The following is a 72089-nucleotide window of genomic DNA, read 5'->3' as shown; positions in this document are numbered from 1 at the left end:
TTTTGAAATGGATTTTGACATAGAATGAAACAGAGACTTATTCAAACTACTTGAAAGGAGTTAAACAAATTTTGAAAGACTGAGAGAAATTTGACATAGGAAATGACTAAAATACCCTTGCATGTGAATTTTGCAAATAACATTGAAATAAAATCCAGAGAAAGATGCAATTGATCAGAGGCAGTTCAAATGACTTATAATGCAAGAAAAGAAAAATTGACTAGTATTTTTAGGTCCAAAATTAGGGTATAACAATCCTAAACATACATCTAAACATGCATATTCTAGCTATATATCTAAAGTGGTGTGTGTGCATGTGTCGGTGCTTGTGTCGGTGTACATTATTAGAGTCCATTGTCCTTATTACATCATGCCCTAGTTTACATTCTATGGTCTTGCAAGAAATTAAAATGACATGGAAGTAAAATACAAGAATTCCTAAGCTTTACATACTAAGCCTTGGCATGGAAATTAAAGTGCAAGAAATAAAAGGTGAATATGAGATGAGATGGGAATGTTTATGAAGTGCTTTATGGAACAAAACATGAAAGGTTAGTAGCACAATATAGAGAAATATCATGAAGATTATAAGCAATCAAAAGGTTCTAAACAAGCAACTAGAATTGACAAAGAAAAGATGCTAAATATACCCAAAAATTTACTACAAAATGATGGCAAATGTAGGTCCTATAATTTCTACATTATGGCCAATTTTATAGAGTATTCTTCCTTCAGCCATAACATGGAAATCAAATGGAAACAATAAGCCAAGAAATCATAGCAAGATTTTAGGTGTATTCACCACTTTATTTCTAACAAAAATCGAGTTACTTAAAGCACAAGATACCAAGAACTCACCACACAAATCAAGGTAATTGCATACATTTCAGAGGTAAAAGATTCAACATACTTGATATCAAGAGACATTGTCAAAATGAAGAACACATGAGCAATTTTTGGAGGTTTTTCACACAATTTGACCAAAAGAAAGATATTAAACTAACAAGAATATCAAGACACATCTCCATGTATTTTTCAGTTCAAATTTAACATGTAAAAATCCTCAATAACAACTAAAACTAACAAGAAAAACATTGATAAATTTTTAGAGATTTTATCATGAATTTTGAGGCAAACAGGGGGGTGTGGTAAGCATACTGGGGGGTTAGAACAGTAATACTGTAGAGATAAAAGAATAGAACAAAAACCAGTTGGGCTTAAGAAGAAGGTTGGGTTAACCCAACGGGTCATGGGTCGTGGGTTGATTGAACCGATTTAGAATGAAAGAAAGTTGCTCACGTGAACTCTCTTCTTCCTCTAATAGAAAAAGTGCAGCGCCATTCCCTTTCTACTTCTTCTCTGAAACTTATTTCTTAAAACTTATTTCAAGGCTCTTTTGACCGGAATCAAACAAAACATACATGAGGTGATTCGAAGTTAAACGAAATTCAAACGTAAAGCTTCGTCTTAAGTCAACAATGGCTCCGATCTGGATTTGGAAATTCATTTTCATGCAATTTGTTCAAAAACGAAGCAAGATTCATATGTCACCGGCATATTCAAAACGAACTCAGAGCAAAAGATTGAAGGGAAACAAACCTTGGGGTTAGATCAGAGACGAACAGGTTCTGCAACGGGAAGCTTCTTTTTGGATTCGGCCTTGTTCTTCTTTTGCTATATCCGCTTCTTTTCACACTCCCAATCTTCCTCTTTTGTAATTTCGATCCGTACCGTTGATACTGGATTCGGTTCAGCCGAGCTTGAATGATGATGATGAATTCGTTACTGTTTATGTGCGGATCGGAACTCGTTGTGGCGTTGTTGCGTTGCGGCGGTGTTGAAATGAATTTGGACGAATTTTGTATTATAGTTTGTGGGAAAACTGTGATGGATGATGATGATGATGATTATTGGAAGTTGGAGGTGATGATGAAGGTTTTGGTTATGGAGGATTTGTGGTGGTGATGGAGATTGAAGATAGTTGAAGATGATGATGGTTGTTGTTTATGGAGGTTGAAGTGATGAATGTGGTTGTTTATGGTGGTTATGGAGGTTAGTGGAGTTAGTTAGGGTGGAGGAGAAAGTTTGTTGTGGTGGTTTTGTGGTGGTTGGAGGTTGTTATGGTGGAGAGAGAAGGTTGTTAGGGTGGTGAAGGAAGTAGTCACGTGAGAGAAGAAAAGAGGGAGAAGAGAAATTGATTTTTTTTTTATGATTTTTTGTGTAAATGATTAGTTCCCTCATTTTGACCTTGACTTTGACTTATATAGGTGATGTGGTAAGCCTTGGACCAATTGGAATGGGACATGTGGCACTGAACTCTAACAAACTTTTGTGGACTAATAGCATTTGGACACGTGGCACTTGGACTTAACACACTTAAAAAGGATTAAAATGTAAATAACAAAAGTACGAGGACCAAAATAAAAATTAAAACTAAAATTGAATTGAAAAAGTAAATTGAAAATTAACGTAAAGCGAGACGATTAAAAACAACAAAGCAGATTAAAATGAATCAGAAATATTATGTGAAATGACCAAAACGCCCCTAGGGACTAAAATGACTCGAAACGACTCAAATGCAATTTTAAAATGATTTTTTAACAAGGGATTAAAGCAAGAGTTCATACAAGTGAATTAAAAGACTCAGAGACAATTTTTAGAATTTAAACAGGGTTTTAACACATGAAAAGACTAAAATGCCCCTAGGGGCAAAACTGACTCAAAATGACTTCAAACGCAATTTTTGAAATGGATTTTGACATAAAATTGAAATGAAGACTTATTCAAACTATTTGAAAGGACTCAAACAAATTTTTAAAGATTGAAAGAGATTTTATCATGGGAAATGACTAAAATGCCCCTAGGGGCTAAACTGACTAGAAAATGACTCAACTGATATTTTTTGAAGTGAATTTTGACATGAGATTGAAACAAGGACTTATACAAACCAATTTAAAAGACTCAAACAATTTTCAAGGATTAAAATGAGTTGAATGCAGGAAATGACTAAAATACCCTTTCATGTAAATTTTGCAAATAATGTTGAAATAAAATGCAAAGAAAGATGCAATTGATCAGAGACAGTTCAAATGACTTATAATGCAAGAAAAGAAGAATTGAGCTAGTATTTTTAGGTCCAAAATTAGTTTATAACAGCTGCCCCTATTTAAGTTTCTTTGTCCGGAGAGTCAAGAGACGAGGTCTTTGCCTTGACGGGACGAAGATACTTAAATATTAACATTTGCACTGTTTTTGGACATAAAAATACGCTCTTAGATTTTCAAAACACGAATGCCATGCAACATTTTGATTATGAATGCAAGACAAGCAACTGGAGTCTAACAGAGCATGTCATATCACTGGGGATTTAGGTAGACATTGACAGGGTAGACAAACCAGGGGACAAAAGATAGGTACAAGCTGTTCTTTGGATCGAACCTGCCACTTGACCGAGAGATACAAACAAGAGATGGGTACAAGCTGTTCTTTGGATCGAACCTGCCACTTGACCAAGGAAATACAAACAAAAGATAGGTACAAGCTGTTCTTTGGATCGAACCTGCCACTTGACCAAGAAATACAAACAAGAGATGGGTACAAGCTGTTCTTTGGATCGAACTTGCCACTTGACCAAGAAATACAAACAAGAAATGGATACAAGCTGTTCTTTGGATCGAACTTGCCACTTGATTGAAAACATAGCCATATAGGCAGATACAAGCTGTTCTTTGGATCGAACTTGCCACTTGATCGGAGATATAGACAAAGGGTAGATACAAGCTGTTTTTTGGATCGAACCTGCCGCTTGATCAATACCACGACATGTAAGTAGGTGCAAACTGTTCTTTGGATCGAACTTGCCGTTTGACCGATAACAAAACATAAGCAAGGGTACAAACTGTTCTTTGGATCGAACTTGCCGTTTGACCGGAAATATAAGCAGGTACAAGCTGTTCTTTGGATCGAACTTGCCACTTGACCAATAACAAGACACAGATTGAAAGTAAGTTGATATTGATTTGATTTGAAAATAGGCATGACCATTTTTGTTGGCCCAAAAGCAAATTGAGAATGAATTGACATTGATTCGAATTGGATTGAAAGTTTGAGATTGAAAGAGAGATTGAGAATTGAGATTGATTAGAGACATAGACATAGACATTGGATTGGAGAGTTGAAATTGACAATGAGATCGAATTGAAAATTGAGATTGAATTGAATTTGACATTTGAAATTGGATTGAGGGTTGAAATTGAAATTGAGATTAGATTGAAAATTGAGATTGAATTGAATTTGACATTTGAAATTGGATTGAAGGTTGAAATTGAAATTGAGATTGGATTGAAAATTGAAATTGAATTGAATTTGACATTTGAAATTGGATTGAAGGTTGAAATTGAAATTGAGATAGGATTGAATTGAAATTGAGGTTTGAGAATTGAGATTGCATCGAATTTGAGAATTGAAATGATTTGAAATTGAGATTGGAGAGTTGAGATTGAGTTTGAATTTGACAGTTGAAATTGAACAGAATCGAAATTGAGATTAGATTGAAATTGGACTGAAAGGTTGAAATTGATTTTGACAGTTGAAAATGTGATTGGATTGAAATTGGAGATTGAGATTGAGTTTGAAATTGAAATTGAGTTGAATTGGAAATTGAATGTTGATTCAAATTGAAAGTGGAAATTGAACTGAATTGAAAGTGGGAACTGAGTTGGATTGAAAGTTGAAATTGGAGATGCAACATGTATGTATGGTATAACAAGATTATTGAATGTATGAGCACATAAAATGCATGATTATGCATGTATGAATGCTTGAAATGCATGATTGGTTTGTAATTTGACAAGAAAGTTTCACAGAGATAGACAAAACATTGGAAGATTGGGCACGTAGTGGCTCGTGCTGCAAGATATTCACAGGGGAAAACCTCTTTGGAGAGACCGTCGTTGAGAGACGTGTTAAAACCATGGCTGAGGGCAATAAAAACTTGTAGAGGAGGGAACCTTGGGAGATTCTTGGATACAGGTCGCCGTTGTTAGGCGTGTCAGTGCTGGGTAAACATTGGATGTTCGCATCTGTGGTCAATGCTTTTCAATATTTTATTTTTCATTTTTCAATCCCTTTTTTTGCCTGAACCGCCCTTTCGGGTTTTCGATTCACCGGGGAATAATATTCTTTTCATTGCCCCATTTTTGCCTGATTTGCCTTCACAGGTTGTCAATCAGCGGGGTGCTCATTTTTGCCTAAGCCGCCCTTTCGGGTTTTCAACTTAGCGAGCTTTTCATTTGCATTTTTTTTCAATTTTTTTCATTTTCATTCTGTTTTTTCATTCTTGCCATTGACCACAGATCATCCTGGGGAGTAACCTGCTTGTAACATGTATTGAAATAGACATTGACATTCATTTGTTCATGCATGTTTCATTGAAATGTACCCTATTGCTCAGGTTTGTTTTCGAAATAGACAGGAAAAGAGTTTTCAATTTTCAAAAATGTTTGTTTCAGACATTGACATTATCAATATAGAAAGAAAATGTTTTGTACATAGTATTGAAAGTAGAAAGAAAAATAGAGTTTCAAACAATAGCACAGGTTCAAATTGATGTAGAAGAGTGAAAGTCAGCCAAAGGCATGACTTCACGGATTTACAAAGCTTGGAAAATGGTAATTTTATTGGTTGGTGATACATTGAACACGATGACCACTACATTTCATAGAATTTTGAATTCACAAGTACAGAAGCTTCTGATGAAGATGATCATTGACAGTTGCAGATGCCCCAAGGAGTGATGGTGATTTGCCGGATATGGTTACTTGTCTTTTATTGTCAACCTCATTTTTGCATGAACCGCCCTTTCGGGTTTTCGGCTCATCGAGGCGCTCATTCTTGCCTGAGTTGCGTACAATCTCAGCGAGCTTTTTCATATTCATTTTTTTGTGTCCCTAACTTTTGCCTGGATCGCCCTTTCGGGTTTTCGATCCACCTGGAAGCGCATTTTTGCCTAGGCCGCCCTTTCGGGTTTTCGACCTACCACGCTGTTCTTTTCTTTCTAGACAAAGTATTTCTTGACTACATCGGCATTAACAGGGTTTGGGAGTTCAACACCATCCATGTGTGTAAGAATCAAAGCACCACCAGAGAAAGCCTTCTTGACGACGTAAGGACCTTCATAGTTAGGTGTCCACTTGCCCCTTGGGTCGGGTTGCTGGCTTATCCTCCTTTTCAATAAAAGTTCGCCTTCCTTGAATTCTCGAGGTCGGACTTTCTTGTCAAAAGCATTCTTCATTCGCACTTGATACAACTGTCCATGAGTCATAGCATCCATACGTTTCTCTTCAATCAGATTCAATTGATCGTACCGACTTTGACACCATTCAGCGTCAGTTAACTTTGCTTCCATGATCACTCGAAGAGATGGAATCTCCACTTCCAGAGGGAGAACTGCTTCCATACCATATACCAAAGAGAAAGGAGTTGCCCCGGTTGAACTGCGCACCGTAGTACGGTAACCATGCAAGGCAAAAGGTAGCATTTCATGCCAGTCTTTGTAAGTAGTGACCATCTTCTGAACAATTTTCTTGATGTTCTTGTTAGCAGCCTCAACTGCACCATTCATCTGAGGTCTATAAGGAGAAGAGTTGTGATGTTCAATTTTGAATTCTTCACATAAAGCTTGCATCATGCTATTGTTCAAATTGGAACCATTGTCAGTGATGATCTTGTTGGGAACACCATATCGATAGATGATGTTATTCTTGATAAACTTCACTACCACTTGCTTGGTCACATTTGCATAGGAGGCAGGCTCAACCCACTTGGTGAAGTAGTCAATTGCCACTAGAATGAAACGATGTCCGTTGGAAGCCTTCGGTTCAATTTTTCCGATCATGTCAATGCCCCACATAGAGAAAGGCCATGGGGAAGAGATAACATTGAGGGCATGTGGAGGCACATGAATCTTGTCAGCATAAATTTGACACTTGTGACATCTCTTAGCATGTTTGTGGCAGTCACGCTCCATAGTTATCCAGTAATAGCCGGCCCTTAACAGTTTTCTTGACATGGTGTGACCCGAAGCATGGGTCCCAAAAGTACCATCATGTACGTCATGCATCAATTTCTCGGCTTCTAATTTATCAACACATCTCAACAAGACCATGTCATAGTTCCTCTTGTATAGGATTTCCCCGTCCAGAAGGAATTTACTAGCCCATCGTCTTAAAGTCTTTTTATCCCTGTTGGAAGCACCAGGTGGATATTCATGATTCTGCAAGAATTGTTTGATGTTGTAATACCAAGGCTTTTTACCATTCACATCTTCATCAACTTGATCTGGCATATTTTCAATAGTAAACACATGAGCGGGTCTATCAAGACGCTGTACTTTGATTACAGACACGTCATTCCAATGGTTCACACGAAACATGGAGGACAAAGTAGCGAGAGCATCAGCCATCTGATTTTCATCCCGAGGGATGTGGTGCAGCTCGACCTTGGTAAAGTATGTCAACAGACGTCTTGCATAGTCACGGTATGGGATCAGCTTCTCATGATGAGTCTCCCATTCACCCCTTATCTGATTAATAACAAGTGCAGAATCTCCATAGATATCAAGGTGCTTAATTCTCAGATCAAGGGCTTCTTCAATGCCCAAGATACATGCTTCATATTCAGCTATATTGTTTGTGCATTCAAAAGTTATCCGAACGGTGAAAGGAATGTGGTGCCCCTGTGGAGTTACAATGATGGCCCCAATTCCTTTACCATAAGCATTAACAACACCATCAAATACTAGTCCCCATTTGCTGTTGGGATCTGGTCCTTCATTGATCAGTGGCTCTTCACAGTCTTTTGCTTTCAGATACATAATCTCTTCATCAGGGAAATCAAATTTAATTGGCTGGTAATCATCAAGAGGTTGACAAGCAAGATGCTCAGCAAGGATGCTTCCCTTGATTGCTTTCTGAGCTTTGTACACAATATCATATTCAGACAACAACATTTGCCAACGTGCAATCTTTCCAGTAACAGCAGGCTTCTCAAAGATGTACTTGATTGGATCCATTCGGGATATCAACCAAGTTGTGTGATTCACCATATAATGACGCAGACGTTTGGCAGCCCAGGCTAAAGCACAACAAGTCTTTTCAAGCATTGTATACCTAGTCTCACAGTCGGTGAACTTCTTGCTCAGATAGTAGATAGCATGTTCTTTCTTCCCGGTTTCGTCTTGCTGACCGAGAACACAACCCACAGAATCATCTAACACTGACAGATACATAATCAAAGGCCTTCCTTCCACTGGTGGGACAAGGATAGGTGGCTCTAACAGGTATTCTTTAATGCTATCAAAAGCTTCCTGACATTCATCATTCCATACAACAGGCTGATTGTTTCTGAGCAATTTGAAAATTGGTCCACAAGTAGTGGTTGTTTTATCTTGGTTTTCGGGTGTCAAACATTGATTACATTTGAACCTTTTTAACCGGTGATATCTTATTTTTTCTTGGGAAGGGAAAAAGTAAGCAAAACCCTTGAGAATCGAGGTCCGGGAGTTGTTTTCGCTACGGGAAGGTGTTAGGCACCCATAACGACTATAGTACCCTATAGGAGCCGTCTTTAATTTCTACGTGCGCGCTTTATTTTTAAATGCTATTTTGAAAGTGTTCATTAAACCTAAGAATATTCTAAGTGAAGAATTGGAGGGAGAAGAATGTTTTTGGATTTTTATTTTAGTTGAATTGAAGGAATTTTGTTCCTTGCCTACGTACCCGTTTAAGGGATCAAATCCACCGTAGTTCTCTTCCAAAAAATGTTTTTGTTTTTTTGTTGGTTGATTTTAAGTTTGAAAATGGAATTTTTAAGAATAAGAGAGAGGCCTCAAGGGCATAAGGTTGTGAAATTGTGAGGTTGAATTAGTCATTTGCAAAATGTGGTCTAAGTGTGGTTAAAATTCTTTGAGATTTTGATTAAGAAAATGAAAAGGAAAATTACAATGGGATTTTGATCCCAAGGTTTATTTAGAAAATGGTTTGAGTGATGTTGTTCACATTTTTTTGGAAAATTGATTTTTCTAAGTATAAAGCCTAAACATTCATCTAAACATACAATCCTAAACATACATCTAAACATGCATATTCTAACCATATACCTAAAGTGATGTGTGTGCGTGTGTCGGTGCTTGTGTCGGTGTACATCATTAGAGTCCATTGTCCTTATTACATCATTGGCCTAGATACATTCTATGGTCTTGCAAGAATTAAAAATTGCATGAAAGTAAAGTACAAAAAATCCTAAGTGTTTACATTCTAAGTATTGGTATGAGAATTAAAGTGTAAGAAAATAAAGTGCAAGAAATACGAGATGAAAATATGCTCATGGAACGTATGAAACATGAAATAAAAGGGGTTAGTAGCACCAAATATAATGAAGTAACAATAAGGCAAGAAGATACTAAACAAAGGGCAAAAACACAAAGATAAAGTGTTAAAGCATATTAGAAATTAATCACAATACTTCAAGATGCACATGACCCATAATTTCCACATTATGACAATTTTAAAGTGAATTTTAATGCAGCAAAAGTGTGGGAATTAGAGGTTCATGCTCAAATTGCAAGATTGTGATTCATTTCTAGATGTATTTAACACTTTATTTTTCTCAAACAAACATTAATTTGCCTTGTAAAACAAGTAACTAATCACACATATTCACACTCAGCAAGGAACTCATCCCAAACAGTGACAAATCCATCACCTAATTCACACATCACAAATCTCAAGCATGTATCAAAGATTGGAATCAAAATTAATACACATTTTCACAAGTTTTTTGTCATAAAACTCAAGAAATAAAGCAAAACACAACACATTATTTTTTTATCCATTTTTCAGTACAAAAATATCATACAAAGGTTGCAAAAACAATAAGAAACGCTCACAAATTTTTATAAAATTTTCTAAAGAATTTTAGGCATGGTGAGGGTGCATATAGCAATTTTTACAGCAAGAAACGCAGAAACAGGGGGTGCGCGTATCAAAATGTCACACAGGCCATGGCAGTTGGGCCTTGGGGAGCAGGCTGGGTCGGTCTGGGTTGTGAGAACGGGTTGAACCGGTTCGGTTACTAGGCTATAAAAGAGCCTGAACCGGTTCATTCACTCATTCCATCCATTCCCTTCTCTCTCTAAACAAGTCTCTCTCTCTCTAGTTGCAGACCACGCCGGAAGTGGAAACGGAGAAGATGACTGGAGCCGCTCCGACGCGGTGGTCGGCCGGAGAGCCGCCGCGTCGGAGCCTTTTTTTTATTTTTTTTTGAAAGTTTTACATCAAAACGCTCCTCTTCTCCTCCTCTTTCCAAATATTTGGTCAGGACTTCCAAAAACTAAACGCAGCAGTCTAGATCTACGGCATACAAATCGGATTCAAACCGTTTTTTCCCACCTTTGACCGTCTCCAAAAGGAATGGAACACACTATAAACACATTCACGTCGGAGATTAAGGAAGCAGAACGTTACCTACTTTAAATCGGAGGACGGCGCTACGTGGACGGCGGAAAGCTTCAAGAATTCGATGCTCCTCCCTTGTATCTCGCGAAACCGTTCCTTCCTTTTACTGCTGCTTCGGTTCGGCTTCGCTTTTCTTGATCCTGCTCGTTTCTTGCTGTACCGTACTTCAATTCAAGGTCTGTGTTGGCGCTGCCATGAAATGAGTTCAGATCGGTGTGGATTGAAGGTTGGTTACAGTTCTGGAGATTGACTTGGATTCGTGAGGATGAAGATGAATTTGACAGTGAATGGTGTTCATGAATTGGTTGAAGACTTCTGGAATTTTTTTAGTTGTTGTTAATGATGAACATGACGATGGTTAAAGGAAGAAGGATGTGGTAGTTGCGGCGGTTTAGAGGTGGTTAGGGTGGTCGGAGTTTGTTGGACGGTGGTGATTGAGGTGGTGAAATTCAGTTACAGGGGACGAGAGGAGAGAGAAATTCTTCTCTGATTTTTTGTGATATTTTTGTGATATTTTTGGAAAATGTGGTAATGATTGATTCTGTCCACTTTGACCCTCTTTGACCAGCTTTATAGGCTGATGAAGTAATGCCTGGACCAATAGAATGATGCCACGTGGCACCTGGACAAATGAAAAAAAGACATGTGGACTTGGACTCATAACAAACTTTCTGGACAAATAAGACACTGACACGTGTACTGGACTAATGACTTGGACAATAATGGACTAAAATGCAATTTTTAGGAATTTTAGGACTTAAAAATAAAAATAAAATGAATTAAAATTGGTAACCGGAAAATAACGTAAAGTAAAACGATTAAAACTGACAAAACGGACTAAAACGAACCAATGGCTTAAATGAGGCACTTTAAAGTAACCTCTCTCTGACGAAATTTCGTGTGAAATGACCAAAATGCCCCTGGGGCTAAAACGACTAAAAATGACTCAGATGCAAATTTTAAAATGAATTTTTAACAGGAAATTAAAGCAAGAATTTATTTAAACCAATTTGAAAGACTCAGAGACAATTTTTAGAATTTAAACAAGGCTTTAACACATGAAAAGACTAAAATGCCCTTAGGGGCAAAACTGACTCAAAATGACTTCAAACGCGATTTTTAAAATGGATTTTGACATGGAATTGAAATAGAAACTTATCCAGACTATTTGAAAGGACTCAAACAATTTTTCAAAGATTGAAAGAAATTTTAACATAGGAAATGACTAAAATGCCCCTAGGGGCTAAACTGACTAGAAAATGACTCAACTGATATTTTTTGAAATGAATTTTGACATGAGATTGAAACAAGGACTTATACAAACCAATTTAAAAGACTCAAACAATTTTCAAGGATTAAAATGAGTTGAATGCAAGAAATGACTAAAATACCCTTTCATGTAAATTTTGCAAATAATGTTGAAATAAAAATGCAAAGAAATATGCAATTGATCAGAGACAGTTCAAATGACTTATAATGCAAGAAAAGAAGAAATGAATAAGTATTTTTAGGTCCAAAATTAGGGTATAACAGTGGTCATGTGAGATATAAATCTTGAAATGTAATTCAGACGTCCGAGGAAACCTCTGACTTGCTTCTCAGTTTGAGGGGCCGGCATCTCTCTGATGGCTCGGACTTTGTCAGGGTCAACTTCAATGCCTCTTTGACTGACAATGAAGCCTAGCAACTTTCCAGATCTTACACCGAATGTGCACTTGTTAGGATTCAACCGCAGCTTGTACTTTCTCAGTCTTTCAAACATCTTTTTCAAATACACAACATGCTGCTCTTCATCACTTGACTTCACAATCATATCATCAACATATACTTCAATCTCTTTGTGAATCATATCATGAAACAGAGTGGTCATACCCCTTTGATAGGTAGCACCAGCATTTATCAAGCCAAACGGCATCACTTTATAACAGAACGTTCCCCACGGAGTGATGAAGGACGTCTTTTCTCTATCTTCAGGTGACATTCGTATCTGATTATAACCAGAGAAACCATCCATGAAAGAGAACACTTTGGATTGAGCAGTACTGTCAACAAGAACATCAATATGAGGCAATGTGAAGTTATCTTTTGGACTGGCTTTGTTCAGGTCTCTGTAATCAACACACATTCGAACTTTCCCATCTTTCTTTGGTACTGGTACGATGTTGGCGATCCACTCAGGATATTCAGCTGTCATGAGGAAACCCGCATCAATCTGCTTTTGTACTTCAGCCTTGATCTTAAGGGCCATGTCTGGACGAGACCTTCTCAATTTCTGTTTGACAGGAGGACATTCAGGTCTTGTCGGAATCCGGTGTTCCACAATCTTGGGGTCTAGACCCGGCATATCTTCATAAGACCATGCAAAGACATCTGGATAATCATGGAGGAGCTGAATAATCTTCCTTTTCACTTCTGGCTCTAGTGCAGCACCAATCTTGATCTCTCGCTTGTTTTCCTCAGTACCCAGGTTGATAAGCTCAATCTCTTCCTGGTGAGGCTGAATGACTCTTCTTTCTTGTTCGAGCAGTCGAGTGATCTCATACGGTATCTCTTCATCATCATCCTCATCTTCAGCTTCATATACAGGGAATTCAAAATTTGGAGGAACCATAGGGTCACTGTGTTCAACGGGTTTATTATGGTTCAATCTGCATAATATGATTGAGATGATTTTAGAAAAATGTTTTTTCATGCAGATTTTTAAAATTAATAAGAAAATACAGATGTTTTGGTTTTTTCTGGCATTACCATTATTTCCAAGAAAAAGGCACTAAAAAGTAAAAAACAAAGAGTCGCGGAAAAGACGACGACTTTTATTGATAACGGCAATGCCGAAACAAACATGCCCTTACAATGATATCACTTTCGCCTTGGGCAGAGCGAAAGGATTGTTATTTTGAAAACAAAGAAAAACATGAGCAACAAGACACATTACATGGAAGCATGCATGACTAAAGGAACATCAATGGCCTCCCAATTTCTCACAGTGCCTCCTGGTACAACAAATGTAGGCACATGGCTTCTTTCAGCAGCATCTTCAGCAATAGCATTGATAAACCCAGCACTGTAGAAAGTTCCTGTTGAAACACCAGAGGTTAGGGAGAATCCAAGGCCCTCTTTACGCTTGTTTTCCAAAATCTGAATCACTTTGCCCCAGCCAGCAGCTTTCCCTTCTTGAACAGCCTTCTGGGCGTCTTTCCATGAAGCCATGCTAGCACCAGCCCTCCGGGGTTCTGCACCTTCAACGGTCAAGCCTTGAAATGACGTCCCTTCAGCGGACCCTGCTTCAACACAAGAGAAAGATGACATTTGGCTAACCAGATATGCTTCTTCACCATGTACAGTGACAATCTTACCGTTCCTCATGAACTTGAGCTTTTGATGCAAAGTAGAAGTTACCGCCCCAGCGTCATGAATCCACGGTCTTCCGAGGAGACAGCTGTACGAAGCATTGATGTCCATGACTTGGAAAGTAATCTGAAATGTCTCCGGACCAATGGTAATTGGCAAGTCTACTTCCCCAAGAACATCTTTGCGAGATCCGTCAAAAGCTTTAACCAAGTAGCTGCTTCCCCTCAGAGAGATTCCATGATGGCTCAATTGTCTTAGTGTGGATTCAGGCATTACATTTAAAGATGATCCTGTGTCCACCAACACATTGGATATCATGTCAGACTTGCAGTGTACCGAGATATGCAGAGCCAAGTTGTGGTATTTCCCTGCTTCGGGGAGTTCATCATCACCAAACCCCAAGTTATTGCAAGCAGTGATGTTACCCACTATTCCGTCAAACTGATCCACAGAGACTTCATGATCAACATAAGCTTGCTCCAGTACCTTCATCAACACTTTCCTGTGAGCTTCTGAGCTCATGAGCAGAGATAGGATGGAAATCTTTGACGGAGTTTGCAGCAGCTGGTCAACAATCTTATAGTCACTCTTTTTAATGAGCCTCAGAATTTCATCCAGATTAGACTCGTCAATAGATTGGCCTGTCGGGCCGGGGCTCTTGTCAATAGGAGGAGCAACTGGTGGAGTTACTGTGGCAACAGGTGTAACCACCTTCTTTTGGAACAAGGGTGGACGGACTTTTCCGCTTCTCAGAGCTGTAATTTCTCCCGCAACATTATCAACTGTAGCTGGGGATACCAGAGGCACTTCCACTCCATTCTCAATCATGGTTGCATTGTACTTGTAAGGAATTGCTTTTGTAGAGGCATATGATACTGGACCAGGTAACCTGATCACTAAGGGCTCAACATTCCTTGTCTTAGATACACTTTCAGCGGGAGAATCATGAAATACTGGCACAATCACACATACAGCACTGGCAATCAAGTGCTTGTCATCCATCAGGCTCTATATATCATCTTGCACCACACAACAGCCCATAGGATTTTGAAGACATTCTGAACAGGCAGCATGATCGTGGTTAAACAAAGAAGCTTGACACAGTTTGACATGTAGCGGCACCAAGGGAGTAGCAGCATTGCGGACATCCAACATGGGATCCTCTCTAGAAATAGGAACCCTTTCAAAAGCCTCGATCATGTTAACTGCGGCGTGATTAGGAAGTGGATTGTCAAGAACATGAGGAACACTATTCTCAAAGGTCAACCTTCCCCTGTCTATCAGATCTTTCACAACATACTTCAAAGCATAACAACCTTCAACATGATGGCCTTGAGCGCCCTGATGGAATTCACATGTAAGATCTTGTCGAAACCTAGGAGGCAAAGGGTTAGGCGGAGGCCTGCCTGGTCTGGTAACACAATGTCCCTTAGCAAGTAAAGTTGGGAGCAAATCAGCGTACCGCATTGGTATTGGTGGGAAATAAGTCCTGGGCCGAGGACCCTGTTGTTGCTGCTGCTGTTGTTGAGCGGGAGGCTGGTGTTGTACTTGTTGAGCAATGGCATTAACGGGCACTGGTGGTTGACCCGGTGGCAAAGGATATTGCTGGTAGAATGGTGGGAAGAAAGGATGTTGAGAGTATTGCATGTATTGGTAGGGCAAAGGTAACTGAGCGGCATTAGCAGGTGTAAACTGATTACCAGATACCACCCCTACTTCGGATTCTTTCTTCTTATGGTGGCCATTACCATACTTCTTAGGTGCGCTAGTTGAGGATTCACCCTTCTCAAAGACAATAATACCTTCTCTGACAGCCTCCTCTAGACGAGTTCCCATAGTAACCATGTCGGAGAAGTTGTTTGGAGCAGAGACTATCATTCGTTCCTTATATTCCTTCTTCAGAGTCTTCAGAAATGTCTGTGTTAATTCTTCCTCATCAAGTCGAGGAGAAACACGGGTTCCGAGGTGCGGCACAGGATTGGTGGGAAACCGCTCAACGTAGGATGGTGACCAATGGAATAGCAGTGAACTGGGAGAATTTTAAGCAAGTAATGAAAGAAAAGTATCTTCCCTTGACCTTCAAGGTCAGGAAAGAACAAGAATTTCTCCACTTGAGGCAGGGTCAGATGTTGGTGACGGAGTTCACCAAGAAGTTCGAGGAATTATCTCATTACTCCACTCATAATGAGTATGCGGCTAATGAGATGTGGAAAGTTAATCAGTATAGGCATGCTTTGAGGGGAGATATCTACGCCGTGGTCATCCAACAAAGGTTGACAAATTTTGATGAGATGGTGCATAACAGTTTGGAAGCCGAAAGAGGTTTTGATAGGGCGGTTAGGGAAGGTTCTAGGCCAGGAGGAAGGAGCAGAGGTAACTTTGCCGACAGGTATCACGATAAGCTGAAGCCTAAGGGATCTCCAACTAGAGGAAAGTACACAGGACCACCTAGAACTTATCCAACTTGCAGGAATTGTGTAATATCCCGCCTGACAGCATCGGTATATTAACCGTTGATCATGTCAGATGAATTTAATTCATGGAAAGTAGGTTATTGGAAATATGTATGACAGGTCAGCACAATGCGGATAAAGTATCAGCGACGTTTAAAACACGTTTATGGCAAGGGCAAAATGGTAATTGCACGTCTAAAGGATATTTATTTGTGTTGGGCACAAAATATCTCATTTCTCCCTTGTGTTTCTCTCTCTAGGGTTGAGATAAAGTTTTGCTCTCCCTTCTCTCTAACCCATCGCCCTCTTCCTCTCTTTTCCTCCATTAATCCTTTGCAAATCTTCTTCCCTCAAGACAAGGCTTTAACTTATGTTTCTTTAAGATCATGGAGAAGGAAGCAAGTTGAGTTTTGATGAGTCTCTTTCCCTCTCATCTTCACGCCACCCTCTCTCTCTTTTCCTCTCCACAAATCTTTCATGGAACTTCATCCTCTCATGGTAAGCTTCCAAACTTGTTCCTTTATGATCATTTAAGCTTAAGGAAGTATGGATTATGTTTGATATCTTCTATTCTTCTTCTTGAAGAAGTGATTGGAGAACTAGGGTTTGGTATATGGTGAAGATGGATTCTAAATTGGTACAAGGTATAGTCTCCACAAGATCAAGGTAATAATATTAAGTTTGAATGGATTAATATCTTTACCCTTCCTCACCAAGAATTCCTTTTGATTCCAAGTTTTGAATATGTGTTTTGAGGGTAAAGTTGGAGTATGGTTTTGAGTTTGAAATGGTGTCTTGGTTTGCAAGAAAAGGGTGACAAGTTTGAATGGTATGAGCAAGGAAGCAAAGGGAGCACAACTAAGGTTTTGGGCATTGTTTTATCTTGGTTTTCGGGTGTCAAACATTGATTACGTTTGAACCTTTTCAACCGGTGATATCTTATTTTTTCTTGGGAAGGGAAAAAGTAAGCAAAACCCTTGAGAATCGAGGTCCGGGAGTTGTTTTCGCTACGGGAAGGTGTTAGGCACCCATAACGACTATAGTATCCTATAGGAACCATCTTTAATTTCTACGCGCGCTCTTTATTTTTAAATGCTATTTGAAAAATGATATTAAGCCTAAGAGTGTTCTAAGTGAAGAATTGGAGGGAGAAGAATGTTTTTGGATTTTTATTTTAGTTGAATTGAAGGAATTTTGTTCCTTGCCTACGTACCCGTTTAAGGGATCAAATCCACCGTAGTTCTCTTCCAAAAATGTTTTTGTTTTTGTTGGTTGATTTTAAGTTTGAAAATTGGAGTTTTGAAGAATGGAAATTGAGAGGCCTTAAAGGCATAAGATTGAAAAAAAGTGAGGTTTGATTAGTTATCTTACAAAAGAAGTCAAGTATGATTAAAGTTCATTGAAATTTGATTAAGAAAATAAAAGGGAAAATTACAATGGGATTTTGATCCCAAGGTTTATTAGGAAAAAGATTTGAGTGATGCTATTCATATTTTTTTGGAAAATTGATTTTTCTAAGTATAAAGCCTAAACATTCATCTAAACATACAATCCTAAACATACATCTAAACATGCATATTCTAGCTATATATCTAAAGTGGTGTGTGTGCATGTGTCGGTGCTTGTGTCGGTGTACATTATTAGAGTCCATTGTCCTTATTACATCATGCCCTAGTTTACATTCTATGGTCTTGCAAGAAATTAAAATGACATGGAAGTAAAATACAAGAATTCCTAAGCTTTACATACTAAGCCTTGGCATGGAAATTAAAGTGCAAGAAATAAAAGGTGAATATGAGATGAGATGGGAATGTTTATGAAGTGCTTTATGGAACAAAACATGAAAGGTTAGTAGCACAATATAGAGAAATATCATGAAGATTATAAGCAATCAAAAGGTTCTAAACAAGCAACTAGAATTGACAAAGAAAAGATGCTAAATATACCCAAAAATTTACTACAAAATGATGGCAAATGTAGGGCCTATAATTTCTACATTATGGCCAATTTTATAGAGTATTCTTCCTTCAGCCATAACATGGAAATCAAATGGAAACAATAAGCCAAGAAATCATAGCAAGATTTTAGGTGTATTCACCACTTTATTTCTAACAAAAATCGAGTTACTTAAAGCACAAGATACCAAGAACTCACCACACAAATCAAGGTAATTGCATACATTTCAGAGGTAAAAGATTCAACATACTTGATATCAAGAGACATTGTCAAAATGAAGAACACATGAGCAATTTTTGGAGGTTTTTCACACAATTTGACCAAAAGAAAGATATTAAACTAACAAGAATATCAAGACACATCTCCATGTATTTTTCAGTTCAAATTTAACATGTAAAAATCCTCAATAACAACTAAAACTAACAAGAAAAACATTGATAAATTTTTAGAGATTTTATCATGAATTTTGAGGCAAACAGGGGGGTGTGGTAAGCATACTGGGGGGTTAGAACAGTAAAACTGTAGAGATAAAAGAATAGAACAAAAACCAGTTGGGCTTAAGAAGAAGGTTGGGTTAACCCAACGGGTCATGGGTCGTGGGTTGATTGAACCGATTTAGAATGAAAGAAAGTTGCTCACGTGAACTCTCTTCTTCCTCTAATAGAAAAAGTGCAGCGCCATTCCCTTTCTACTTCTTCTCTGAAACTTATTTCTTAAAACTTATTTCAAGACTCTTTTGACCGGAATCAAACAAAACATACATGAGGTGATTCGAAGTTAAACGAAATTCAAACGTAAAGCTTCGTCTTAAGTCAACAATGGCTCCGATCTGGATTTGGAAATTCATTTTCATGCAATTTGTTCAAAAACGAAGCAAGATTCATATGTCACCGGCATATTCAAAACGAACTCAGAGCAAAAGATTGAAGGGAAACAAACCTTGGGGTTAGATCAGAGACGAACAGGTTCTGCAACGGGAAGCTTCTTTTTGGATTCGGCCTTGTTCTTCTTTTGCTATATCCGCTTCTTTTCACACTCCCAATCTTCCTCTTTTGTAATTTCGATCCGTACCGTTGATACTGGATTCGGTTCAGCCGAGCTTGAATGATGATGATGAATTCGTTACTGTTTATGTGCGGATCGGAACTCGTTGTGGCGTTGTTGCGTTGCGGCGGTGTTGAAATGAATTTGGACGAATTTTGTATTATAGTTTGTGGGAAAACTGTGATGGATGATGATGATGATGATTATTGGAAGTTGGAGGTGATGATGAAGGTTTTGGTTATGGAGGATTTGTGGTGGTGATGGAGATTGAAGATAGTTGAAGATGATGATGGTTGTTGTTTATGGAGGTTGAAGTGATGAATGTGGTTGTTTATGGTGGTTATGGAGGTTAGTGGAGTTAGTTAGGGTGGAGGAGAAAGTTTGTTGTGGTGGTTTTGTGGTGGTTGGAGGTTGTTATGGTGGAGAGAGAAGGTTGTTAGGGTGGTGAAGGAAGTAGTCACGTGAGAGAAGAAAAGAGGGAGAAGAGAAATTGATTTTTTTTTTATGATTTTTTGTGTAAATGATTAGTTCCCTCATTTTGACCTTGACTTTGACTTATATAGGTGATGTGGTAAGCCTTGGACCAATTGGAATGGGACATGTGGCACTGAACTCTAACAAACTTTTGTGGACTAATAGCATTTGGACACGTGGCACTTGGACTTAACACACTTAAAAAGGATTAAAATGTAAATAACAAAAGTACGAGGACCAAAATAAAAATTAAAACTAAAATTGAATTGAAAAAGTAAATTGAAAATTAACGTAAAGCGAGACGATTAAAAACAACAAAGCAGATTAAAATGAATCAGAAATATTATGTGAAATGACCAAAACGCCCCTAGGGACTAAAATGACTCGAAACGACTCAAATGCAATTTTAAAATGCTTTTTTAACAAGGGATTAAAGAAAGAGTTCATACAAGTGAATTAAAAGACTCAGAGACAATTTTTAGAATTTAAACAGGGTTTTAACACATGAAAAGACTAAAATGCCCCTAGGGGCAAAACTGACTCAAAATGACTTCAAACGCAATTTTTGAAATGGATTTTGACATAAAATTGAAATGAAGACTTATTCAAACTATTTGAAAGGACTCAAACAAATTTTTAAAGATTGAAAGAGATTTTATCATGGGAAATGACTAAAATGCCCCTAGGGGCTAAACTGACTAGAAAATGACTCAACTGATATTTTTTGAAGTGAATTTTGACATGAGATTGAAACAAGGACTTATACAAACCAATTTAAAAGACTCAAACAATTTTCAAGGATTAAAATGAGTTGAATGCAGGAAATGACTAAAATACCCTTTCATGTAAATTTTGCAAATAATGTTGAAATAAAATGCAAAGAAAGATGCAATTGATCAGAGACAGTTCAAATGACTTATAATGCAAGAAAAGAAGAATTGAGCTAGTATTTTTAGGTCCAAAATTAGGGTATAACAGCTGCCCCTATTTAAGTTTCTTTGTCCGGAGAGTCAAGAGACGAGGTCTTTGCCTTGACGGGACGAAGATACTTAAATATTAACATTTGCACTGTTTTTGGACATAAAAATACGCTCTTAGATTTTCAAAACACGAATGCCATGCAACATTTTGATTATGAATGCAAGACAAGCAACTGGAGTCTAACAGAGCATGTCATATCACTGGGGATTTAGGTAGACATTGACAGGGTAGACAAACCAGGGGACAAAAGATAGGTACAAGCTGTTCTTTGGATCGAACCTGCCACTTGACCGAGAGATACAAACAAGAGATGGGTACAAGCTGTTCTTTGGATCGAACCTGCCACTTGACCAAGGAAATACAAACAAAAGATAGGTACAAGCTGTTCTTTGGATCGAACCTGCCACTTGACCAAGAAATACAAACAAGAGATGGGTACAAGCTGTTCTTTGGATCGAACTTGCCACTTGACCAAGAAATACAAACAAGAAATGGATACAAGCTGTTCTTTGGATCGAACTTGCCACTTGATTGAAAACATAGCCATATAGGCAGATACAAGCTGTTCTTTGGATCGAACTTGCCACTTGATCGGAGATATAGACAAAGGGTAGATACAAGCTGTTTTTTGGATCGAACCTGCCGCTTGATCAATACCACGACATGTAAGTAGGTGCAAACTGTTCTTTGGATCGAACTTGCCGTTTGAACGATAACAAAACATAAGCAAGGGTACAAACTGTTCTTTGGATCGAACTTGCCGTTTGACCGGAAATATAAGCAGGTATAAGCTGTTCTTTGGATCGAACTTGCCACTTGACCAATAACAAGACACAAATTGAAAGTAAGTTGATATTGATTTGATTTGAAAATAGGCATGACCATTTTTGTTGGCCCAAAAGCAAATTGAGAATGAATTGACATTGATTCGAATTGGATTGAAAGTTTGAGATTGAAAGAGAGATTGAGAATTGAGATTGATTAGAGACATAGACATAGACATTGGATTGGAGAGTTGAAATTGACAATGAGATCGAATTGAAAATTGAGATTGAATTGAATTTGACATTTGAAATTGGATTGAGGGTTGAAATTGAAATTGAGATTAGATGGAAAATTGAGATTGAATTGAATTTGACATTTGAAATTGGATTGAAGGTTGAAATTCAAATTGAGATTGGATTGAAAATTGAGATTGAATTGAATTTGACATTTGAAATTGGATTGAAGGTTGAAATTGAAATTGAGATAGGATTGAATTGAAATTGAGGTTTGAGAATTGAGATTGCATCGAATTTGAGATTTGAAATGATTTGAAATTGAGATTGGAGAGTTGAGATTGAGTTTGAATTTGACAGTTGAAATTGAACAGAATCGAAATTGAGATTAGATTGAAATTGGACTGAAAGGTTGAAATTGATTTTGACAGTTGAAAATGTGATTGGATTGAAATTGGAGATTGAGATTGAGTTTGAAATTGAAATTGAGTTGAATTGGAAATTGAATGTTGATTCAAATTGAAAGTGGAAATTGAACTGAATTGAAAGTGGGAACTGAGTTGGATTGAAAGTTGAAATTGGAGATGCAGCATGTATGTATGGTATAACAAGATTATTGAATGTATGAGCACATAAAATGCATGATTATGCATGTATGAATGCTTGAAATGCATGATTGGTTTGTAATTTGACAAGAAAGTTTCACAGAGATAGACAAAACATTGGAAGATTGGGCACGTAGTGGCTCGTGCTGCAAGATATTCACAGGGGAAAACCTCTTTGGAGAGACCGTCGTTGAGAGACGTGTTAAAACCATGGCTGAGGGCAATAAAAACTTGTAGAGGAGGGAACCTTGGGAGATTCTTGGATACAGGTCGCCGTTGTTAGGCGTGTCAGTGCTGGGTAAACATTGGATGTTCGCATCTGTGGTCAATGCTTTTCAATATTTTATTTTTCATTTTTCAATCCCTTTTTTTGCCTGAACCGCCCTTTCGGGTTTTCGATTCACCGGGGAATAATATTCTTTTCATTGCCCCATTTTTGCCTGATTTGCCTTCACAGGTTGTCAATCAGCGGGGTGCTTATTTTTGCCTAAGCCGCCCTTTCGGGTTTTCAACTTAGCGAGCTTTTCATTTGCATTTTTTTTCAATTTTTTTCATTTTCATTCTGTTTTTTCATTCTTGCCATTGACCACAGATCATCATGGGGAGTAACCTGCTTGTAACATGTATTGAAATAGACATTGACATTCATTTGTTCATGCATGTTTCATTGAAATGTACCCTATTGCTCAGGTTTGTTTTCGAAATAGACAGGAAAAGAGTTTTCAATTTTCAAAAATGTTTGTTTCAGACATTGACATTATCAATATAGAAAGAAAATGTTTTGTACATAGTATTGAAAGTAGAAAGAAAAATAGAGTTTCAAACAATAGCACAGGTTCAAATTGATGTAGAAGAGTGAAAGTCAGCCAAAGGCATGACTTCACGGATTTACAAAGCTTGGAAAATGGTAATTTTATTGGTTGGTGATACATTGAACACGATGACCACTACATTTCATAGAATTTTGAATTCACAAGTACAGAAGCTTCTGATGAAGATGATCATTGACAGTTGCAGATGCCCCAAGGAGTGATGGTGATTTGCCGGATATGGTTACTTGTCTTTTATTGTCAACCTCATTTTTGCATGAACCGCCCTTTCGGGTTTTCGGCTCATCGAGGCGCTCATTCTTTCCTGAGTTGTGTACAATCTCAGCGAGCTTTTTCATATTCATTTTTTTGTGTCCCTAACTTTTGCCTGGATCGCCCTTTCGGGTTTTCGATCCACCTGGAAGCGCATTTTTGCCTAGGCCGCCCTTTCGGGTTTTCGACCTACCACGCTGTTCTTTTCTTTCTAGACAAAGTATTTCTTGACTACATCGGCATTAACAGGGTTTGGGAGTTCAACACCATCCATGTGTGTAAGAATCAAAGCACCACCAGAGAAAGCCTTCTTGACGACGTAAGGACCTTCATAGTTAGGTGTCCACTTGCCCCTTGGGTCGGGTTGCTGGCTTATCCTCCTTTTCAATAAAAGTTCGCCTTCCTTGAATTCTCGAGGTCGGACTTTCTTGTCAAAAGCATTCTTCATTCACACTTGATACAACTGTCCATGAGTCATAGCATCCATACGTTTCTCTTCAATCAGATTCAATTGATCGTACCGACTTTGACACCATTCAGCCTCAGTTAACTTTGCTTCCATGATCACTCGAAGAGATGGAATCTCCACTTCCAGAGGGAGAACTGCTTCCATACCATATACCAAAGAGAAAGGAGTTGCCCCGGTTGAACTGCGCACCGTAGTACGGTAACCATGCAAGGCAAAACGTAGCATTTCATGTCAGTCTTTGTAAGTAGTGACCATCTTCTGAACAATTTTCTTGATGTTCTTGTTAGCGGCCTCAACTGCACCATTCATCTGAGGTCTATAAGGAGAAGAGTTGTGATGTTCAATTTTAAATTCTTCACATAAAGCTTGCATCATGCTATTGTTCAGATTGGAACCATTGTCAGTGATGATCTTGTTGGGAACACCATATCGATAGATGATGTTATTCTTGATAAACTTCACTACCACTTGCTTGGTCACATTTGCATAGGAGGCAGCCTCAACCCACTTGGTGAAGTAGTCAATTGCCACTAGAATGAAACGATGTCCGTTGGAAGCCTTCGGTTCAATTTTTCCGATCATGTCAATGCCCCACATAGAGAAAGGCCATGGGGAAGAGATAACATTGAGGGCATGTGGAGGCACATGAATCTTGTCAGCATAAATTTGACACTTGTGACATCTCTTAGCATGTTTGTGGCAGTCACGCTCCATAGTTATCCAGTAATAGCCGGCCCTTAACAGTTTTCTTGACATGGTGTGACCCGAAGCATGGGTCCCAAAAGTACCATCATGTACGTCATGCATCAATTTCTCGGCTTCTAATTTATCAACACATCTCAACAAGACCATGTCATAGTTCCTCTTGTATAGGATTTCCCCGTCCAGAAGGAATTTACTAGCCCATCGTCTTAAAGTCTTTTTATCCCTGTTGGAAGCACCAGGTGGATATTCATGATTCTGCAAGAATTGTTTGATGTTGTAATACCAAGGCTTTTTACCATTCACATCTTCATCAACTTGATCTGGCATATTTTCAATAGTAAACACATGAGCGGGTCTATCAAGACGCTGTACTTTGATTACAGGCACGTCATTCCAATGGTTCACACGAAACATGGAGGACAAAGTAGCGAGAGCATCAGCCATCTGATTTTCATCCCGAGGGATGTGGTGCAGCTTGACCTTGGTAAAGTATGTCAACAGACGTCTTGCATAGTCACGGTATGGGATCAGCTTCTCATGATGAGTCTCCCATTCACCCCTTATCTGATTAATAACAAGTGCAGAATCTCCATAGATATCAAGGTGCTTAATTCTCAGATCAAGGGCTTCTTCAATGCCCAAGATACATGCTTCATATTCAGCTATATTGTTTGTGCATTCAAAAGTTATCCGAGCGGTGAAAGGAATGTGGTGCCCCTGTGGAGTTACAATGATGGCCCCAATTCCTTTACCATAAGCATTAACAGCACCATCAAATACTAGTCCCCATTTGCTGTTGGGATCTGGTCCTTCATTGATCAGTGGCTCTTCACAGTCTTTTGCTTTCAGATACATAATCTCTTCATCAGGGAAATCAAATTTAATTGGCTGGTAATCATCAAGAGGTTGACAAGCAAGATGCTCAGCAAGGATGCTTCCCTTGATTGCTTTCTGAGCTTTGTACACAATATCATATTCAGACAACAACATTTGCCAACATGCAATCTTTCCAGTAACAGCAGGCTTCTCAAAGATGTACTTGATTGGATCCATTCGGGATATCAACCAAGTTGTGTGATTCACCATATAATGACGCAGACGTTTGGCAGCCCAGGCTAAAGCACAACAAGTCTTTTCAAGCATTGTATACCGAGTCTCACAGTCGGTGAACTTCTTGCTCAGATAGTAGATAGCATGTTCTTTCTTCCCGGTTTCGTCTTGCTGACCGAGAACACAACCCATAGAATCATCTAACACTGACAGATACATAATCAAAGGCCTTCCTTCCACTGGTGGGACAAGGATAGGTGGCTCTAACAGGTATTCTTTAATGCTATCAAAAGCTTCCTGACATTCATCATTCCATACAACAGGCTGATTGTTTCTGAGCAATTTGAAAATTGGTCCACAAGTAGTGGTTGTTTTATCTTGGTTTTCGGGTGTCAAACATTGATTACGTTTGAACCTTTTTAACCGGTGATATCTTATTTTTTCTTGGGAAGGGAAAAAGTAAGCAAAACCCTTGAGAATCGAGGTCCGGGAGTTGTTTTCGCTACGGGAAGGTGTTAGGCACCCATAACGACTATAGTACCCTATAGGAGCCGTCTTTAATTTCTACGTGCGCGCTTTATTTTTAAATGCTATTTTGAAAGTGTTCATTAAACCTAAGAATATTCTAAGTGAAGAATTGGAGGGAGAAGAATGTTTTTGGATTTTTATTTTAGTTGAATTGAAGGAATTTTGTTCCTTGCCTACGTACCCGTTTAAGGGATCAAATCCACCGTAGTTCTCTTCCAAAAAATGTTTTTGTTTTTTTTTTGGTTGATTTTAAGTTTGAAAATGGAATTTTTAAGAATAAGAGAGAGGCCTCAAGGGCATAAGGTTGTGAAATTGTGAGGTTGAATTAGTCATTTGCAAAATGTGGTCTAAGTGTGGTTAAAATTCTTTGAGATTTTGATTAAGAAAATGAAAAGGAAAATTACAATGGGATTTTGATCCCAAGGTTTATTTAGAAAATGGTTTGAGTGATGTTGTTCACATTTTTTTGGAAAATTGATTTTTCTAAGTATAAAGCCTAAACATTCATCTAAACATACAATCCTAAACATACATCTAAACATGCATATTCTAACCATATACCTAAAGTGATGTGTGTGCGTGTGTCGGTGCTTGTGTCGGTGTACATCATTAGAGTCCATTGTCCTTATTACATCATTGGCCTAGATACATTCTATGGTCTTGCAAGAATTAAAAATTGCATGAAAGTAAAGTACAAAAAATCCTAAGTGTTTACATTCTAAGTATTGGTATGAGAATTAAAGTGTAAGAAAATAAAGTGCAAGAAATACGAGATGAAAATATGCTCATGGAACGTATGAAACATGAAATAAAAGGGGTTAGTAGCACCAAATATAATGAAGTAACAATAAGGCAAGAAGATACTAAACAAAGGGCAAAAACACAAAGATAAAGTGTTAAAGCATATTAGAAATTAATCACAATACTTCAAGATGCACATGACCCATAATTTCCACATTATGACAATTTTAAAGTGAATTTTAATGCAGCAAAAGTGTGGGAATTAGAGGTTCATGCTCAAATTGCAAGATTGTGATTCATTTCTAGATGTATTTAACACTTTATTTTTCTCAAACAAACATTAATTTGCCTTGTAAAACAAGTAACTAATCACACATATTCACACTCCGCAAGGAACTCATCCCAAACAGTGACAAATCCATCACCTAATTCACACATCACAAATCTCAAGCATGTATCAAAGATTGGAATCAAAATTAATACACATTTTCACAAGTTTTTTGTCCTAAAACTCAAGAAATAAAGCAAAACACAACACATTATTTTTTTTATCCATTTTTTAGTACAAAAATATCATACAAAGGTTGCAAAAACAATAAGAAACGCTCACAAATTTTTATAAAATTTTCTAAAGAATTTTAGGCATGGTGAGGGTGCATATAGCAATTTTTACAGCAAGAAACGCAGAAACAGGGGGTGCGCGTATCAAAATGTCACACAGGCCATGGCAGTTGGGCCTTGGGGAGCAGGCTGGGTCGGTCTGGGTTGTGAGAACGGGTTGAACCGGTTCGGTTACTAGGCTATAAAAGAGCCTGAACCGGTTCATTCACTCATTCCATCCATTCCCTTCTCTCTCTAAACAAGTCTCTCTCTCTCTAGTTGCAGACCACGCCGGAAGTGGAAACGGAGAAGATGACTGGAGCCGCTCCGACAAGGTGGTCGGCCGGAGAGCCGCCGCGTCGGAGCCTTTTTTTTTATTTTTTTTTGAAAGTTTTACATCAAAACGCTCCTCTTCTCCTCCTCTTTCCAAATATTTGGTCAGGACTTCCAAAAACTAAACGCAGCAGTCTAGATCTACGACATACAAATCGGATTCAAACCGTTTTTTCCCACCTTTGACCGTCTCCAAAAGGAATGGAACACACTATAAACACATTCACGTCGGAGATTAAGGAAGCAGAACGTTACCTGCTTTAAATCGGAGGACGGCGCTACGTGGACGGCGGAAAGCTTCAAGAATTCGATGCTCCTCCCTTGTATCTCGCGAAACCGTTCCTTCCTTTTACTGCTGCTTCGGTTCGGCTTCGCTTTTCTTGATCCTGCTCGTTTCTTGCTGTACCGTACTTCAATTCAAGGTCTGTGTTGGCGCTGCCATGAAATGAGTTCAGATCGGTGTGGATTGAAGGTTGGTTACAGTTCTGGAGATTGACTTGGATTCGTGAGGATGAAGATGAATTTGACAGTGAATGGTGTTCATGAATTGGTTGAAGACTTCTGGAATTTTTTTAGTTGTTGTTAATGATGAACATGACGATGGTTAAAGGAAGAAGGATGTGGTAGTTGCGGCGGTTTAGAGGTGGTTAGGGTGGTCAGAGTTTGTTGGATGGTGGTGATTGAGGTGGTGAAATTCAGTTACAGGGGAGGAGAGGAGAGAGAAATTCTTCTCTGATTTTTTGTGATATTTTTGTGATATTTTTGGAAAATGTGGTAATGATTGATTCTGTCCACTTTGACCCTCTTTGACCAGCTTTATAGGCTGATGAAGTAATGCCTGGACCAATAGAATGATGCCACGTGGCACCTGGACAAATGAAAAAAAGACATGTGGACTTGGACTCATAACAAACTTTCTGGACAAATAAGACACTGACACGTGTACTGGACTAATGACTTGGACAATAATGGACTAAAATGCAATTTTTAGGAATTTTAGGACTTAAAAATAAAAATAAAAATAAAATGAATTAAAATTGGTAACCGGAAAATAACGTAAAGTGAAACGATTAAAACTGACAAAACGGACTAAAACGAACCAATGGCTTAAATGAGGTACTTTGAAGTAACCTCTCTCTGCCGAAATTTCGTGTGAAATGACCAAAATGCCCCTGGGGCTAAAACGACTAAAAATGACTCAGATGCAAATTTTAAAATGGATTTTTAACAGGAAATTAAAGCAAGAATTTATTTAAACCAATTTGAAAGACTCAGAGACAATTTTTAGAATTTAAACAAGGCTTTAACAATTTTTCAAAGATTGAAAGAAATTTTAACATAGGAAATGACTAAAATGCCCCTAGGGGCTAAACTGACTAGAAAATGACTCAACTGATATTTTTTGAAATGAATTTTGACATGAGATTGAAACAAGGACTTATACAAACCAATTTAAAAGACTCAAACAATTTTCAAGGATTAAAATGAGTTGAATGCAAGAAATGACTAAAATACCCTTTCATGTAAATTTTGCAAATAATGTTGAAATAAAAATGCAAAGAAATATGCAATTGATCAGAGACAGTTCAAATGACTTATAATACAAGAAAAGAAGAAATGAATAAGTATTTTTAGGTCCAAAATTAGGGTATAACAGTGGTCATGTGAGATATAAATCTTGAAATGTAATTCAGACGTCCGAGGAAACCTCTGACTTGCTTCTCAGTTTGAGGGGCCGGCATCTCTCTGATGGCTCGGACTTTGTCAGGGTCAACTTCAATGCCTCTTTGACTGACAATGAAGCCTAGCAACTTTCCAGATCTTACACCGAATGTGCACTTGTTAGGATTCAACCGCAGCTTGTACTTTCTCAGTCTTTCAAACATCTTTTTCAAATACACAACATGCTGCTCTTCATCACTTGACTTCACAATCATATCATCAACATATACTTCAATCTCTTTGTGAATCATATCATGAAACAGAGTGGTCATACCCCTTTGATAGGTAGCACCAGCATTTATCAAGCCAAACGGCATCACTTTATAACAGAACGTTCCCCACGGAGTGATGAAGGACGTCTTTTCTCTATCTTCAGGTGACATTCGTATCTGATTATAACCAGAGAAACCATCCATGAAAGAGAACACTTTGGATTGAGCAGTACTGTCAACAAGAACATCAATATGAGGCAATGTGAAGTTATCTTTTGGACTGGCTTTGTTCAGGTCTCTGTAATCAACACACATTCGAACTTTCCCATCTTTCTTTGGTACTGGTACGATGTTGGCGATCCACTCAGGATATTCAGCTGTCATGAGGAAACCCGCATCAATCTGCTTTTGTACTTCAGCCTTGATCTTAAAGGCCATGTCTGGACGAGACCTTCTCAATTTCTGTTTGACAGGAGGACATTCAGGTCTTGTCGGAATCCGGTGTTCCACAATCTTGGGGTCTAGACCCGGCATATCTTCATAAGACCATGCAAAGACATCTGGATAATCATGGAGGAGCTGAATAATCTTCCTTTTCACTTCTGGCTCTAGTGCAGCACCAATCTTGATCTCTCACTTGTTTTCCTCAGTACCCAGGTTAATAAGCTCAATCTCTTCCTGGTGAGGCTGAATGACTCTTCTTTCTTGTTCGAGCAGTCGAGTGATCTCATACGGTATCTCTTCATCATCATCCTCATCTTCAGCTTCATATACAGGGAATTCAAAATTTGGAGGAACCATAGGGTCACTGTGTTCAACGGGTTTATTATGGTTCAATCTGCATAATATGATTGGGATGATTTTAGAAAAATGTTTTTTCATGCAGATTTTTAAAATTAATAAGAAAATACAGATGTTTTGGTTTTTTCTGGCATTACCATTATTTCCAAGAAAAAGGCACTAAAAAGTAAAAAACAAAGAGTCGCGGAAAAGACGACGACTTTTATTGATAACGGCAATGCCGAAACAAACATGCCCTTACAATGATATCACTTTCGCCTTAGGCAGAGCGAAAGGATTGTTATTTTGAAAACAAAGAAAAACATGAGCAACAAGACACATTACATGGAAGCATGCATGACTAAAGGAACATCAATGGCCTCCCAATTTCTCACAGTGCCTCCTGGTACAACAAATGTAGGCACATGGCTTCTTTCAGCAGCATCTTCAGCAATAGCATTGATAAACCCAGCACTGTAGAAAGTTCCTGTTGAAACACCAGAGGTTGGGGAGAATCCAAGGCCCTCTTTACGCTTGTTTTCCAAAATCTGAATCACTTTGCCCCAGCCAGCAGCTTTCCCTTCTTGAACAGCCTTCTGGGCGTCTTTCCATGAAGCCATGCTAGCACCAGCCCTCCGGGGTTCTGCACCTTCAACGGTCAAGCCTTGAAATGACGTCCCTTCAGCGGACCCTGCTTCAACACAAGAGAAAGATGACATTTGGCTAACCAGATATGCTTCTTCACCATGTACAGTGACAATCTTACCGTTCCTCATGAACTTGAGCTTTTGATGCAAAGTAGAAGTTACCGCCCCAGCGTCATGAATCCACGGTCTTCCGAGGAGACAGCTGTACGAAGCATTGATGTCCATGACTTGGAAAGTAATCTGAAATGTCTCCGGACCAATGGTAATTGGCAGGTCTACTTCCCCAAGAACATCTTTGCGAGATCCGTCAAAAGCTTTAACCAAGTAGCTGCTTCCCCTCAGAGAGATTCCATGATGGCTCAATTGTCTTAGTGTGGATTCAGGCATTACATTTAAAGATGATCCGGTGTCCACCAACACATTGGATATCATGTCAGACTTGCAGTGTACCGAGATATGCAGAGCCAAGTTGTGGTATTTCCCTGCTTCGGGGAGTTCATCATCACCAAACCCCAAGTTATTGCAAGCAGCGATGTTACCCACTATTCCGTCAAACTGATCCACAGAGACTTCATGATCAACATAAGCTTGCTCCAGTACCTTCATCAACACTTTCCTGTGAGCTTCTGAGCTCATGAGCAGAGATAGGATGGAAATCTTTGACGGAGTTTGCAGCAGCTGGTCAACAATCTTATAGTCACTCTTTTTAATGAGCCTCAGAATTTCATCCAGATTAGACTCGTCAATAGATTGGCCTGTCGGGCCGGGGCTCTTGTCAATAGGAGGAGCAACTGGTGGAGTTACTGTGGCAACAGGTGTAACCACCTTCTTTTGGAACAAGGGTGGACGGACTTTTCCGCTTCTCAGAGCTGTAATTTCTCCCGCAACATTATCAACTGTAGCTGGGGATACCAGAGGCACTTCCACTCCATTCTCAATCATGGTTGCATTGTACTTGTAAGGAATTGCTTTTGTAGAGGCATATGATACTGGACCAGGTAACCTGATCACTAAGGGCTCAACATTCCTTGTCTTAGATACACTTTCAGCGGGAGAATCATGAAATACTGGCACAATCACACATACATCACTGGCAATCAAGTGCTTGTCATCCATCAGGCTCTGTATATCATCTTGCACCACACAACAGCCCATAGGATTTTGAAGACATTCTGAACAGGCAGCATGATCGTGGTTAAACAAAGAAGCTTGACACAGTTTGACATGTAGCGGCACCAAGGGAGTAGCAACATTGCGGACATCCAACATGGGATCCTCTCTAGAAATAGGAACCCTTTCAAAAGCCTCGATCATGTTAACTGCGGCGTGATTAGGAAGTGGATTGTCAAGAACATGAGGAACACTATTCTCAAAGGTCAACCTTCCCCTGTCTATCAGATCTTTCACAACATACTTCAAAGCATAACAACCTTCAACATCATGGCCTTGAGCGCCCTGATGGAATTCACATGTAAGATCTTGTCGAAACCTAGGAGGCAAAGGGTTAGGCGGAGGCCTGCCTGGTCTGGTAACACAATGTCCCTTAGCAAGTAAAGTTGGGAGCAAATCAGCGTACCGCATTGGTATTGGTGGGAAATAAGTCCTGGGCCGAGGACCCTGTTGTTGCTGCTGCTGTTGTTGAGCGGGAGGCTGGTGTTGTACTTGTTGAGCAATGGCATTAACGGGCACTGGTGGTTGACCCGGTGGCAAAGGATATTGCTGGTAGAATGGTGGGAAGAAAGGATGTTGAGAGTATTGCATGTATTGGTAGGGCAAAGGTAACTGAGCGGCATTAGCAGGTGTAAACTGATTACCAGATACCACCCCTACTTCGGATTCTTTCTTCTTATGGTGGCCATTACCATACTTCTTAGGTGCACTAGTTGAGGATTCACCCTTCTCAAAGACAATAATACCTTCTCTGACAGCCTCCTCTAGACGAGTTCCCATAGTAACCATGTCGGAGAAGTTGTTTGGAGCAGAGACTATCATTCGTTCCTTATATTCCTTCTTCAGATTATTCAGGAATGTCTGTGTTAATTCTTCCTCATCAAGTCGAGGAGAAACACGGGTTCCGAGGTGCGGCACAGGATTGGTGGGAAACTGCTCAACGTAGGATGGTGACCAATGGAATAGCAGTGAACTGGGAGAATTTAAGCAAGTAATGAAAGAAAAGTATCTTCCCTTGACCTTCAAGGTCAGGAAAGAACAAGAATTTCTCCACTTGAGGCAGGGTCAGATGTCGGTGACGGAGTTCACCAAGAAGTTCGAGGAATTATCTCATTACTCCACTCATAATGAGTATGCGGCTAATGAGATGTGGAAAGTTAATCAGTATAGGCATGCTTTGAGGGGAGATATCTACGTCGTGGTCATCCAACAAAGGTTGACAAATTTTGATGAGATGGTGCATAACAGTTTGGAAGCCGAAAGAGGTTTTGATAGGGCGGTTAGGGAAGGTTCTAGGCCAGGAGGAAGGAGCAGAGGTAACTTTGCCGACAGGTATCACGATAAGCTGAAGCCTAAGGGATCTCCAACTAGAGGAAAGTACACAGGACCACCTAGAACTTATCCAACTTGCAGGAATTGTGTAATATCCCGCCTGACAGCATCGGTATATTAACCGTTGATCATGTCAGATGAATTTAATTCATGGAAAGTAGGTTATTGGAAATATGTATGACAGGTCAGCACAATGCGAATAAAGTATCAGCGACGTTTAAAACACGTTTATGGCAAGGGCAAAATGGTAATTGCACGTCTAAAGGATATTTATTTGTGTTGGGCACAAAATATCTCATTTCTCCCTTGTGTTTCTCTCTCTAGGGTTGAGAGAAAGTTTTGCTCTCCCTTCTCTCTAACCAATCGCCCTCTTCCTCTCTTTTCCTCCATTAATCCTTTGCAAATCTTCTTCCCTCAAGACAAGGCTTTAACTTATGTTTCTTTAAGATCATGGAGAAGGAAGCAAGTTGAGTTTTGATGAGTCTCTTTCCCTCTCATCTTCACGCCACCCTCTCTCTCTTTTCCTCTCCACAAATCTTTCATGGAACTTCATCCTCTCATGGTAAGCTTCCAAACTTGTTCCTTTATGATCATTTAAGCTTAAGGAAGTATGGATTATGTTTGATATCTTCTATTCCTCTTCTTGAAGAAGTGATTGGAGAACTAGGGTTTGGTATATGGTGAAGATGGATTCTAAATTGGTACAAGGTATAGTCTCCACAAGATCAAGGTAATAATATTAAGTTTGAATGGATTAATATCTTTACCCTTCCTCACCAAGAATTCCTTTTGATTCCAAGTTTTGAATATGTGTTTTGAGGGTAAAGTTGGAGTATGGTTTTGAGTTTGAAATGGTGTCTTGGTTTGCAAGAAAAGGGTGACAAGTTTGAATGGTATGAGCAAGGAAGCAAAGGGAGCACAACTAAGGTTTTGGGCATTGTTTTATCTTGGTTTTCGGGTGTCAAACATTGATTACGTTTGAACCTTTTCAACCGGTGATATCTTATTTTTTCTTGGGAAGGGAAAAAGTAAGCAAAACCCTTGAGAATCGAGGTCCGGGAGTTGTTTTCGCAACGAGAAGGTGTTAGGCACCCATAACGACTATAGTATCCTATAGGAAGCGTCTTTAATTTCTACGCGCGCTCTTTATTTTTAAATGCTATTTGAAAAATGATATTAAGCCTAAGAGTGTTCTAAGTGAAGAATTGGAGGGAGAAGAATGTTTTTGGATTTTTATTTTAGTTGAATTGAAGGAATTTTGTTCCTTGCCTACGTACCCGTTTAAGGGATCAAATCCACCGTAGTTCTCTTCCAAAAATGTTTTTGTTTTTGTTGGTTGATTTTAAGTTTGAAAATTGGAGTTTTGAAGAATGGAGATTGAGAGGCCTTAAAGGCATAAGATTGAAAAAAAGTGAGGTTTGATTAGTTATCTTACAAAAGAAGTCAAGTATGATTAAAGTTCATTGAAATTTGATTAAGAAAATAAAAGGGAAAATTACAATGGGATTTTGATCCCAAGGTTTATTAGGAAAAAGATTTGAGTGATGCTATTCATATTTTTTTGGAAAATTGATTTTTCTAAGTATAAAGCCTAAACATTCATCTAAACATACAATCCTAAACATACATCTAAACATGCATATTCTAGCTATATATCTAAAGTGGTGTGTGTGCATGTGTCGGTGCTTGTGTCGGTGTACATTATTAGAGTCCATTGTCCTTATTACATCATGCCCTAGTTTACATTCTATGGTCTTGCAAGAAATTAAAATGACATGGAAGTAAAATACAAGAATTCCTAAGCTTTACATACTAAGCCTTGGCATGGAAATTAAAGTGCAAGAAATAAAAGGTGAATATGAGATGAGATGGGAATGTTTATGAAGTGCTTTATGGAACAAAACATGAAAGGTTAGTAGCACAATATAGAGAAATATCATGAAGATTATAAGCAATCAAAAGGTTCTAAACAAGCAACTAGAATTGACAAAGAAAAGATGCTAAATATACCCAAAAATTTACTACAAAATGATGGCAAATGTAGGGCCTATAATTTCTACATTATGGCCAATTTTATAGAGTATTCTTCCTTCAGCCATAACATGGAAATCAAATGGAAACAATAAGCCAAGAAATCATAGCAAGATTTTAGGTGTATTCACCACTTTATTTCTAACAAAAATCGAGTTACTTAAAGCACAAGATACCAAGAACTCACCACACAAATCAAGGTAATTGCATACATTTCAGAGGTAAAAGATTCAACATACTTGATATCAAGAGACATTGTCAAAATGAAGAACACATGAGCAATTTTTGGAGGTTTTTCACACAATTTGACCAAAAGAAAGATATTAAACTAACAAGAATATCAAGACACATCTCCATGTATTTTTCAGTTCAAATTTAACATGTAAAAATCCTCAATAACAACTAAAACTAACAAGAAAAACATTGATAAATTTTTAGAGATTTTATCATGAATTTTGAGGCAAACAGGGGGGTGTGGTAAGCATACTGGGGGGTTAGAACAGTAAAACTGTAGAGATAAAAGAATAGAACAAAAACCAGTTGGGCTTAAGAAGAAGGTTGGGTTAACCCAACGGGTCATGGGTCGTGGGTTGATTGAACCGGTTTAGAATGAAAGAAAGTTGCTCACGTGAACTCTCTTCTTCCTCTAATAGAAAAAGTGCAGCGCCATTCCCTTTCTACTTCTTCTCTGAAACTTATTTCTTAAAACTTATTTCAAGACTCTTTTGACCGGAATCAAACAAAACATACATGAGGTGATTCGAAGTTAAACGAAATTCAAACGTAAAGCTTCGTCTTAAGTCAACAATGACTCCGATTTGGATTTGGAAATTCATTTTCATGCAATTTGTTCAAAAACGAAGCAAGATTCATATGTCACCGGCATATTCAAAACGAACTCAGAGCAAAAGATTGAAGGGAAACAAACCTTGGGGTTAGATCAGAGACGAACAGGTTCTGCAACGGGAAGCTTCTTTTTGGATTCGGCCTTGTTCTTCTTTTGCTATATCCGCTTCTTTTCACACTCCCAATCTTCCTCTTTTGTAATTTCGATCCTTACCGTTGATACTGGATTCGGTTCAGCCGAGCTTGAATGATGATGATGAATTCGTTACTGTTTATGTGCGGATCGGAACTCGTTGTGGCGTTGTTGCGTTGCGGCGGTGTTGAAATGAATTTGGACGAATTTTGTATTATAGTTTGTGGGAAAACTGTGATGGATGATGATGATGATGATTATTGGAAGTTGGAGGTGATGATGAAGGTTTTGGTTATGGAGGATTTGTGGTGGTGATGGAGATTGAAGATAGTTGAAGATGATGATGGTTGTTGTTTATGGAGGTTGAAGTGATGAATGTGGTTGTTTATGGTGGTTATGGAGGTTAGTGGAGTTAGTTAGGGTGGAGGAGAAAGTTTGTTGTGGTGGTTTTGTGGTGGTTGGAGGTTGTTATGGTGGAGAGAGAAGGTTGTTAGGGTGGTGAAGGAAGTAGTCACGTGAGAGAAGAAAAGAGGGAGAAGAGAAATTGATTTTTTTATGATTTTTTGTGTAAATGATTAGTTCCCTCATTTTGACCTTGACTTTGACTTATATAGGTGATGTGGTAAGCCTTGGACCAATTGGAATGGGACATGTGGCACTGAACTCTAACAAACTTTTGTGGACTAATAGCATTTGGACACGTGGCACTTGGACTTAACACACTTAAAAAGGATTAAAATGTAAATAACAAAAGTACGAGGACCAAAATGAAAATTAAAACTAAAATTGAATTGAAAAAGTAAATTGAAAATTAACGTAAAGCGAGACGATTAAAAACAACAAAGCAGATTAAAATGAATCAGAAATATTATGTGAAATGACCAAAACGCCCCTAGGGACTAAAATGACTCGAAACGACTCAAATGCAATTTTAAAATGATTTTTTAACAAGGGATTAAAGCAAGAGTTCATACAAGCGAATTAAAAGACTCAGAGACAATTTTTAGAATTTAAACAGGGTTTTAACACATGAAAAGACTAAAATGCCCCTAGGGGCAAAACTGACTCAAAATGACTTCAAACGCAATTTTTGAAATGGATTTTGACATAAAATTGAAATGAAGACTTATTCAAACTATTTGAAAGGACTTAAACAAATTTTTAAAGATTGAAAGAGATATTATCATGGGAAATGACTAAAATGCCCCTAGGGGCTAAACTGACTAGAAAATGACTCAACTGATATTTTTTGAAGTGAATTTTGACATGAGATTGAAACAAGGACTTATACAAACCATCTTAAAAGACTCAAACAATTTTCAAGGATTAAAATGAGTTGAATGCAGGAAATGACTAAAATACCCTTTCATGTAAATTTTGCAAATAATGTTGAAATAAAATGCAAAGAAAGATGCAATTGATCAGAGACAGTTCAAATGACTTATAATGCAAGAAAAGAAGAATTGAGCTAGTATTTTTAGGTCCAAAATTAGGGTATAACAGGCATGTTTGAGCTTGGAGCTTGGAGTTGCTTCAAGATTGTGATTAGGTGAGTTCCATAGATAGTTTTCCCACCCTTTGGGATTATGTTTATGCCATGTATGATTAATATGAACAACATGAAAATTCTAGGGTTTAAAGTGTAAGTTAGTTGCCCTTTTTCTTGCCATGCTTGCTATACTTGTATGTACTTGTTCTATGACTGTTTTTACAGGTTCCTAATGATCCTAAGGGTCATATAACACTTGGAGATGCTTGGTTTGAGGACTTTAAGTCAAAAATATCATTTTTGAGGTGGCTGGACTGTCATAACTCGCCCAGGCGAGCAACTGGTTGCCTAGGCGAGCAAAATGGCAGTTCTGGAGGTCTGCTCGCCTCCCAGCTCACCATGGCAAGCAACTACTCGCCACGGCGAGTAAGTGTACTCGCCTAGGCGAGCAAGTAGTGCCCTCTGGTTGCTGCTTGCTCGTTTCAGGCAGATTCGGTATTTTCATTACGGGTTTTCTCGAGCAGTCTTTTATAAAAGTAAACCCCTCAAACCAAGGTCCCAAATGATGATCAATGAAAGAAAAATTCTTATGTTAAAGAGACAAGTATTATGCAAGTTAGTAAGGCATGGCATACGAGAGAATCATGTCATGAATCGGGTAGCAAATTATTCATAAGCAAGGGAAAAACTAGAGCCTCGACATAGTTGTCGAGAACTAGCTAGTTAGCATGAATTCTTAGCATGATAAGACACGAAGTATAAACTCTTCGCATATGTTTAAGAGTGTTTAGCAAGCAAGTTAAGTCGTGGTTTGATTAGTTGATCACTCCACCATGATTAAGAATGTACAAGCATGTACAAGTAAGACTTTACCATTAATCGGATCGATCAAGGTTCCGAGGTAAATATGTATGCATGATTAGGTTTAACCTAAATGAACGACAAGACCATGATTAATGAATATGTAGGTGCCATGTCTCTTGCAATCCATGAAGGTATGGATTCAAGGGGTTCTCATGATGAGAACGGGGAAGGCTTCGTAAAGGGATCGCATGACACTGAGGGAGTCCGATGTACGTACATCGGTCATGATGGGATTGTTCTCGAGGTTACTCCACCCGGGACTCTCCGTAAATGAATCAAGATGATAATTGTTTGTTCAACGCTAACATAACAATGAATGAACTTATGCACGACTGTGTATGTTATGTTATGATTATTGTCATACCCCAATTTTTGACCTAAGGATCCTACATTCATACACTGACACGTGCCCTTCGATCCTGATCGGTCTCTGACTTTTCAGTGAAAAATTCGGCAGAGAGGTATTTTAAAATACCTCATATTTAATTCCGAGTCGGACCCTCTTCTCTCTTCATTTTTTGTTTATTTAATTCTATCTTTATTTCCATTTTTTTTTAATTAACTTTAATTTATTTAAGTTTTTATTTAACTTTAATTTACTTCAAGTCTTTAATTAATAATTTTAATTCTATTTTCTAATCCTTATCCTTTTAGCTTAATAATTTTTTTTTCTTAGTCTTTATCTTCTTTTTTAGTTTTATTTTTTCGTCCATGTCAAAAGTCAGTCCAAATCCAAAGCACAGTCTATCAGTCAAACATCCAATTCCAGTCTAGGTTCAAATCCAGCAACAAACAAACCTATCCTCCTCCTCAAGCCACAATTTTCTGCTCAATTCTCAACAGACCCTAACCTAAGCTTGTTACTATAAAGCCAGACGCCCAATTCATCTGCAAGGGGGGCCAATTTCAACGCACAAATTCATCGGCCGCAATTCACAACACAGATTTCACGCATAATTCCTAACACAAGACCTGCAGCATTACAACCCAATAACCTGCAAAAATAATCAACACGCAGCAAGAACCATTCCTTTTCACGCATAACACAACAATTCAAACCCACACATCTGTTACAACACAACAGTTATACAGTGAAGCAATAAAAAACGCAGCCATCATCATCAATCCCATAAATAACCCAATCGGCCATCACAAACAACAGGTACGTATTCGAACCCAGCCGAATCCATTCACAAACCAGACACCAACATCACGTCCAAACCAAACCAACATACAAACAGAAGCACAGTCGCACAAGAACGGGTCTGTAACGAATCAAAGGAAACAACAAGGAGCCGTATTCGTTTAAAGAGGAGTAGAAGGGGACCGAAACTGGAACCAACACTCAGGGACACACCACGGAACAACAACAACCGCCGTTGGCCTGCACGAAACCAAGTCGCTCCCAAACCGTAACGGAACCGATCCAGAAGGAAAAGAAGGTAGTTTGTTTATTTTATTTTTTCTCTTGGTCTTGTTGTAGATCTAGGTTGATCTAATTTAATTGTGAATTAGAATAGAAGAAAAAAGAGAAAAAGAAATTGTAAAAGAAGAAGATAGAGAACGAGAGAGAAATAAGAGAAGATAGAGAAAAAGGAAAAGAAAATGAGTGGAACGGCTGTTGTAAGCCTATTTCTAATGACGTGATGTTCCAGTGTGTCAGGCTGCATGGTCTTACCATGCACCCACGCGCTATCCTCCCTTGATTTCCAATCAAATGGCCCTGATTAAACCGGTTACTATAACCCGAACCGACCCATGACCTGCTCCTGTACCCAACCCGGTCTGCTTCCCCTTTAGCCCGACGTGTCTGGGCTCTTGTAAGCCCAATTTCAGCTTTTAATTAATTTTGCACACCCCTGATTACTGTTAACACCCCCCTGCATGCATATTTTTACTACTATATCTTGTTTAACTCTCATGCATTTTTTTCGCTATTGCGTTTTAATTTTACTGCATTTTAGATCATTTCATTTCTATTCGTAACATTTCATTTTCATTATTAGCATTTCAATGATCGTTTTTTTAATGCATATTAGGTTAATATAAAATCGTTCATGTATTTTTTAGTTTGGGTTTAGTATCATGCATATTTAACTTTTCGTTATTTATTTTATCACATGAACGTAGCCTGTATATTAGGCTTGAATGTAAATACCTCATGCATATTTAGTTTAGTTTCGTCACTTTGCATTTTAATTTCTTTATTCTTTGTCGTTTATAACTCTGATTTTAGAATGTATATTAGGTTTAATGTAATTTATTTATTTTATCGCAGACCCTAGAATGTATTAATAGGTTTTTTGTAATAGTTTAGGTGCATGTGTGCGTGAGTGGGTGTATGTTTACTTTTATGCTTGTTAGTTTAGGTAAAAGGTCCTTGTGGTGGTCCAAAGCCACCATGAGTTACCTACGCATTTATCTTTTTATGCTCCGTTAGTTTAATTTCTTTCCAATCATTTCAAAAAGCAACAAAAACATGCAAATAGTTCAAAAATCACAAAAATATTTTTCTTAAATAAACCTTGATCCTAAATCAAGTGACCGTCCTTTTTTATTTTCTTTTATTAATCAAATATCAATCAATCTAATTTATTTTGAGTCCATTATTCTTTAATATAAAAAATACAAACCAATTCCAATTTGCCACTTGGCTTTTTCATTTTAAAACCTTTTCAAAAACATTAAAAAACACTCAACCAATCAAACGTCAATTTCTACCCCGAACTACGAGGTTTTGATCCTTCACGGGTACGTAGGCAGAGGACACTCGTCCTTCCAAATCAATAAAATGTAGATAATTAGGTCCTCCTTTTTTTAATCACTTAAAATCCTTTTTTTCAAAATAAGCAAGTTATAGCACATTATTTAAATAAAACTAAAAGGTTCCCGTAGAGTACTACGGACATAAAGGGTGCTAACACCTTCCCTTTATGTAACCAACCCCCGGACCCCCAATTTAAATAAATTTTTTCAAAGTCGTGAAATAAAAGCGAGTCAATAAGCTAATCAAATAGCCTTGATCTCCGAAAAATGACGCGACAGAAATGGCGACTTCACTGGGGACCCCCCTAAGAGGGTTGAGCCTAACTTGGTCTTATTTAAATTTTGTGCTATAACTTGCTTAAAAAATCAAAAATAAAAGATGGAAATACCTGTATATATATGTTCTCCCTTCTCCTTCTTTCTCCCTTCTTTTAACGTGAGTGGTGAGATAAGTCCTAACCCGGACTTGAGGGAAACATAAGATAGGATGGTGGTATAATCAAAGTCCCATACCGAGAGTAAGTTTCGGGATATGGCACATGTGATAACCCCACTAAACGGAGGTCTCTTGGAAGTAATTTATGTCGACATGAGTAGTTGTGATTGGCATTGCTATTTTCAAGTGACTGTTAATGTTGAGGACCTTTAGTTACCTTTAACCCATCTTGGCCTTTTAGGACGTAGTGCGGTGACTAATCAAGAGTAGTCTTGAGTTGGTTGATACGCGATACTACACTCAGACGAGACTTTCTTACGAACGTTGTTGGACCGGAAGTAGTTCCGCAACCCGATAATGTTCGGAAGTGGTTGACAACTCTGGGAACTTGGTAGAACCCTTGTTACAAGTACAAATGAAACCATAGTCCTTACCAAAATGGCGTTGTTGCCCTTGACTCCATCATCATGGACTTAAACCTCATCATGTTTTCACCGTTTGTGTAGCATAATCATGCATGCATTCATTCATCGATTTTTTCTCATTAAACATCGAAGGACTTAAAACAAGCTTTTTGTAAATGTTGTAGATATGAATCCTATAATAAGGAGCACTAGGAAGTACACTTTCAAGAAACCCGATTTATTGAAGCTAAGGGGAGCTAGGATCGAGAGTAACCAGTCCGGAGGACTTTCAAGCTCATCATGGAAGACTACTTAGCATCCTCCAAACAAAAGTTGAAGAAGGGGTCCTCAATACGTTGGTCCAATTCTATGACCCACTCTATCATTGCTTCCTATTCCCTGTCTTCATATTGGTTCCCACTCTTGAAGAATATTCTGACTTGGTTGGCTTACCTGTGTCCAATGAAGTACCTTTCCATGGCCTTGAACCCAATCCTGAAGCCTCAACCATTGCTAAAGCTCTTCACCTTGATGCCTCTGAATTGAAAGCTCAACTTACCATCAAAGGGAAACCCCAACTCCAATGCTTGCCTACACATTACCTTTTCCAAAAAGCCTCCCTCTTCGCCGGACTACCCAACAATAAAGCCTTCCACTCCATCTTAGCCTTACTCATATACGGGCTCCTACTTTTCCCAAATATTGACAACTTTGTTGATATCAACGCCATCAAAATCTTCCTCACCAAAAACCCTGTCCCTACATTACTTGCAGACACTTACCATTCCATTCACGATCGTAATCTAGCTGGTCGTGGGGTTATCCTTTGCTGTGCACCCTTACTTTACAAATGGTTTACCTCCCATCTACCTCGAACTCAGCCCTTCATCAAAAACCCTGAAAAGCTCTCGTGGTCCCAAAGAATCATGTCCCTTACCCCCGCGGACATAGTTTGGTACAACCCAGCCAGTGATACCAAGACCGTCATTATCCACTGTGGTGACTTCCCTAATGTACCTCTTATCGGAATATGGGGAGGAATTAGCTACAACCCTATCCTTGCCCAACAACAGCTCGGATACCCGGTCAAAGCCAAACCTTTATACCTCGACTTGTCCAGCGTATTCTACCATAACCATGATGATTCCACAAATGAGAGGGAAAAATTCATACAAGCTTGGCATGCCATCCATAGAAAAGAGAGGAGCAAGATGGGAAAAAGATCAAGTTTCGTCCATAGCTCTTACACGGAATGGGTCATTGATAGAGCTACAACGTACAAGATGCCTTACACTTTATCCAGAGTCCCATCTTCAACTACTCCGGCTCCCCCACTGCCCGTACTCCCTGAAAATATGGAAGAATTCCAGTACCATTTGGCCGAGATGACACGTGAAAGGAACAATTGGAAGAGGAAGTATGAGATGGTTATGGCTCAGATGGAGACAAAGGATGGACTGATAGAGCAAAAGGATCGTGAAATTCTCAAGCTAGGCCAACTAATTGTTAAGCAGAATGATCTCCTCCAGCAGAAGGATGATATACTCAGGCGGGATTCTAAAAGGAAGAAGGAGTACATGGATATGTTCGCCGGCGCCCATCCAGATTTTGAGGAGTAGTCTACTACAAGAGCTCAAGAGTCTCCCAGATGTTTCACCACTTTATGTTATTTTCTAGCTTGTGTGATGTACTTTGGAGTCTATCCCTTGGCTCAGTTTTGTTAAAAGGGAATTATCTTATAGTACTTTAATTAGTCAATGAATTTTTCAATTATGATGTTTACAAATTTGCTTTTATAAGTCCTTCGATAAAAAAAAAGTGACTATTTTTGCATAAGCATCATGCATCATTTTGCATTTCATAGTCTCGATTCCGAGTCTCACAAAATTTCTTTTCCATAAAGAGATCAACCCGTTTCACAAAGTGGTCCGACTGTTCTCATCCAAAGTCGACTCGCAGCTACAACACTCGTGCAAACAAGAAGAGTGAACGTATCAATTTGAACAAGAGATCACAACACTCCGGGCCGATTCAGAGAGACTGAGCACGCTGGTGGTTTCACTGGTAGCTTCATCAGCCGCGGTTCCAGCAAAGGCCCGAACGCCAACATCAACAACAGCCTCGACAACAGGCTCCAAGGATGCAATTTGATCCAATCCCAATGGCATATGCGGAGCTGCTTCCCATCTTGCTCATGAAGAACCTTGTCAAAACTAGAAAGCCTCCTCGAGTGCCTGACGAGTTGCCGGTTGGGTATCAACCTGACCTCTCATGTGCCTTTCATCAACGAGCACCCGGCCATGACATTGAGCACTGTTTATCTTTGAAGATTGAAGTCCAGAAGCTGATTGAAGCCAATATGTTGCTCTTTGAAGGTTGAATTCGGATGTGCAAATTAATCCACTGCCAAATTATATTGCCTACTATTGTGACGCATGGAGCGGATAGCTGCAATTGGGTCGTTTTTTTTATGTTTCTTCTACTACTTATCTGTTCAAATAATGCATGTGTTTGTTGTTTACTGCTTTTCAAAAAACATCCTTTCGTCCCGCCCGAGACGAAAGTGAACTTGTGTAGGGCTTTTTGCTTCATATATTTTCCATCGTTAATAAAGAGGTCGTTTTGATCCCGACTTTCATTTTATCTTGTGCTTTTTTTGGAAAAATGGTAATACAAAAAACCAAAAAATATAATCATTCTCAAATATCTGCATAATCATAACTTACACTTGTCAAAATCAATAATCAAATCATGCATTAATAAACCCGTTGAACACGTTAACCATGTACTCTCTTCCAACTTTGAGTTCCCTGTGTCCGAAGCTGAAGAAGGGAATGAAGAGACTCCCGACGAGATCTCTCACATACTGGGGCATCTTAGCCATCGAAGCTGCAAACAAAATATCAAGGAGATTATCCAGAAGATGACATTGAATTACAAAGACTGGCTCGGGGTGCTACCATTCGCTATGCTCAGATATCGTACTTCAGTACACATTTCAACAGGGGCAACCCCCCCTCCTTCCCCAATATGCAACATGGAGGTCGTGCTTCCCGTGGAGGTTGAAGTCCCGTCAATAGGAGTTCTGCTAAAGTCCAAGCTTGATCGAGTTTAAACGCATGACGACCTTGTACAAATATATCAAAAGAGGTTTAAAACAAGCTTCTAACAAAAAAGGTTCGTCCCCATGAATTTTAAGAACGGAACTTTGTACTACTTTCCAACCAGACTCCAGGGACAAGTGGATGCCTAATTATGAAGGTTCATGTGCAAAAACTTTTACAACTATGGATGATGACAAACTCGCACGTCCTATGAATACCGGTGCAGTCAAGAAATACTCTGACAAAAAAATAAAAGCTCGGTAAGTCGCAAATCTTAAAAAGCGGCTTAGGCAAAAATGAGCGTCTCGGTGGACTGAAAACCCGAAAGGGCGGTCCAGGCAAAAATTAGAGACATGAACAAAAATAATTATCCTGATAGATAGAAACCCAAAAGGGCAATCTATGCAAAAGTTAAGGATCATGACAGGTAACTGCATCAGTCAGCACAGTCCACTTGGGGCATCCAGTCGTCAAAAGAACCTCCGATTCGAAGCATCTGCAGATCAAAGACTCGGAACTGGGGCATTCAAAGTTGCCAGGGAGTATAACGGTTATCGTGTTCAATGTACCCTTCCCATATATTTACCATTTTCCAAATTTTTCAAAGATCCGTGGGGCCACGCCGTTGGCAGGTCACCACTCTATTCATCAAATTTGAGCCTGTGCCCATTTACTCGGAACTCTCATTTATTCTATTCACAAAAAAATTCTTCTATTTTTGATGGCAATACTTGAAGCAAAATTTTCAAAATACAAAACTTTTTTTTTATCTCTTTTGAAAAATGTGAACAACAAACACACTCTCTTTGAACTTGTGAGTAGTCGAAGCGTACATCAGCATCCGCCTCGAGAACGGCTACATTCCGGAAGAGAAACATGTCTAAACACAATGGAGAGGACCTCTGCTTTGAGCAAGATGCTTTCACAGTCCAAAAAAAATACAAAAAAAGAAATACAAAAATAAATGCTCGTTAAGTTGAAAACCTGAAAAGGCGGCTTAGGCAATAGAGAGCGTCCTGGTGGACTGAAAACCCGAAAGGGCAGTCCAGGCAAAAATTAGGGGCATAAAAAAGGAATATCTTCCCGGTGGACTGAAAACCCGAAAGGGCGGTCTAGGCAAAAGTTAGGGATTTTCAAAAAAAAAAAAAAACATAAAAAAAAACATGACTGTTGAAGCATGCCAGGGGAAAAAGCACTCCGCGCTGATTTACAAATGGCGACTTCTTCAAGACTTTTGGTCAACAATGGGCTCTATCCCCAGGAGGCATCAATTGCTACCTTGTGTCGTGGCTTCACCCCATCAATGGCTCAATTTGTTCACAATAATATCATCTCCAAGGAAGCTTGCCTAGTGTTTGTACTGCGATATCAGTCCGCCTCCCATCTTACCCGTCTTGTCTCGTTTCATCGAGTTACCCATCATATACAATTTATACAGTCGTACAAGTTACATTCATACATTCATTTATACAACCGTACATTCATACATTAATACTTTCACATATTCTCACATTCATGCATACACAATATATACACAACATCATTCATACATGGTTGCATCAGTCACCCATAATCTTTTTTGGTTGTATCCTTTCAGTTCGATCTTCACTCATTATTGTGTCAAGCGAATAGCTTGCAAATATCTTTTTACCTCTGTGTCAAGCGAATAGCTTGCAAAGATCCTTTGTTACATGGGTGTCAAGTGAATAGCTTGAAAACCTCTACTGTTATCTTGGTGTCAAGCGAATAGCTTGCAAACCTCTACTGTTATCATGATGTCAAGCGAATAGCTTGCAAACCACTCTTGTTATCCTTGGTGTCAAGCGAATAGCTTGCAAGCCTCTTTTGTTACCTATGTGTCAAGCGAATAGCTTGCAAACATATTTTGTTACCTATGTGTCAAGCGAATAGCTTGCAAACATATTTTGGTACATGTGTGTCAAGCGAATAGCTTGCAAACATCTTTTGTTACCTATGTGTCAAGCGAATAGCTTGCAAAATTCTTGTCATATAAAAAGTGTCATCCCCAGCGTAGCTGTTCTAGTGATGTCACTAATCAATTTCAATTTCAAAAGTGTCATCCCCAGCGTGGCTGTTCAAGAGATGTCGCTAAAAAGTCTTGTCTTCATTGAAGCTATCGTCTCAAACCATTACGGTAGTGGACAATCTTTTCCCCAGTGAAACTACATTCCCCCTAGAGGAATCGGATCCCATTCTTAAACGAATTTGGGTATCCCATCGTTCTTTCTCGTCTCAGTCAAGTCAACTTTGCCGTCCTGCATTCATAAGCATTTCACGAGCATTCATAACATCTTAGGTCCAAAATTGGTGTACTTTGTATTTAAGTCTCTTCGCTCCGATCGAATTAAAGATTCCATCTTCAAATCTCCGGACGAAGAAACTTAAATAGGGGCATCTGTCATACCCCAATTTTTGACCTAAGGATCCTACATTCATACACTGACACGTGCCCTTCGATCCTGATCGGTCTCTGACTTTTCAGTGAAAAATTCGGCAGAGAGGTATTTTAAAATACCTCATATTTAATTCCGAGTCGGACCCTCTTCTCTCTTCATTTTTTATTTATTTAATTCTATCTTTATTTCCATTTTTTTTTAATTAACTTTAATTTATTTAAGTTTTTATTTAACTTTAATTTACTTCAAGTCTTTAATTAATAATTTTAATTCTATTTTCTAATCCTTATCCTTTTAGCTTAATAATTTTTTTTTTCTTAGTCTTTATCTTCTTTTTTAGTTTTATTTTTTCGTCCATGTCAAAAGTCAGTCCAAATCCAAAGCACAGTCTATCAGTCAAACATCCAATTCCAGTCCAGGTTCAAATCCAGCAACAAACAAACCTATCCTCCTCCTCAAGCCACAATTTTCTGCTCAATTCTCAACAGACCCTAACCTAAGCTTGTTACTATAAAGCCAGACGCCCAATTCATCTGCAAGGGGGGCCAATTTCAACGCACAAATTCATCGGCCGCAATTCACAACACAGATTTCACGCATAATTCCTAACACAAGACCTGCAGCATTACAACCCAATAACCTGCAAAAATAATCAACACGCAGCAAGAACCATTCCTTTTCACGCATAACACAACAATTCAAACCCACACATCTGTTACAACACAACAGTTATACAGTGAAGCAATAAAAAACGCAGCCATCATCATCAATCCCATAAATAACCCAATCGGCCATCACAAACAACAGGTACGTATTCGAACCCAACCGAATCCATTCACAAACCAGACACCAACATCACGTCCAAACCAAACCAACATACAAACAGAAGCACAGTCGCACAAGAACGGGTCTGTAACGAATCAAAGGAAACAACAAGGAGCCGTATTCGTTTAAAGAGGAGTAGAAGGGGACCGAAACTGGAACCAACACTCAGGGACACACCACGGAACAACAACAACCGCCGTTGGCCTGCACAAAACCAAGTCGCTCCCAAACCGTAACGGAACCGATCCAGAAGGAAAAGAAGGTAGTTTGTTTATTTTATTTTTTCTCTTGGTCTTGTTGTAGATCTAGGTTGATCTAATTTAATTGTGAATTAGAATAGAAGAAAAAAGAGAAAAAGAAATTGTAAAAGAAGAAGATAGAGAACGAGAGAGAAATAAGAGAAGATAGAGAAAAAGGAAAAGAAAATGAGTGGAACGGCTGTTGTAAGCCTATTTCTAATGACGTGATGTTCCAGTGTGTCAGGCTGCATGGTCTTACCATGCACCCACGCGCTATCCTCCCTTGATTTCCAATCAAATGGCCCTGATTAAACCGGTTACTATAACCCGAACCGACCCATGACCTGCTCCTGTACCCAACCCGGTCTGCTTCCCCTTTAGCCCGACGTGTCTGGGCTCTTGTAAGCCCAATTTCAGCTTTTAATTAATTTTGCACACCCCTGATTACTGTTAACACCCCCCTGCATGCATATTTTTACTACTATATCTTGTTTAACTCTCATGCATTTTTTTCGCTATTGCGTTTTAATTTTACTGCATTTTAGATCATTTCATTTCTATTCGTAACATTTCATTTTCATTATTAGCATTTCAATGATCGTTTTTTTAATGCATATTAGGTTAATATAAAATCGTTCATGTATTTTTTAGTTTGGGTTTAGTATCATGCATATTTAACTTTTCGTTATTTATTTTATCACATGAACGTAGCCTGTATATTAGGCTTGAATGTAAATACCTCATGCATATTTAGTTTAGTTTCGTCACTTTGCATTTTAATTTCTTTATTCTTTGTCGTTTATAACTCTGATTTTAGAATGTATATTAGGTTTAATGTAATTTATTTATTTTATCGCAGACCCTAGAATGTATTAATAGGTTTTTTGTAATAGTTTAGGTGCATGTGTGCGTGAGTGGGTGTATGTTTACTTTTATGCTTGTTAGTTTAGGTAAAAGGTCCTTGTGGTGGTCCAAAGCCACGATGAGTTACCTACGCATTTATCTTTTTATGCTCCGTTAGTTTAATTTCTTTCCAATCATTTCAAAAAGCAACAAAAACATGCAAATAGTTCAAAAATCACAAAAATATTTTTCTTAAATAAACCTTGATCCTAAATCAAGTGACCGTCCTTTTTTATTTTCTTTTATTAATCAAATATCAATCAATCTAATTTATTTTGAGTCCATTATTCTTTAATATAAAAAATACAAACCAATTCCAATTTGCCACTTGGCTTTTTCATTTTAAAACCTTTTCAAAAACATTAAAAAACACTCAACCAATCAAACGTCAATTTCTACCCCGAACTACGAGGTTTTGATCCTTCACGGGTACGTAGGAAGAGGACACTCGTCCTTCCAAATCAATAAAATGTAGATAATTAGGTCCTCCTTTTTTTAATCACTTAAAATCCTTTTTTCAAAATAAGCAAGTTATAGCACATTATTTAAATAAAACTAAAAGGTTCCCGTAGAGTACTACGGACATAAAGGGTGCTAACACCTTCCCTTTATGTAACCAACCCCCGGACCCCCAATTTAAATAAATTTTTTCAAAGTCGTGAAATAAAAGCGAGTCAATAAGCTAATCAAATAGCCTTGATCTCCGAAAAATGACGCGACAATTATGTTATGAAATGCAAGAATGATTCCCATGCATGAATTAGTTCATGACCAAGAGCACTAGATGCTTTATGACAAGCTTAAGACATGGAATAGAGCAAGTAAAGAATATGATACCGATGACGATCTTAGGTTTCCCCTTATCGTCCGGTTAGAATCGTGCCATGATATGTTATGTTTATGCCATGATACGTAGAGCGTATTCTTGGCAATGCGGTCCTAGGTTCCCCTCGGCCGCCATGACACGTATAGGATATGAAACCTATAACATGTAAGATGAAATTATGACGGCTCTAGTATGCACTACCGTCTATGTATGCAAGTCCCCACACACGTATAATCAACCGTCAGGTTGTAATGTAGACACATGGTGACCGTAGGTTTCCCCTTGAGGTTACCTATAGCCTAGGATTTAGGGGAACTCACTGAGACATTATGTCTCATCCCAATCCTTATTTTTTTTTCCAGATAAACAGGATGGATGGCAAGCTAGTAGCCGAATGGATTTTTCATCAAAAGCTCGTTCGTACGCGAAGCATGAAGAATATGGATTTCAAGGATGTACTTATGTTATATAGATAAGATATGATGTATTTGATATTGTCCGAACGCGTCTTGATGTATTTATATTCATTCGAAACTTTTATGTTGTATAATTTACTGTATCCAGTACTAAATTCAACGCATGTGCTAGACTTTCTAGATACGTCTAGTATGGGTGTTACATTTGGTATCAGAGCAGGTCGATTCAGATCGAGCCTTGGGTCATTAAATTACAACTAAGGTAGTGGGACCATTGGGTTCCGGGTAAATGTTCTAGTTGTTGTTGTTAGTTGAGCCTGATCAACTCAATTTAGCATTCAACGATTAGAATGGATGCCGGAGAGCTGAATAGGACCCAAGAGGAACGAAGTATGTGATGAAGTAGTTTGATCGTGCCAAAAGGTGGCCGGTGAACTAATTAAGTAGAAGTGTGAATCCTCCGGGAATGTACGGCATGTTAGAAGGGGCGTTCCGACAATGTCGGGTAAGATGTTAGCAATACTTCGTGTACCCGTAAGTGAAGAAGTTGGATGTATATATATCTAAGCATGACCGAAAGATTCGGTAAGAGTTGTCGTTGGAACGGATCTATGATATTTTTGGATTGTCAGAACAAGGCTACAAGATGGTGAGAAGTCGATATATGTTGACGGAGTCAGCGGGCTCTCAGGAATAGCAATATGTAAATGAAGTTAAGGACATGAAGGTTTGTCAAGTTGCGTAAGTGGCAATGTAAAGAGGTAAGTTATTCATGGTGGTGGAAGTTAAGGAATTCAAGATAAGGTTTTATGTTATCAGAATTAAGGCATTGATTTTCGACGTGCCAAGAATTGTATCGAAAAAGGTTGATGTTGCCATGCATAGGTTATATAGTATTTTATGATGATAGGAATGAATGGTGTGCATTGGTTACTTGAGAATAAAAGTTTTATGCAAAGAAGGTTTTCTGGAAAATAGAGTCGGAGAAGCTCACCAATAGCAAGCCGGGGACGAAACTTTTCGTTTTCTACCAATTCGTTCCTATGGTTTGCAATGACTATTGGGGAGATGTCTTCGCAATAATCTTTTATGTGACGAAAATAATTTATGACATCAAGTAACGAATGCATATCATATTCTAAGATTTTCAAGGAAAAGACATGGGCAACCATCAACGAAATCGATACGGTTTAAGGTAGTTTGGAGGTTAATGTGTCAAGAGTCAAGAACAAGTCAAGATCAAGAGTATAAAAGTTTCGGCATTTAGAAGGAAAGTCATCGATGTTTATGCATGAGGTATGAAGTAAGAAGTTTAAGCGGTGCAAAGCTATAAGAAATTACAAGGTTCACGAATTGTGTGGGATTATGACGTATCTCTCGAACCTATGTTTTGCTTAATTAACTTGCTAAGGCTCATTATGAAGTTGAACTATAAGGTTTAAAGTATTTTAAAAAGATTTACACGTATGGGTAATTGAGGTTGATATTTTGAAAATTCACGAGAATGTCTAGGAACCGGTTTGGTTCGACACTCGTAGAGCGGGCTAGACTTATTAGAGTCTAGGTTTGATGGCACGTATGTGTTATCAACTCGTTCTATGATTCCCGAAGCAACGGTCGGGGCCAAAAACTCAATATATAATTATAAAGTAGAAAAATTATCAACGTCAATGACCCGTGCGCTAGTTTAAGAAGTTTTCTTTCAAAGAAAAATCAACGAGCAAGCATTGGTATGATTAAGCAAAATATAGTATGCGAGAATGCGAAGGTACAAGGTTAGATGTTCAAGGAAGATAAGTTCATGTTCAAGATGAGTTTGTCAAAGGAATTTGAGTTTACTCTGAAACAAGTTCAAGTATGACATGTATACTCAGCCGGTAAATCCAACTAGCAAGAATGTAAAGTGCACCCCCAAGTCAAGTATTATGAGTATAAGATAAGTCATCCCGAGTTTGAATTTACAAGACAGGTGTAAGATGGTGACGTTGGTTGCAACATGGGAAATCTTGAAAACAGTTCAAAAGTTAGTATTCAAGTGATAAGCATGAATTGAAGTCTCAATCGCTCTAACGGATTAGAGTAATGGTTTAAGCCAACCGGTGGGAATCAGAGTAGCGCCATGGAAGCTAATCGTTAATCATGGGTGATGGAATTGGAAAACATGTAAGAAATCGGAGGGTTTTCCTCATGAGATTCAAGGTAAAGATCGAAGTAACAAGAATGAAAATCGGTATTCGGATCAGGTAGTAGTGTTCAAGTAATACTTGAAAAGATTATTTGAAGATTCAAGTTTAGTGTTTCTAAGAAGAGAAACAAGTTCATGTCAAGAGGTCCAAGGATTTTCCTACGGATATGTAAACGGAAATGCGATCATGTATATCGGTTAAAGGGAAGAAATCATCTTTAAAGATTAAGCATGTTATCATGAGAAAGATAAGCAACTTTTGAGTGATGTGTAATGAGATTCATACTTTTGTATGCAATACTTGTTGAGTGAAAACGATACTTGTTAAGACATGTCAAGCAATGGTTTTATAACTTTTAAAGCTAAGATTGGTACAAGGAACTTGGGAACGATGCTTATTTTAAACTCATGGAATTATACATTTTCGAAACTGAAGAGATACATCGTAAGTAAACTCACTTAAGACGTACAAGCTTCATGACCAACTTGTCATGGACAAGTTTAGGGCGAGTTGTTAAATCTTTCTCAAAAATATAGAAACTCGTCCGGTGGTTCTGTGGTACCATTACATATTCAGTTTTGAAAATGAGAAAATCTTTTTAGTCATGTATCTATTCGTTCCAAGAACCCGAATACCAAAGTTTAAGAAAAATTTCTTCAAGAAAGATTTTATAACATGTATCGTTATCATTTAACAAGAGGCGGCACTTGAAAGTATGCACATGTTATGGAAACGACAATGTTCGTATGAAGTCAATATCCTACGGGATACACGGAAAGGTGTCAAGAAAGTATGATGTATGTGCAATTAAATTTGCTAAAAAGTTTCAAGAACATGTGAATCATGATGAGGGTTATTAGATTGACAATGAAGTATATGCTTAACCGATAAGATTAGGTATACATGAAAAGATGTTTAATGTTGCAAGTAAGCACTGCAGGGCAAACCTGGTTTCCGATAGGATTCCAGTTAAAAGGCAAATCCTGAGTGTTCATGTTTATGCTAAGATACCTTTGTGAATAGTTCATGTTAAGCGGGTAAGATACGAGTCCGAGACAATACGTCTATGTGTACCAAGGAATGTTCTAAATCATGATGTAACAAGATAACACTAATTTCTGAGGGATATTAAGATTAAGAAAGCTATATGCTTATGTATGTGAATCAAGAAACAAAACGAAACACAAGCAATGATGAACTTCTTGGATATGTATGAATAGAAAATATATGGCTCTGACCACGGATGGTAAGTTTTTGTCAAGATGTTTAGTAGTCGATCTCTAAATTTTGAGGACGAAATTTTTTTAAGGGGGGTAGAATGTAATATCCCGCCTGACAGTATCGGTATATTAACCGTTGATCATGTCAAATGAATTTAATTCATGGAAAGTAGGTTATTGGAAATATGTATGACAGGTCAGCACAATGCGGATAAAGTATCAGCGACGTTTAAAACACGTTTATGGCAAGGGCAAAATGGTAATTGCACGTCTAAAGGATATTTATTTGTGTTGGGCACAAAATATCTCATTTCTCCCTTGTGTTTCTCTCTCTAGGGTTGAGAGAAAGTTTTGCTCTCCCTTCTCTCTAACCCATCGCCCTCTTCCTCTCTTTTCCTCCATTAATCCTTTGCAAATCTTCTTCCCTCAAGACAAGGCTTTAACTTATGTTTCTTTAAGATCATGGAGAAGGAAGCAAGTTGAGTTTTGATGAGTCTCTTTCCCTCTCATCTTCACGCCACCCTCTCTCTCTTTTCCTCTTCACAAATCTTTCATGGAACTTCATCCTCTCATGGTAAGCTTCCAAACTTGTTCCTTTATGATCATTTAAGCTTAAGGAAGTTTGGATTATGTTTGATATCTTCTATTCCTCTTCTTGAAGAAGTGATTGGAGAACTAGGGTTTGGTATATGGTGAAGATGGATTCTAAATTGGTACAAGGTATAGTCTCCACAAGATCAAGGTAATAATATTAAGTTTGAAAGGATTAATATCTTTACCCTTCCTCACCAAGAATTCCTTTTGATTCCAAGTTTTGAATATGTGTTTTGAGGGTAAAGTTGGAGTATGGTTTTGAGCTTGAAATGGTGTCTTGGTTTGCAAGAAAAGGGTGACAAGTTTGAATGGTATGAGCAAGGAAGCAAATGGAGCACAACTAAGGTTTTGGGCATGTTTGAGCTTGGAGCTTGGAGTTGCTTCAAGATTGTGATTAGGTGAGTTCCATAGATAGTTTTCCCACCCTTTGGGATTATGTTTATGCCATGTATGATTAATATGAACAACATGAAAATTCTAGGGTTTAAAGTGTAAGTTAGTTGCCCTTTTTCTTGCCATGCTTGCTATACTTGTATGTACTTGTTATATGACTGTTTTTACAGGTTCCTAATGATCCTAAGGGTCATATAACACTTGGAGATGCTTGGTTTGAGGACTTTAAGTCAAAAATATCATTTTTGAGGTGGCTGGACTGTCATAACTCGCCCAGGCGAGCAACTGGCTGCCTAGGCGAGCAAAATGGAAGTTCTGGAGGTCTGCTCGCCTCCCAGCTCGCCATGGCAAGCAACTACTCACCACGGTGAGTAAGTGTACTCGCCTAGGCGAGCAAGTAGTGCCCTCTAGTTGCTGCTTGCTCGTTTCAGGCAGATTCGGTATTTTCGTTCCGGGTTTTCTCGAGCAGTCTTTTATAAAAGTAAACCCCTCAAACCAAGGTCCCAAATGATGATCAATGAAAGAAAAATTCTTATGTTAAAGAGACAAGTATTATGCAAGTTATTAAGGCATGGCATACGAGAGAATCATGTCATGAATCGGGTAGCAAATTATTCATAAGCAAGGGAAAAATTAGAGCCTCGACATAGTTGTCGAGAACTAGCTAGTTAGCATGAATTCTTAGCATGATAAGACGCAAAGTATAAACTCTTTGCATATGTGTAAGAGTGTTTAGCAAGCAAGTTAAGTCGTGGTTTGATTAGTTAATCACTCCTCCATGATTAAGAATGTACAAGCATGTACAAGTAAGACTTTACCATTAATCGGATTGATCAAGGTTCCGAGGTAAATATGTATGCATGATTAGGTTTATCCTAAATGAATGACAAGACCATGATTAATGAATATGTAGGTGCCATGTCTCTTGCAATTCATGAAGGTATGGATTCAAGGGGTTCTCATGATGAGAACGGGGAAGGCTCCGTAAGGGGATCACATGGTACTGAGTAATTAAGGATGTAGGTGTTCGTGTCTCTTGCAATCCATGAAGGTATGGATTCAAGGGGTTCTCATGATGAGAACGGGGAAAGCTCCGTAAGGGGATCGCACGACACTGAGGGAGTCCGATGTACGTACATCGGTCATGATGGGATTGTTCTCGGGGTTACTCCACCCGGGACTCTCCGTAAATGAATCAAGATGATAATTGTTTGTTCAATGCTAACATAACAATGAATGAACTTATGCACGACTATGTATGTTATGTTATGATTATGTTATGAAATGCAAGAATGATTCCTATGCATGAATTAGTTCGTGACCAAGAGCACTAGATGCTTTATGACAAGCATAAGACATGGAATAGAGCAAGTAAAGAATATGATACCGATGATGATCTTAGGTTTCCCCTTATCGTCCAGTTAGAATCGTGCCATGATATGTTATGTTTAGGCCATGATACGTAGAGCGTATTCTTGGCAATGCGGTCCTGGGTTCCCCTCGGCCGCCATGACACGTACAGGATATGAAACCTATAACATGTAAGATGAAATTATGACGGCTCTAGTATGCACTACCGTCTATGTATGCAACTCCCCACACACGTATAATCAACCGTCAGGTTGTAATGTAGACACGTGGTGACCGTAGGTTTCCCCTTGAGGTTACCTATAGCCTAGGATTTAGGGGAACTCACTGAGACATTATGTCTCATCCCAATCCTTATTTTTTTTCAGATAAACAGGATGGATGGCAAGCTAGTAGCCGAATGGATTTTTCATCAAAAGCTCGTTCGTACGCGAAGCTTGAAGAATATGGATTTCAAGGATGTACTTATGTTATATAGATAAGATATGATGTATTTGATATTGTGCGAACGCGTCTTGATGTATTTATATTCATTCGAAACTTTTATGTTGTATAATCTAATGTATCCAGTACTAAATTCAACGCACGTGCTAGACTTTCTAGATACGTCTAGTATGGGTGTTACAAATTGTGCTAAAGCTCATCAGGGAGAATGCAGGGTAGGCTCTGGTAATTGCTTTTCATGTGGTCAGTCAGGGCACTATGTGGCGGATTGTCCAACCAGAGGAAACAAGGGCAAAGGTGCAAGTACTACAATGAGTAAAGGTAGAGTGTATTCTCTTGATGGTAAGAAGGCACAGGCAAATGAAGACTTGATTGGTGGTACGTGTTTTCTTGGACAGAATCCTGTTAATGTTTTATTTGATTGTGGTGCATCATGTTCTTTCATTTCATTTCAATGTGTTGAAGCTCTTCAGTTGTCTGTTTCGTTATTAAATCCCCCTATGAAAGTAACCACAGCCACTGACGGGAGTATTGTAGCGAATTATGTTTGTGAAAATTGTCCCATCACCGTATCTAGCAAGACGTATTATATAGATTTAGTATGTCTTCCGATGAAGCAACTCGATGTCATATTAGGTATGGACTGGTTGTCAGCCAATCATGTGTATATAGGGTGTGCAGAAAAGAGTTTTTACATGCCAACTAGTAATACGGTGGAAGGTGTAGCCTTGTCAGAGTTGATTAAGCACACGTACCAGATGGCTCAGTTTATTTGTGCTCAGGATAAGGGTTTTTATGTTATGCTCATCGTGACTTCAGAGTCAGATTTGAGTCCAAGTGATATCCCTATTGTAAGTGAGTACCTGGATGTTTTTCCATCCGATATTACAAGTTTGCCACCGGAAAGAGAAATTGAGTTTTTGATTGATTTGATTCCGGGAGCCGAACCAGTGTCAGTAGCACCTTACAGAATGTCTCCCTTAGAACTTAAAGAATTGAAGACTCAATTGGAGGAACTTATTCAGAAGCATTTCATCAGGCCTAGTGTGTCTCCATGGGGTGCACTAGTCTTGTTAGTTAAAAAGAAAGATGGCAGCATGCGGCGGTGTATTGATTATCGTCAGCTAAACAAGGTGACCATCAAGAATAAGTATCCTTTGCCAAGGATAGATGATTTACTAGATCAACTTAAGGGGGCATCTGTGTTCTCTAAAATTGATCTCAGGTCAGGATACCATCAGATTCGTATCAAGTCCTCAGATGTGTCCAAAACGGCTTTCAGAACGCGTTACGGACACTATGAATTTTTGGTAATGCCTTTTGGTGTGTCCAATGCTCCAGCAGTCTTTATGGATTATATGAATCGGATTTTTCATCCCTATTTAGATCAATTTGTCATTATTTTCATTGATGACATATTGGTTTATTCTAAGAATCCGCAAGATCATGCACAACATTTGAGGATAGTGTTGGATATCCTTCGGGAAAAACAGTTATATGCGAAGTTCAGCAAGTGTGAGTTTTGGTTGTCAGAGGTCAAATTCCTTGGTCATGTAATTTCTCAAGGAGGTGTAGCAGTTGATCAGTCAAAAGTAGAAGCCGTTCAAAATTGGACAAGACCGAAGAATGTTTTGGAAATTCGTAGCTTCTTGGGATTAGCCGGTTATTACCAACGGTTTATCATTAAGTTTTCCCAGATTGCTTTACCTTTAACCCGACTCATGAGAAAAGATGTGCCTTTTGTGTGGGATGAAGAATGTGAGAAGAGTTTTAGAACTCTAAAGAAGAAATTAACTCAAGCCCCAGTTTTAACCATACCTGACCCGTAGAAGAAGTATGTTGTGTTTTGTGATGCATCGTCTAAGGGACTTGGTGGTGTACTTATGCAATAAAATAATGTAATAGCTTATGCATCTAGGCAACTCAAGACGCATGAAGAAAACTATCCTACTCATGACTTAGAGTTGGCAGCCATAATTTTCGTTTTGAAGATATGGAGGCATCATTTGTATGGAGCACACTTTGAATTGTTTAGTGATCACAAAAGTCTAAAGTACTTGTTTGATCAAAGGGATTTGAATATGAGGCAACGGCGTTGGATGGAGTATTTGAAAGACTTCGACTTTGATCTGAAATATCATCCCGGAAAGGCCAATGTGGTGGCAGATGCTTTGAGTCGTAAAGCCTTAGCCCAAGCCGAAGTGTTGATGCACACTTGTAACATGTATGAGAAGGTTCGAGACCTTAATCTTGGAGTCACAGAAAACGATGACGGTATTTGGTTACAAAGATTGGAAATCTCATGTGATTTGAGATCAAGAATCGTTCAGACTCAAAATGTTGACCCGGAACTTCAGAAAAGAAATGTTCACCCAGAATTCTCTGTGGCTGCAGATGGGATGATTTTATTTGAAGGAAGAATATGTGTTCCAAATGATCAAGAGCTCAGAAGATTGATCTTGGAGGAAGCACACAAGAGTAGTTTTTCAATTCACCCTGGTGCTACCAAGATGTATCAAGATTTAAAGAAGGAGTACTGGTGGCCTGGGATGAAAACTGATATTGCTGAATTTGTAGCGAGGTGTATTGTTTGTCAACAAGTTAAAATAGAACATTAGAGACCAGCTGGTATGCTACAATTATTAGAGATTCCTCAGTGGAAATGGGAACACATTACTATGGACTTCGTAGGAGGTCTACCTCGTACTCAGAGAGGTCATGACTCAATATGGGTGATTGTAGATAGATTAACTAAGTCAGCTCACCAGTCAAATCTACCTACAAAGCATCGCAGTATGCCGAATTGTTTATTTCAGAAATTGTCAAGTTACACGGTGTTTCGGTGAGTATTGTGTCAGACAGGGATCCTATCTTCACTTCACACTTTTGGAAGTCTTTTCAAAGGGCCTTAGGAACTCGTTTGAAGTTGAGCACGTCGCATCATCCGCAAACGGATGGTCAATCAGAGAGGACTATCCAAACTTTAGAAGACATGTTACGTGCTTGTGTTTTGGAAGATGGAGGAAGTTGGAACCATCACTTACCTTTGATAGAATTTTCCTACAACAATAGCTATCACTCAAGTATTGGGATGGTACCATATGAAGCATTGTATGGTAGGAAATGTAGAACCCCTTTGTGTTGGGCCGAGGTTGGAGATAAGAGCATCATTGGACCAGAGATCATTCAGGAAACGACTTTGAAGATTAAGTCAATACAAGAGAAGATGAGAATAGCTCTGAGTCGTCAGAAAAGTTATGCGGACAATAGGCGAAGACCTTTAGAGTTTGATGAAGGTGATCATGTGTTCCTGAAAGTTACGCCTAAACTGGGTTTGAGAGGTGTTTTTAGAACCAAGAAGTTGTGTCCTAGGTATGTAGGACCGTTTATGATACTCAAACGTATCGGGCCAGTAGCTTACCAGTTAGCTTTACCTCCAGCTATGTCAGGCTTGCATGATGTGTTTCATGTGTCTCAATTGAAGAAGTACATTCCAGATCCTTTTCAACCAATTGAACTAGACTCTATTGAATTAAGGTCAGATTTGACGTTTCAGCCGGAGCCAGAAAGGATAGTTGACCGTGACGTCAAATCTCTCAGGAAAAAAGAGATCCCTATAGTGAAGGTGGTTTGGAAGGGGTCGCCAGATGGAGAAGCTACTTGGGAACTTGAATCAGAGATGCTGAACCAGTATCCGCATTTGTTTTCAGGTATACTCTAAATTTCGAGGACGAAATTTCTTTTAAGGGGGGTAGAATGTAACATCCTGCGTATTAGGAATTAACGTAATATCTGAAAACGATAAAATGCGCACGTTTAAGGAAAAGGGCATTTATGGAATTTCATGTGTGGAAGATATTTATGAAGATTAGGACCAACATAAATCATTATGCTTATGACTTTCTCTCTCTAGGTTAACAACAACTTTGAGCTCTTCCCTCTCTCTAGGAACTCGGTTCCTTTCTTCTTCTTCAACACTCAAGTTCTTTGAATCTTTAGGCAAGAGTTTAGGCAAAGAGTTAAGCATATTGGAGCAAGCTATTCAACTAGTTTCCTTTCTCCCTTGAAGTAGTGATTCTAGGGTTTTGTGGTTAGAAACTTGAAACCAACATCAACCTTTTCCAAGGTGAGTTCTTAGATAGTTTTTCCTTCCTTTGGGTTGTGAAGATACTTGTAAGAAATCATGATTTATGCTAAGCTAAGTATTAGGGTTTTAGTACCCCCTTTGTATCATTTATGATCAAAACATGTTAATGATGCCATGTAATTTATTTCCAGCTGTTTTTATGTGTCCTAGAAGTGTCAGGTACCTTAAGATGCTTGAAATTGAGGTTTTTATGAAAAATCACGTTTTCTGCAGAATTCTGGACTGCTACAGTTCGCCTGGCGGAATTTAGCTCGCCATGGCGAGCTGGGGATCAGGGCTCTCTGGAATAGCTCGCCTTTTAGCTAGCCATGGCGAAAAATTTCGCCTGGCGGAATATTTGGCCTGGCAGAATATTTGGCCATGGCGAAATTGACCGCACAGCATGTGTTGTCAATTCGTGTTGTGGCCAGCATGGGCTATCCGAGGCTCGATCTTGCAGTACCTTATTAAACTATGAAACCCCTCAATTCTAAGTGTTTAAAGTACAATTTCAAACAAGGTTTTAAACAAGGATAAGGCATGGCAAAACACTAACAATGTTTGATGATAAATGATATGTGAGAGATATATCAAGTTATGTTCGGGTAGCAAGCACATACTTAGCGGGAAAGGAATGAACTAGAGCCTCGACTAGTTGTCGAGAATTATTATGTTAGACTTGAATGTTTAGGTATGCTATATGTGAAGAATATTTTACACGCCTATGAACAAGCATGAATATGTATGTATATGAATATGATTAATATAAGATGTAGGTGCTCGTGTTTCTTGACATCCACGTTAGGGGGATGCAAGAGGTTCTCGATCTAAGGAGAATGGTTCAAGCCGTAAGGGACCCGCACGACACTGAGGGAGTCCGATGTACGTACATCGGTCATGTATGGGATAGTTCTCGGGGTTACTCCACCCGGGACTCTCCGTAAAACGAATCAAGATAATGTTGTTTGACTCACGCTAACATAATGACTTATTGAATATGACATGCATGAATACGATTATGTTAAACATAAGCGAGTATTGGAATAGTACATGAAATGAATGTTATGCCGAAGACGACCTAGGTTTCCTTATTCGTCCGGTATAGGGTTGTGTCATGAATTATAGCATAGGCTTCGGTGCGATTAACGTACCTTAGCAAAGCGGTTCTAGGATCCCTTGACCGCCATGACACGTATGATATAGTAAAGCCTATAACATGTTATGGAGAATCTAAGACGGATTCTAGTGAGCACCTCCGTCTAGATAAAATGTCCACACACGTATAATCAACCGGCAGGTTGTATTCTAGTCACGTGGTAACCGTAGGCTTTTTCCCCAAGGTTATCACTAGCCTAGGGCTAGGAAGAACTCACTGAGGCATTATGTCTCATCCAACTCCTTATTTGTTCAGGTCCACAGGTTTCACGAGATAAAGGTAAAGAAAAGGTCTTGGAGTGATCGTGTCTTCTTGGAGCTTTCATGGTGGATTAAGGATGCATATGTTACATTATAAGTCGTGTTGTCATATATTTTGTATTATGTACTTTGTTGTGACAAAAGTTTGGTGTAATAATGTAACATAACAACTTTGGAATGTTCTTGTATTTAGACTCAAGACTTATAGTCGTTTCTATTATTGTATAAGTAATGTATCCAATATCACTTTTGGCACTCTTTTGAATATTCTAGATATTTTCAAATATGGGTGTTACAAAACCATTTTTCTCTCTCTTTCACTTATATACTTTTTCTTAATAAGTGTGAAATGAGCCCTGCCAAAGGCTCAGTTAAATTGGGACAGAGGGAGTATAAATATATATAATTGGTCTTAATGTACTGATGTGTAAAGTGTTATATATATAGAAATGAGGTTCATTTTAAATCATAAAGAAATGTCAGCCATATTCAATTGTTTCTAATTATTAACTCATGAAAGGGGACTCAATATAGTAGTAGTATAAAAAAATAAAGATAAAAATAACATATTCATTCATTATTAAAACAACGTACATAGAGCACAAGCAACCTGTGCGACACACAAATTAAAACACACACACATGGAATAATCAAAGCTTTTTTGGGTCTTATTTAGAAGATGTATCAAACTACAGCAAGGAACGGCGTGGCTATCCCTTAGTTTGATAAATGACCCGAATAATTAAACATATAGAGATAGTGGATATGATAAGTTTAATTACCGGCTACATAGAGCTGGTAATTAATTATTACGAGGGATAGTTTTTATGATATCTCGTGCAATTTTCTCATAGTCATTAGCATTCCAAATGAAAATGCCACTGAGTGCTTTTTCCTTGATGAGATCGGTGCAAGTCTTAACGAAGACATCTGGTGGAACATTACCTCCGTCACGTGGATCGGTGCTTGCTCCTACTAGGAGTTTTTCAAAAGTGTATACCCCTGCGAGACTAATATAGAGGTTTAAAAAGTCAGTCTCGTTAGTGGGGTTAGGCTGCATGTAGAATTGGTAGTTAACCCAATTAATATCGTCACTGTGGTCCTTGTAGAGTAGCTTGTAGTGTTCATCAGTTTCATGGGATGGAGCAATGGACACCACATTGATACCTACCTCTTCCTTGAGTCTTTTTATAACGTCCCCAACGTAGTTGGAGAAATCTTCTTCATTGGTATTGATGTTGTCATAGAGAATATAGAAAGAAATGCTGTAAAAATGTTGTGTATATTCATTTTTCAGAATGTGATTATATACACATATTGTAGTACAATTGAGATCCTATAATTAAGACAATTATAATTACAATAATTGCAGAATTAATATAAATGGTAAGGACTAATTCTGTTAGCTGTACACATGTGTTGACTATTGATAGGCACATCAGGTCATAATTATTAGAATCACAACTTTCTCTAACTCCCCCTCTCAAACTGATGGTGACATAGTCACCCCAAGTTTGTCTCTAAAAATGTTGAACCTTGTATGCGTGAGAGGTTTGGTTAAACAATCTGCAATTTGATCTGCTGTGGGCACGTAGGATATAGTGATTTTATTTTGAAGTACTTGATCACGTATGTAGTGAACATCTATTTCTATATGCTTGGACCGAGCATGCATAACTGGATTCGATGCTAGTGCCTTGGCACTCAGGTTATCACACCACAAAATTGGTTTCCTAATCATAGGGAGTTTCAACTCTTCTAGAAGTGATCTGATCCAAGCTACTTCAGCCGCTAAGTCAGCCAAGGCCCTGTACTCTGACTCAGTGCTTGATCGTGACACCACTCTTTGTTTTCTTGATGCCCACGAAACCAGAGTTTCACCAAGGAACACACATTGTCCTGCCATGGATTTCCTGTCATCTACACTAGTGGCCCAATCTGCATCAGAGAACCCGGCAATATCAAGATCAGTTGAGGGTTTGATATGCAGACATAGATTTGTTGTGCCATGGAGATATCTTAGTATTCTTTTTATTCCTTGCCAGTGATCTGTGGTTGGCAAACTCATGTATTGACTGAGTTTGTTAACAGAAAAAGCTATGTCAGGCCTGGTGTTGGTTAGGTACTGCAATGCACCTATAGCCTGTCTATATAGTGTAGGATTGGCCATTGGTTCTCCTTCAGCAACGAATTGTTTCCCAGTTACCATTGGTGTAGGGCATGTCGAAGCCTTTTCCATATTAAACTTCTTGAGAAGGTCTCTTATGTACTTTGTTTGTTTCAAATACATTCCACCAGCATCTCTGTGCACTTCAATTCCTAGGAAGTAGTGTAGATGGCCTAAGTCTTTAAGTGAGAAGGCAGTGTTTAGTTGAGTGATGAAAGTCTCTAGGAAATCGTTATTGCTTCCTGTTACTATAATATCATCAACATAGATGAGAAGAAATGTAATATGGTTGGTTCCTTTAAGAACAAAGAGGGATGAATCACTTTTGGTATTTTGAAAACCCCAACCTAGTAGAGTATGCTTTAAACTGTCATACCAGGCCCTCGGGGCCTGCTTCAGGCCATAGATCGCCTTGGTCAACTTGCATATGTGATAAGGTTTGGCTGGATCTATATAGCCTTCTGGTTGATGCATAAATACAGTTTCTTTGAGATTTCCATTCAAGAATGCATTATTTATGTCTAATTGCCTAACTTCCCAATTTAAATGTACTGCAATGGTTAGGACAATTCTTACAGTGCTGGATTTGATCACAGGACTAAAAGTCTCATCATAGTCTAGACCTGCATTTTGTTGAAAACCTTTGGCAACCAATCTTGCTTTTCTTCTTTCAATGGAGCCATCTGCCTTGTACTTAGTTTTAAAAACCCATTTTGAGTCTATGATGTTTTCTTTCCCCTGAAGTGGTACCAGTGTCCAAGTTTGATTTGTTGTTAGAGCTTTGAATTCTGCATCCATGGCTTCTTTCCACTTTGGCCTGCTTAGTGCTTCTTCGACACTCTCCGGTTCCTTATCTTCTTTGTGAGTTTCTGTCAGCCCTATATAAGGCAATTTTGGCTTGTAAATTCCTGCCATGCTCCTGGTACGTATGAAATTTGTGTTGTCCTGCTGGGCTGATTGGTTGTCCTCTGGTGTGATTTGGTTGCTTGGTTCCACTGGTTCTGTTGACTCAACATCTTCACCTTCATTTTCAATTGAGATGGCCTCATCTGCATTCATAGAGTTCTCACCGAGGACTGGTTGATCTTCTATTTCCTGATAGTTCACATTAGTTGGCTCAATTGTGTTGCTGCCCGTGATACCTGTATGAAAAGAAGGCATAACAATAGGTGTAATTTCAATTAGAGATTTTAATGGATTTCTTGTGTCCAGAAAGCCATCATGAAATGGAAAATGGTTCTCATTGAAGACCACATGTCTTGAAACAAAGATTCTTCCATGAGAGTTGAGGCACTTGTATCCTTTGTGAGAGTTACTATACCCCAAGAACACACACCTAGTGGTATGAAATTGTAGCTTATGTTGGTTATATGGTCTGAGACATGGATAACAGGCACACCCAAAAGGTTTTAAGGCATCATAGTCAGGTTCCTTCTCAAACAACAATGAGTATGGGCTTGCATTTGGATCTACTGATGAGGGTAGTCTATTGATGAGATAAACTGAGGTAGAGAAAGCTTCCCACCAGTAGTGTAAAGGCATTTTGGCCTGTGCTAGTAGTGTGAGTCCTAGTTCAGCCACATGTCTATGTTTTCTCTCAGCTCTACCATTCTGTTGGGAGGTGTATGGACAAGACATTCTAAATTGAATTCCCGACTCTGTGGCTATCTTTTGGACAGGCTTGTACTCACCTCCTCCATCACATTGAATGACTTTTATTTTCTTGTTAAACTGATTTTCAACCATGTTTTTGAATTGAGTGAAAGCATGTATAGTTTCCGATTTTTGTTTTAAGGGAAAAATCCAAGTGAATCTGCTAAAATCATCAATAAAGTGAACATAGTACTTAAAATTAGATGGAGACAAAATCGGGGCTGGGCCCCATACATCACTATGAATCAAATCTAAAGGTTCTTTAGCATGAGAGGAAGAGGATTTAAAGGGTAACAAGTGAAGTTTTCCAAACTGGCAGGCTTCACAAAATGAAAAAAGATCATTTGGTGATGTCTTCACATTGCAGTTCTTTAACACCTTTTCGAGGACTTTATTGTTCGGGTGTCCAAGCTTTCTATGCCAATTCTCCTTAACAGACATGTAGACACGTGAGTCTTTATTGACTTGAGAGTTGTCACTTGAAAGTTGATACAGACCATCTCTAAGTTTCCCTTTTAGAAGTGCCTTCCCTGTCAGCTTGTCCTTCACATAGCAACAATTTGCATCAAATTCAACAAGAGCATTATTGTCTGCAGTCAACTTAGATACACTCAACAGGTTTTTCGTTATTTCTGGTACATATAAGACATTTTGAAGATTGAGGTTATTTAATTTAGCAGAGCCTGAGGCTGATATTTTTAACTTCTCACCATTGCCAATTAAAAGGGAATTCTTACCATTGCTTTCACTGAGATTTTGGAGTGTCTCATTTTGATGAGTAACATGGTTACTGGCTCCACTATCAAAGTACCATTCATAGTCCTAATCATTGTAAGGTGAAGCTATGAAGGCACTATGATTTCCTTGCTTGTTATTCTCAGCATAGTGATTTGAGCCTGTATATGACTTGTCAAAGCGATAAAAGCAGTCCACTGCAGTGTGGTTACCCATGTTACATACCTGACATGTTGTTTGAGATCTACCTCTTCCTCTACCTCCTCTGAAGTTATAGCCTCTCCAGTTACCTCGTGTTCCATGCTTGTTGCCTCTGAAGCCATTTTTGTTTCCAGTTCTGTTTGCAAAGTTCGCAGATGCGTTCATCGAGAGATTATTGAAACTATTTAATTGTTCTATTCTGCTTTCAAATGCCAATAGTTGGGCTTGCAGATCGACCCAACTAAGGTTTATTTGATCAGATAGTTTGACCACCACTGGATTGTATTCAGCATCCAGTCCATTCAGTGTTTGAATAATCAAATCTGAATTGGAGATTGGTGATTCTGTCAGCTTTAATTTATCAGCAAGATTCTTCATTTTGCTGAGATATTGATCCATCTTCATATCTCCTTTGCGAGTGTTGTGAAATTCTGATTTGAGGTAAATTATTCGTGACTTTGTATGTGCACCAGCTAGGCTTTGAGCTTCATCCCAAATTTCCTTAGAGGTTTCACAGTGCAGCAACTGTGTTGCAACGTCGATGGCCATTGAATTCCTTAGCCATCCAAGGAGAGCTTGGTCACGAGCAATCCATTCTTCATATTCAGGATTGATTTTCTTAGTTGTGTCATTAGTGGTGACAAACTGTTCAGGGCATTCTTTTGTGCCTAGCATGTAGCTATCAAGTTTGCAACCTCTAATCAATGGAAGAAGAAGAACTAGTGACTTCCACAGCAGATAGTTATCTCTGTCCAGCTTGACAGAAACAGTTGTAGGTAGGTCATTTTTCTGGTTTGTGGTGACAGCGGATGACATGGTTGGATCAAGAGCCTTCAAGCTTAAGTGCTCTGATGCCAAGAAAGAAATGCTGTAAAAATGTTGTGTATATTCATTTTTCAGAATGTGATTATATACACATATTGTAGTACAATTGAGATCCTATAATTAAGACAATTATAATTACAATAATTGCAGAATTAATATAAATGGTAAGGACTAATTCTGTTAGCTGTACACATGTGTTGACTATTGATAGGCACATCAGGTCATAATTATTAGAATCACAACTTTCTCTAACTAATATCAATGCCATCAAACGTGTAGTCTTGGATGATCTTTTTGAGCGAATCGACGGCATTATCACACCAGGATTCTTTTTCAATAGGAGAGAAAGGATATTTAGTAGGGGGAATATCCTTGTGCTTGATGATATCCTGCACACTTTGTATATCACGACCACCAATGCTAAGTACCACCTTGACCTTGGGATACTTGAGCTTGATATCCTGCACACGTGGTATACCGCAGATATCAAGATCCCAATCGGCATAGAATTTTCCGGTGCCTTTTCCATCTTCGTTGTAAGTCTCATGGGCAAAGGCCAAAATGACATGGAAATCGATTTTGTTGTAGTCAATATCAGGGAATATAAAAGATTTTGGGTATGGTTTCACGCCAATGTATTCTCGAAAAATGAATCGATCAACAGTGTTACCGGTGATGAGATGAGACATTGTGAAAGTTGGAATTTGGAGGAGTTACTACACTTAATTTCTTGGTTTAGATTTTGGTTGTGGTTGGGCTTGTTCGAATTAATGTCCAACTATTGATGCCCTTTTATAAGGTTTAGGTATCATGTCATGGCTTGTCTAATAATATTTGTGGACAGCATTTGTCTAATAATTTTTTCCAAATATACAGTACAGTATACTCCTCCGGTCACTATTATAAGCAAAACTTCACTTTTTAGATAAATGAAATAATTAATGTATCTAATCTATAATGAAGACTAGATACATTAATTATTCATTGTATCTAAAAAGTAAAATTTTGCTTATAATTATGACCGGAAGGAGTATATTAATAAAACACCAAAGAATAAGGAAGCGATATGAATACATATATTACCGTTCCTAGAGTTTTACGGGTCTTAATACATCATAATTTTTTTAGCTCATTGTGGTGTTTTTATTAGCTTTTCATTTCGTTGTTTTATTTCGCTTTTCATTACCAAATAAATGTTTTTTAGGTAACATCTAAAAATAAATCAAACACTTCATAGACACCAAACCAAAATAAAATACTGTAGAAGTAGAGAACAATAACACTTGCGAAGTAGACTGATATTTTAGCAACTAAAAACACCGTATGTCAAATGCTGCTATTAACAACAAGAACAACAAAACAAAACAAAAAATGCTTAGTGGGCCACATGACCCCAAATGCGTCTCACATCGGTTTCATAATTATGAATGTGTCTCGAATGATATTCAAATTTGCAATCCTTTCGATCAATTCAAGAAATTTGACATTACTATATTGATATAATTTATTTTTTTGGAATCTTTGAAAGACAAGATTAAGACTAATTTCTCTAGTAGGCACATTTTCAACTAAAATATAATTTGTTTTGTTATGAAAATAATCTCAATTTCTTGGATAATAAATATCACCAATATTTTTAATATTAGTGAGGAACATTATAAGGAACATAGGGCCCAAAAATTTATTACAAATTTCTTCGGTCATAAGCTTTTTGGGCACATTATTAGGAACAACCAATTTTTTTATAGGGAGGATGCATATAAAAATATGTGCTATACAGGCGTATACATAACAAATCAGGCCAAATGGGCCAAACACATTAACGGCCTACAACCTAGCTCTTCATCGAAAATTGTTGTTCACACACATAAGAAGGTTGAAACACACATATAAAAGATCGTAATAACCCTCGACAGTTAACTGCCGCCGATTTAACTATTCCTTGACAATTAACTGCCACCGATTCCTGGTAAAAATCAATCTCTTAATTTTAAATAGAGAACAAATCAAATAGAAAAATGTTACCTTAAAATGCACAAACTCATGTTTGAGAAGACGAACACAATGATCATTCCACCTTTGAAATTGGCGTTCATGATCTTCAATAAAAAAGTGTGATGTCTTCTTCCTATAAGATTCTCTCTCAAAAGGATCCCATTTTCCCAATATTGCTATCAATGATTTCTCATCCACCCCATGTCCTGAAAATTACACCATTAATTCATCAAATATCATCAATTGGGAATGAATATTAAATCAAAATTGAAAATGAAAATATGTAGTAATAATAATTTAATATGGTACAAGTTGAGAAATAGAGAAATGAGAAAGCTTGAGTTATACTTTATATTTTTTTTTGGGTCTTCTAGGATTCATGGTCTCACTTAAGACCTCAATGTTTAAGTGGACCCCACATTACTTTTGCTTAAAATAATTATTGTCATTGTACTATTGCTTTTTAATTGCAATTTACCTTAAATTTTTAATGTTATTGGTGGGACCCAAATAGACATTTTGTTAGAGGGTCTTCATTGGAGTGTTTGAGTACCTATTAGGTACTATTATTGAAAAAATTATCAAAAAAAATGATATGTTCATGTGAGACCTGTTTAAAACCTCAAAATTGAGGATCTTCATTATGAGTACTCTAAAGGTACAAGTTAACACTACCCACTTAAATATATAAAAGGAGATAGGACATTGACATTGACAGGTCACTGTGTTGCATGGGGGCGTTACAGGTTATTCAATGCATACGTGAAACACATGCTTTTCATTTCAAATATGTGTGGACATATGCTGATCAACTAAGTGTCTTTGGCACATTAGGTTGAATTTTTTAATTTTTTTTTAAACTGCGGTCATTTTTTATACAACCTCTCTTGTCGCAATTTTACAATATACACTATTTATATAACTTATATTGACCATATTTTTTAACTTATATATAAATACAAATGTTAGCATGTAAGGTGTTATTTGATTTGTCTCGATGAATATTTTCAAAATATCAAATTTCTATAATTTTTTATTATTTATAATTAAGGATATTAATGGTAAAAGTTGTGTATTGACATGTGTGTATAATTGTTGACTGCGACATGTATTTTGAAACGGAGAGAGTATAAAATAAAATATAAAGTAGTAATTCATAAATGATGGTTAACTACTTTATATTTGACACAAAGGTGATGTGTCCGGAAATAAAATTAGGGTAATGTGATCTAAACGTTTGCTATGGTGACGGTTTGGAACATGTGTTGAAGAGCTCTGAAGCGTCGGAGACTGTTCGACGACTATGGAAATGAAACCTGC

At 38.3% G+C, this 72089-nt stretch overlaps 1 protein-coding gene and 1 long non-coding RNA gene across 2 annotated transcripts; both read left to right on the top strand.

Moving 5' to 3' along the window:
* The first annotated feature begins 37113 nt into the window (after positions 1 to 37113).
* Positions 37114 to 44579, top strand: LOC146897966 (uncharacterized). The gene is made up of 2 exons (XM_085736487.1): positions 37114 to 37159; positions 42969 to 44579. The coding sequence occupies exons 1-2, from the start codon at positions 37114 to 37116 to the stop codon at positions 44333 to 44335; spliced, it is 1413 nt and encodes a 470-aa protein (XP_085592613.1). The 3' UTR covers positions 44336 to 44579.
* Positions 44580 to 55178: 10599 nt separating this feature from the next.
* LOC146897965 (uncharacterized) lies at positions 55179 to 58086 on the top strand. The gene is made up of 3 exons (XR_015023733.1): positions 55179 to 55426; positions 55514 to 55844; positions 57576 to 58086. It is a non-coding gene; the product is annotated as an uncharacterized LOC146897965 (long non-coding RNA).
* Positions 58087 to 72089: the final 14003 nt, after the last annotated feature.

The sequence above is a fragment of the Medicago sativa genome, chromosome 8 (genome assembly GCF_051527215.1).
Source record: "Medicago sativa cultivar Bolivia chromosome 8, Bolivia_mono, whole genome shotgun sequence".
Classification (NCBI taxonomy): Eukaryota; Viridiplantae; Streptophyta; class Magnoliopsida; order Fabales; family Fabaceae; genus Medicago; species Medicago sativa.
This window is presented reverse-complemented; position numbering and strand designations above follow the sequence as displayed.

Bases quoted from the DNA above. Each gene is read 5' to 3' on its own strand.
- LOC146897966 (XM_085736487.1), top strand. From the start codon at position 37,114: ATGGAGGTTGAAGTGATGAATGTGGTTGTTTATGGTGGTTATGGAG. The intron at 37,160-42,968 runs GTTAGTGGAGTT...ATTGAAGCTAAG, and splicing joins TGTTTATGGTGGTTATGGAG to GGGAGCTAGGATCGAGAGTA.